This window comes from Sycon ciliatum, chromosome 9 (genome assembly GCF_964019385.1).
Source record: "Sycon ciliatum chromosome 9, ocSycCili1.1, whole genome shotgun sequence".
In the NCBI taxonomy this organism is placed as follows: Eukaryota; Metazoa; Porifera; class Calcarea; order Leucosolenida; family Sycettidae; genus Sycon; species Sycon ciliatum.
The window spans coordinates 28,372,309-28,444,397 of NC_088651.1; the positions used below are offsets into that span (position 1 = coordinate 28,372,309).

At 45.5% G+C, this 72,089-nt stretch overlaps 2 protein-coding genes across 3 annotated transcripts; both read right to left on the minus strand.

The window, feature by feature from the left end:
* Positions 1–4,598: 4,598 nt before the first annotated feature.
* Positions 4,599–13,664, minus strand: LOC135825019 (uncharacterized). 2 transcript variants are annotated; one of them, XM_065337755.1, is made up of 3 exons: positions 13,599–13,664; positions 12,053–12,287; positions 4,599–6,131 (listed from the first exon to the last, which is right to left on the minus strand). In XM_065337755.1, exons 2-3 carry the CDS (start codon positions 12,272–12,274, stop codon positions 5,148–5,150), a joined length of 1,206 nt encoding a protein of 401 aa, XP_065193827.1. In that variant the 5' UTR covers positions 12,275–12,287; positions 13,599–13,664; the 3' UTR covers positions 4,599–5,147. The 2 variants fall into 2 exon arrangements, with proteins under 2 accessions (XP_065193827.1, XP_065193828.1); XM_065337756.1 differs by lacking the exon at positions 13,599–13,664 and having other exon boundaries at positions 12,053–12,313.
* Positions 13,665–34,971: 21,307 nt separating this feature from the next.
* LOC135825111 (uncharacterized) lies at positions 34,972–44,777 on the minus strand. Its single transcript, XM_065337847.1, has 3 exons — positions 44,667–44,777; positions 43,128–43,362; positions 34,972–36,698 (listed from the first exon to the last, which is right to left on the minus strand). Exons 2-3 carry the CDS (start codon positions 43,347–43,349, stop codon positions 35,715–35,717), a joined length of 1,206 nt encoding a protein of 401 aa, XP_065193919.1. The 5' UTR covers positions 43,350–43,362; positions 44,667–44,777; the 3' UTR covers positions 34,972–35,714.
* Positions 44,778–72,089: the final 27,312 nt, after the last annotated feature.

Below are 72,089 nucleotides of genomic sequence, written 5' to 3' on the forward strand. Positions count from 1 at the left end.
ACTGACCATATCTGTGACAAATAACGCCTAAGCACCTAAATATGCCCAGCAAACGCCAGCCCTTGTCCATATTCACGGCCGGTTTCCTCTTTCCCATGAAGAGGGCCTCCCAGATTCGGCGGACTACGTAGGATCTCTGCCTCTGGGCGAGAATCGATGCTAAGGAGAATGGCAAAGATGACTGGGGAAAATGTGGCTTTTCTTGAGGTAATGTTCACCCCAAGGCTTTCCCTATGTGTCATTCTTGGCTTGCGACATGTGCTCGTCGCTGCGTTTTCTCACCGTCCGCTCAGTCTCACTGACATACACCTCCCCACAGACAGCACACCTCAACGAATACACAACATCCTTAGACATGTATTCCTTTGAAGGCCAGCAATACATCCACGACACTCAGCCGGCCTGCCCCTTCCCCTCTTCTTCTTCTTCTTCTTCTTCTTCTGCCGCTGCACCGTTCTCGGGCAAATAGGCCGGCTGAGTGACGACGACACCAACGTGTCACGCAACGAACGTCCAGACTTGTAGACAACACGTACGTCTATACTGAATGATCTGACGGTTTTTCGGACATTGTTAGCAAGCGTCTCGTTGATGTATGGCATCTTGATGATGTATCTGTATTTCTTTTTCTCTTTCTCCGGTTGCGTTTGACTGAGATGATGACTACTCCGCTGTGATGTGGTGCATTGGTGTCTTTGTATGGCGTGTTGTATGGCTGATTGGATGATTGCAGGGGGATATTGTGGTTGTTCTTGAGTAACGTTGTTATCATGGGGATGCTTCGTTGACGTCCATCCTCTGTTGTCAAGTTGGCGAGTGTCCTGCTGAGCTGGTTGTTCGCTACGGCGATCTTGGTGTCCATCGGCAAGGACGACAGTTACGACAAGTGTACACGACCGTGAGACGGCTTGACAAACAGCTCCCAATCCAGCTTTCCAATGGAGCACGATGTGGACAGGTCCAAATAATTGATCGTGAGAATTGGCGGAGCGTGTGTAGTCCGCTGTGAATCTAATGTGTGGGTGTCGAGAGTTGAGGTGTTCAACAAATTGTAAGAAAGATGCCACGCCAAACAGCCAAAATAATAATACAGTCATCGATACCACGGCGGTACAGAAGAGGTTTCAATGGAAAATCAGACAGTGCGAGCGACTCCAATCTTGATGTGAAGATTATAGCCATGGGGGGGGGGGGGTGTGTGGGCACAGCCAAACCCCGTCGCTGGCGGTACACATTGCCTTTTAACCTGAAGACACTGGAGTTCGGGACAATCAAAACAAATCAACCTTCCATATGCAACTGCGATATCGGTATGTACAGATAGTTGGTGAGTGAGGTCTTATCTACAGATTTATGTACACTGTGCTGACAGGAGCAAACTTCAAGACAGCAGGAAAAACACCAAATCGAAGAGACTTGCTCATGGCAACTGTTGAGGGATGCAAGACAATACTTAGGTCTTGAGAATCTCATGATGCAAATTACTAAGGAGCCAAACCAAACCCTGAAACAAATCAACGGCCATATCTTCACCCCTTATTGCAACTGCTGTTATCATCCCTATGAAAAATCTCATGATGCAAATTCCGTGAATTCCGTGAATGACCGAACCTGTCAATGGGATCATACTGAAAAGCGATCATCTACGAATACCGCTATTATCCTTTTCCATTGTAATTCCATTGTACAATTTACCACAATAATAATATCAAATTATCACACTATACACATACTAGACTTGTCCTCCTAACGTGTGTAGTGCTGAGCAGATGTGCTGCATTATCACTATCAGGGACACTAGTACTCGTACCTCTTTGCTGCATATACACAGAAAAACGTCAAGCGAATCGCAACATTGATATTCTTAATCAATTTGGATTTCTTTCACATCACAGTTTGTTGGTTATTCAGTCTCCCATGGACTAAATGGATGTGTAGCTGTTGAAAGTGTTGGTATATTTGGGTTACCCTAGGTCTCCATTCGTCATGGATTTACCTGCTCGCGAGGAGCGCCTCACGTTTCCAGAGCTGCGAAGATTCTGTGAAGTATGTTACTATCATATTATGTGTCGTTCCACTCATCTCGCAAATTTAACCACCGTTTTGCCACTGGACGGAAAAGAACCAAATGAGAGCATACTTTGTTGGGAAGCCCGGTTGTTGGAGAGTGATGTTGAAGTGGAAACCGTGTTTGAACTGCTTTCAATATACAGAATGTCGTCATCCCAGCGGCTGTTACGCGGGAGAGGATCTGCAAGAGCTGCACCTACTATCCCACGGTTTCTACTTCGTTTCATGCGCGTGGATACGTATTTGCTCTCCGATTGCGAAACTATCTGTATACTGCCACGTAGTATATGTATGCATAGACCTCCCATATATGGCTTGTATATTATCCAATATCTTCTCAACAAGTCTGGCCTTCAATTTGTCCGTGTGACAAGAATCTCACTCATTTTAAACGTGCGCATTGTGTCCCTACAAAAACAAATATCCCTACAGAAGGTGTTCATTTCATCCCTGGATGTACATTCTCATCTTGACTAGACGCTAGTTTCACAGTTGAAGCAGAATGTCAGGCGAGTCCGACGGAGAATGGGGAAGCAAAAGAAGAAGCGACAGAACCAAGAATAGCTGAGCGAAAAACGTCTTGCATTATAATATACAAGCACCGCATTGCATTCTTTGACTTTCATTCTATTCGCTTGTTTTATTTCGCTAAGTCAACTCTTAGCATTGTTGAAGAGCCTTGTCGCATGCCCTATGTTTAAAGTATAGTATTCAGGCTAAATCGCGCTGTGGAATAAGTTACACCATACTCGAGTCCCTTTTTTCGAATTTTGTCTTGTTAACCGATCAAAATAATCAGATATTGTCTCCACTCACACTCTGTTACAATTGCCTAATCATACACAAATCTGGTTTGCTTTTCGCTTCATTTGTAAAAACCAAGACAACGTGGGTCAAAGAAAATGATGATGAGCACTTTTGCGAAATCCGTCAGGCCCTGAGACGGTAAGAGGCTGAGTTGAAGTTTGTGCCCTGTCTTGTTTCGGATGTTAACTGCACGCAAGGATGGGGGAAGCAGTTTCTGATTTTGGCAGCGGTGTGTTCGATAACGGTTTCCGGTATGCTAATAATTATGGTCTCTGAATCCGACCTTTGTACATCCTGCACAGGACCGAGGAAAACACATTCTGACTCCTGTGATGTCATCGGAGTGGGGCGGAGGCGCGGTCCTCCTCGCTTTGGCCGTTGAGCTCGTGCAGACTGTGGCAAGATACACAACGGTACATGCTGTAAGTGTCACAGTATAGGAGAGATTGCCTTTCCATGGCAGTCGAAGGTTATTCGACAACGATCCGGTCCAAAACCTCTATCCTCATTTGTTCTTTCACTATCGACTAGTCGTGCCACCATGCCCTCAGGATAAGCCTTTCGGTGGAAAACCGTTTTTAAGAAATCCAGTTCTTCACGAAGATTAGTAGCTGAACAAGTTCGCCGTGCGCGATCCACCAACTTTCGGGCCAAGTTCACTTTATATTGAGTAAAACAATAATAATCGAGTGGAATATACTAGCCGGTGAAGGTGGGTTTCCTGTAGATCGAGGTGAGCACACCACCCTCAGTCTTCTCCAGCGAAACGTCAAGGAACGCCAGTTTATTTGATTGTTCATGTGCGCTTGTGAAGCGAAGTGCCGGGTGTGCTGCGTCTTCGTCGATTTCTGATTTCCGATGGCGTCGTGGAGTTCCTTGCCAGACACTGTAGCGGTGAAGCGGTGAAACGAACATTTGTTCAGTTGGTCACATTCGAATATTCTTTAATTAAACATGCACGCCAAACACAGTACAGTGCAGCGCGGACAGCCTGCCTCTGACTTTGCACTGCATGTTTGCGCATGTACATGTATGTAAACACTGGACTATCAAAAAGTATTCTTTCTAGACCAAAGAGTGGTATATTTGATAACATTTAATAACGATAGAAATTTTACGATACTTTTCCAGACGTTTCGTTGTTCTGAACAACATTGTATGTGGATAAAGAATTTATGTACATGTGCAAACATGCAGTACAAAGTCAGAGGCAGGCTGTCCGCGCTGCACTGTACTGTGTTTGGCGTGCATGTTTCTTTATCCACTGACGCTGTTGTTCAGAACAACGAAACGTCTGGAGAAGTATCGTAAAAAATTCTATCGTTATTAAATGTTATCAAATATACCACTCTTTGGTCTAGAAAGAATACTTTTTGATATTACAATGAGAGTGAATAATCAACGGCTTGTCCACCAACTCTTTAAACACTGGACTGCCAATGTTGCACATAACATGTATGAACTTCGAAGTAGCCTTATGTGGCAGTACATTTTATGTGGCACTACCGTTTGTCATACCTAATAATAATGACAATGTCCATCAAATGACTGGGAGGAGGGCATGTGATGTCATCTGTGTTACCTAAAGAATATCGGTTCCTTCGTTCGTTAATAGGAAAAAAGGTTTCAGAGCAGACTCGCTCTCCTCCCATTCACTCTGCAAACTCGAGCTCAATTGTCAATCAATTTTTACAACGTTTCGGCAAAATTGCCCTCATCAGGTACGCAAAGGTGTTCAAGTTTACAAAGCAGCAGTTATATACATGCAATTTGTGAGGCTATGATGTGCTACATCTCACCTATCTTGACGTGCCAGAATCATAGAGATAATGACATCTAAAAGAAGTATGATATCAACAACAATTATTCAAAGAAGACAATGTGGTGATAAATTCGCGAAAAGCCAAAAGTGCTTCCACACAGACACCCACGCACACACACACACACACACACACACACATACACACACACACACACATTCCAAAAAAAGATAATGCACAGTGCACTGGTGTATGATGTAGGAAAACCATCAGCTGTTGTCAGATGTCACCTCAGTGCCCACAAATCAAGAGTGAGTAATTCAATACACAGTAATATTATCAAGGAGCGATGTTGAGTAACACTGAGCGAACTGTCATACTCACAGAGGTCCCTAGCCAGGATTGGTGTTAATTTGTGGTCCCAAGTTCCTTATCTCCACAGCTTCTCTCAACCTCCTGCTTGCCCTGTCACCTTACCTGGCTTCGTTCGTTAAGCTATAGAATATTGGGCTAATTTGTTTGGCCATTAGTTTCACCACCACCAAACCGTATCATCTGGTGAAGCAGTTCAACTTTGGACCATAATTTATGAGAATGGGACATTAGCAATGATGACGGAAGGAGGAAGCTACCTAAACCAACTGTGATATTGTACAAATTAGGGCGAGTGGACTCAGGCATACTCTTCCATATTTCTGTATACTTCAACCAAGCGTCGAAGTAATCATCCGCCTGCGACGTTGATAGGCGTCCCGTCATCAGAAGCTCAACTGTCGAATGATACGTTGCGGCGTCAGCAACGATATCGTATATGCTCCATTGAAGAACACCGCTTTCTATGAAATCTCTAAACCAATGCATGGATGGGTTGTACTCCCAGTCTCGGTGTAAGCAAGCCAGGTCCGTCTCTTCCATGGGTGGTATCCATTCGGGGCTGTTCATTAATGCCGTTAGGAATCCCTTTCCCAGCTGTACAAGCCTCCAGGATCGGGTCAGATAGGGCAGATACGAAGCCAGCTCTAAAAAATCCTTTTCGATATAGCCAATGATTGCAGTTTGGAACGCTTCAACGGAGCCGCACCTTTTGAACAATAAATCGACAATCTCCTCTAGCACGTACTTAGCCTTCGCAGCACCACCAAATTCATCCTGAATTATTCTTACTCTACATTGTTCGTGGATATCCTTGTCCTCAACGTTGGGAAAGCAGTGAGAGGCGTCATATGCAGTCGCTAGCTGGTCCAGCACAAATGGGATGCCTGCTGGGCTAGTTGTTAGGCGCCATGTTGACGGTGGCTTGCGTGCTATGCTTGATAGTAGCACCATCATCCGCAATTTTTGTCTCAATACCACAAGGTAATCTTCACCTGCTATGCAATTTCTTGTCGACTCACACCGCGTGTGATGAAAGGTTGCTATTCTCGTTGCCATGTAGAGAACCTTTGCCGCTTGGATGTAAGACAATGGCAAGCTTGGACTGAGCTGATAGCGGCACTGCATGCATTGGGAAGAAAAATATATAATTAGACACCATTGTATTTGCTAGCAGTGGACAAAGTTTGATGCGCTCCCCGTGATACTGTAAAACCGGAAAGTCTAGCGACTAAGAAGTTTAACGTTTTTGCAATTCTGGCATGATTACGTGCAGAAAGTTTAACGATGGCTACCTGGCCACCCATCTGTATGCGCATCTTTACACAGACATCTAGCGATAACGTTTTTCAAATAACGAAAAATAATTGATCGTTAAAACTTTGTGACTCGTTAGACTTTCCGGTTTTACAATATCAAGTGAATGTTCGAGGGCCCTCTTGATTGGTGTGAGTTGCCAGTATTATGCAAGCCAGATATTGATTGATCGAAGAAGGATAGATTTACCATCACTATGGATAAGAGTCATACTGTAGCTCAGTTGGTTAGAGCATTACTCGCGAATAGCAAGGTCCCTGGTACGAATCCCGGTGGTGTGACTGATGATTTGTTTTCTTTCTTTCATATCTGGCTTGCAAATGTTGAGTTTCGGAGAGAAAGGAGCAGTATGTGGCATGTGGCCTCTAACCCTTTCCATGCCATGGACGCGTATACGCGTTTTTTTAGTATGAGCCGATTGGCCACGGACGCGTTTACGCGTTCTGCCTACACTGTACAATGTACACTGTACAGTACATGTGTATCGCGCGCTATGGACGAGTGTACAAACTATCATAACTCCGTCCAAATATCTCGGACTGCTAAGGTTGAGACACCGCTGGAAAGGTCTTGAGCTCAGCTTTCCAGGGATATAAAGTTCTTCGCGATACGACAAGGTATGACCGAGTGGCGATAAATTGAACGGCCAGAATGCGCAAATTTCATTTTTTGGCGATCGATTCGAATTTTTTGTTCGCGACTTCGTGCGGGCTAGGGGATTTCCCCTAAACACAGCGCGTGCGCAGTCAGCTGCAACAAACGCGCTTGAATCTCAGCTTTCCAACGCAGTTTGAGTCGTGAAAATCTGTTCACAATGAGCAAGAAGACGAAAGAAAACATGAGAGGCAGTCGTTTTGTTACTTTCAGGCATGGTAGGGGGACTTTGAGAGGAGATGGAAGTGGCCCTGGTATGCCTGTCGCGCTGTGAGTCCCTGTAATGGCTTCCTGTTGTCCAGATCTTTCCAACAAGCCATGGATCGTGAAAATCCATCAAGGTATAGTGAAATAGCAACGAATTTCGTTCTGAGGTGCGCGTGCAGCTTTGAACAGTTGAGCTCAGCGCCTGAACAATGCATGGCCAACACGGGAAAACATGCTGGCATGGAAAGGGCTAATTTCCTAATACTTTGAAATTCTCCGTGAAGTCCAAATTTGAACTATTACACACCCTTATAGGGGTGACAGTGTATGTGGTGAGTGTGTACAGGCCAGCAGATCTTGTAAAAATGGGGTGGGCGTTTGCAGTGGACTTTACGGTACGCGTACAATATTTGTCTGTGGATGCACTTTGGCAGCAGTGAATGACAAAGGCTTGCAGCAGGTAGACCCGGCAAGGACTCCCTTGCTTGGTCTAGATCTACCCAGTCAGCTAGAAAAAACGAGTGGCGGACCCAGCGATGGCAGCACTGACGCCGAACTCAAGGACATCACCCTGAACTGTGTTCCAGGTGCGGAAATTTGGCCACACTCTCGCGGCAGCACTGCATAGCAGGTGAAGATTACATTCTGGTTGTAACAGAAAAATTGCGGATGATGGTGCAACTATAAAGCATAGCACGGAAGCCACCGTCGAAGTGGCGTCAAATAACTAGCCCGGCTGGCATCCCATTTGTGCGTATCAACGTGGTTTTCTACCTGGCTTGGGGGACTAGGTATGGCAAACCCCTGTTCAATGGCTGACCAGCACAACTCGTCCAGAAGGATCACGTCGTCTCTTGGCGACTCTCTGACTCAGCTTCGGGCGGTCAAGGCGACGGTTCTTGCCGAGAAGTGGAGCGCGGCCAAGTCTCTGGCTGACGCCCTTCGCTCGGATCACCGGGAGCTGGCCCCTGTTTTTAATCTGATCGCAGAAAAGTGTTCATCCAGCTGGCTGATCTGCCGCCCCTCAGGTGCAATGGTTTCACCCTCACCAAGGGAGACTTCCGGGAGGGCCAGTACCTCCGGCACGGCTGGACACCTCCTCCGCTCCCAAGCCTCTGCGTGTGCAGTAAGCCGCTGAATTTGAGTGACGCCTTTTCGTGCCTGTTCGGTGGCTTCTTGACGCTGCGACATAGCGAGGTGAGGGACATCACTGCGAGAGCTCTAAGGCAGATCTCTCATAACGTGACGGTGGAACCCCACCTCCAGCTCGTCACTGCAGAGGCATTGCGCCATCGCACAGCTATCACGGAGGAGCAGGCTTGGCTAGACGTTGCGGCTAGTGGTGTGTGGGGTGGCCGATTCGAGCACACCTTTATTGATGCACGGGTGTTCAACCCTTTTGCGTCTTCGAATCGTGCCACTTCCCTCGCTGCCAGCTACAGACGCCATGAACAGGAAAAGCGCCGGAAAAATACGAAGAGCGAGTACGCGAAGTCGAGCATGCCTCCTTCGTGCCCGTTGTGCTTTCTGTCTTTTGGTGGCTATGGCAAGCATGCCAATGCACTTCTCCTGCTGATCGTCTTTCTTCTGGCTGAGAAGATCAAGGAGTCATACGTGCCTTGGTTTTGCCCATGTGCGTTGTGGTGCCATGTGCCTGCGTGGCTCAAGGAGCATGTTTGCTCCTCCAGTGCCCAAGTCCCCTGCTATGCTAGTAGTGGCGGAGGCACGCATCCAGAGAACCTGCAGTGATTCTACTGAGTCTGTATAATCATTACTATATCTGATGATCCGTTTTATGTACAAATCTAATTGTATTGATGCTGCACAAATGTGTTATTTTGCCCGTACAAGAGGTTCAAGGAGTTCAAAAAAAGACTAGACAGGCTCTTATCGTAAAGGGGAAAATACCGTGATTTGGGTTCGGCCTTTAGCAAGATGCACGCCTTTTAAGCTGTTGCCACGAGAACAGCTTTCAATTCGCGTGGTACAACCATTAATGTCACCGTATACGTGATACAAGGTGAAATGCATAAGGACTATGGAATATTTGGCCAAAAAACGCACTGTTTGTCACAACAATAAATCAGTCCCAATAACATTTTTACGCTGCATCTTCAACGCTATTTGGGTGATCAAAGTGCGAGTACCGTAAAAACTAGCGTTATGAGAGAGGTGCTGCTATACGTGAAACGTAGCGAAATCACGTAGAGAGCAGCTGTCTGGGTTAGAGTCTACGGCTTCGCGTGTTTTGGGTCCAGATTTCTACGCGTAGAGTAGTTTCTCTACGTTGTGGCACACGCAAAGACAATGCGCATGTAACTGCTGGGTATCATTCGAGTGTAGGCAGAAAATTGCCAAATATGGAAGGGGAAATTCCCAGTACACATTCCACGTGACTTCTCTACGTGAAACGTATGGCAGAAAAGGATTTCTTTACGTCACGGGAACGCGAAGAGAGTCCCGAGTGATTCTTTGCGTCACGTTCCCGAAACGTAGAGCAGAACCTCATTACTGGTGTTTGCTAAGGGCCGGGTTCCACTGCGGCTCGCTGCTCGTCATCCGCGGCTTGAAACGTCATCATTACCATAGTGGCCGCGGCTCGAGCTGGTGCAGCGAGACCGCAGCTCGAGCTGGTGCAGCGAGACCGCGGCTCACCACAAGCTTTCACTACGATTCTTGATCAAAAATTGCGAGCTGTGGTCACGGTTCACCCTGTTTCCCGTACGTTGCATTGTTTTGGACGCGAGAACTTAAAAATTCAAATTATAATTCGTTCCGCAGACCAGAACACGAGAATTTTTTTGATTTGGCGCCCACAGGCAGGTAGAGCGTCGTCAAAAAACGTGGAACACGACCTCGGAGCCGTAGTGGGACCCGGCCCTTAGGATATCTAATGCATGACAAAATGTATTCAAAGGTTTGACAGAAAGTTGTAAACCCAGGGCGCGAAGTAACGGTCGGACACCGGACAATTTTCGACCGTTTACGTTCAGTTTCCGGATGTTTTGTACACATCCGGACAAAGTGTCCGCGCACCTTTTCGCAAAGTTAGTGATGTCGTCTGGCAAGAGAAAGCCAAGCACCGCTGATGCGGGTGCTCCTCTTGGAAAGAAGCCCAGACGAGTCAAGACGACCACCTGTGACAAGTGGGTCGCCGATTATGATAGAGAGCTTTCAACTTCTGTTTGGCTGAATGAGCGCAGTCCCTGAGATCGTAGCGCTGTCAAAAATTTGAAGTGTAAGATGTGTTCCCGTTTTGTTGATAAAATTCGCTGCAGCAAGAATTTTTCTCAATCCTTCGTCGTTGGCTCAAGGAACCTGAAAACGTCAGCCTTCAAAGATCATGCTGCTTCTGAAATGCATCGTCGTGATAACATTTCGATAGTATTTATTCTACACTGAACATTGTGCGATTTGATGTGAAAATTTGCATGTCCGGACATGTCCGGCCATTTTTGCAACTGGCAGGACATTGTGTCAGAGCACATTATAATCCTTAGCTCATGCGCTGAAACCGTATAAGTTTTACCAATAAATTGACTCCTACCCCCAGCTCGAACCAGGGACCAGGCATGCACTGGCTCGAACCAGGGACCAGGCCTGGCGTATGGCCAGCCATACCCCGGCTCGAACCAGGGACCAGGCACCCTGGCGTATGGCCAACGATGTTCTACCGCTATCAGATTTGGAAACTCATGCTTCATCATAATCCACACTGCCTGGTGGGGCGACGCCATCATTTTAACGTCACTGTGAGTATATACTTCCTCCGCGTCATTAAAATTGTCGCTTCGCACATCGCAATATTTGTGACTTGGCTCGTCTTAGTCAGACTGTCGGAATCGCTGCTTCCTGTGTTCGAACACTGGTGTGGCCCTTCCTGCGCAATGTCTACTTGTCGCTGAAGCCGTGGTGGTCTCGAACTTTGTCGGAGCTCTCTTCCGCACCAAGCAAATTCATCGCGATCCGCACTATTCCGCCCCAGAGCGCATTTCGTTTTCTGGAGTTCGTGCCGTCCCACATCGTTCTCGTGGGCATTTGTCAAAACTGCAAGCTCGGGTATAATAATCCTGGTATCTCTGCTGAAGTTGGCGATGGCAAGAACAAAGTGGTCTCAAATTCCTAAAATGCGCTACTTGTGGCGCATGTTGCTGCGAAGGTAGCAGGTCTGAAAACACCAACAAAATCAGCGAAGCGCTTGCCCAGGAAAGAAGGTGCGGAACTGCTTACCCTGTCCCACTGGAAGGTCGTTACAGTGTACTTGAAAAATGCTAGCTTGCCTTCATCGCCTGGCACCTGGAGGCATGGATCGCCTGAAAACGAAGTTTCTTGACCTGAATTTGAACGCGCGTCTTGTTCAGCGTATTGTTGAGTGCTGAAGGCTCTGCCTCAAACTTTGATGAAGACGTCGACCTTAGCTGCAAGTGCAGCGAAGCGGGGGGGGGGGGTCACAAACTAAAGCTTGGCCCGTCGACAATGCCCTGCCTCAATTTCTAGCTGATTTCTGTGCCCTTCGAGTGGACAAAATAATTTTCGAAAAATCGCTCTGGGAAACGACAATTTTAATGACGCGGAGGAAGTAATTATATCTATTTTACTGCAGTAACATGGACAATCATTTGAAGCCTTCTCACCAACGGTGACGGCCTGTTCTCAAAAGGTGACGTAAATAGTTTGTCTAGTGAATAGAAGTAAGGGGAGGAAAGACCTGTACAGAATATGAAGCTAAAAGTGAGATTTACTAAAAAATTCTTTGTGATTGCAAAATCTGTTGTTTTCAACGCCATTTTGCGTGTATCGTCTCCTGAACCATTACTTCAAATACAGTTTCACTAAGCACACACAATGTACAGTTTTGGACTCACCAGACATATCAATTTGAACGTGTACTCATCGTACAGCATTCGCCTCAATTTCTTGTTTACACCGCACAGCTGGAAGATGGCCGGTACTGTCAACATCGGCAAAATGGTGGAGTGCCATACATCAGGTACAACACTATCCAGTCCATAATCGACCGGTTCGTGCTCACTCGATTGGGGATCTTCAGCCATGTTTGATAAGATTGAATTTTCACTAGCTGCCATGTGATAACAACACCTACATGTACATATAAGGTCAGAAAGAATAAATAGAGCACAATAGTCAACATACACTGTCACCATCACTGTTGCTGGTGCACGTATTATTATTATTTATTATTTTACGCATTCCCGCGTTGAAGTGTAGCAGCAGTATGCTGCGTCCACAGCTTCGCTTATGCAGTATGCCTTGGGTGAGAGAAGAGGGAAGAGAAAGCAACAAGGCAACCAACATCTATGAAATAGGTCACATTAACATGAAGGGAACCAACCTACATATGCATGATTGCACAAGAATGGAGACGAAAAATGGCTATAATCATTTTGCCATAGAACCGGTACACAGGAGATCTTTCGACAATGTAACGAAACATAAAACTCAGTTTAAGGGCCTTCAAATATTTAGAAACGAAAACCAGTCGTTTCTCTTCAACCTCCCTCCACCCTCCCTGAGAAACGAACATATACAAATGGTACATAGTATCGATATGTTTGGTCTTTTTTCTGGACATACCCACACATGCAAAATGTACATCGATATTTTTCGAGAAACGAACAGGCGCTCAACCCCCTCCCCCCCTAAACGACTAGTTTTCGTTTCTAAATAAATATCTATATTAACGGATGGCCCCTGCCAATGCTCAATACAGGTTCCACTAAATTACAAGAGAACAACGCTACAACATTACAATTGCCGCTAAATTATCGCAAGTGTAGAGAACGAATCCAATACAAATGAAAACCATGAACAGACTGTCCTGAAGTTATTTTTTGGGAACAAATTGTACTACATGTACATCATCGTACTTGCTGACACTGACGCTGACGGAACACGAATTTGAGTTGAATACGCACGAAGTATTGTACATGTACATCATTATGCGCCGGTGTTGTGGAGTAAGCAGGTACGTCAGTCACCAATTCAGCTTCAGCTCCGCGCTCGCTTCAGCAGAATGTTGCCCGCGTTTGCTTTGCCTTCACGCAGACAGACGACCAGCGCAGAGTCCCGCAGCTCCGTGGCCGTAAGGTCTTGATATTCGCCGTTAGGGCAGTCAAGTCTCAGTCCACGTCTCACAGCAAGCCGCTCTATGAAAATCTTTCTCTCTCCATTGGAGTGCTCCCCAGTTGCGCGAGGAGACTACAGAAATTCCTCCGGTGAGCGAGGAAGAAGAGCGGAGTTACCCAACTCAACCAAACTGGTGCACGTATGGCTACATATTATTATTATTATTATTATTAGACACTGTGAATATTTTGTTCCTCATCTCTCCGTAAATCATGACAAATTGTAGCCAGTGATTTTAGTTTTCTAGAACACCCTACAACTTACCTTGCTCAGACGAAGAAGAACTTAGAACTGATGATATCCGCCAGAAACACAATTGTGGGAAAAGAGAAAGAACCTGCTCTCGGCGTCGGCTTTCCAGAAAGTGAACTGACTTTCTGAATTGGGAGCTCTGATTTATTACATCAGTAATAGTACTAATAGCGGCAGAGTCAGCGCTTTGCCCGAGTAATCGTGGGCTTGCACAAGGCCCGGGGCTAGCTAGCTAGCTCCAGACCCGCACTGGGAGCACGCAACGGTTACGTGTACCAGGCATGCTAGATCTACCGAGCCGTGCTAAACAAAAATCAAAATGCCGTGCTTGATTGTAAACTCAGCACTAGCACTACAGACACAGTGTCAGTACAGTCTTTGCTTTCAATGACTTGCGCCCACACCAAGGACATCCAATGATCCATGATCCAGGCGGGGTCAAGTCATGACGTCAGTACTACATGTACTCATTTATTTTTACAAGTGATGACTTTACAATGACTTATAATTATGTCAGGGTTCACAGTCTAGTTGCGAAGAAAAGCGTCGATTAGATGGGGGCGGCGCACGTGCTCCAAAACCAGCTTGACCAATCAGCAGTCACCATTTCGTCGCATTTTTGCTCGAAGTAGGGGGTGTTTGAAGGAGTTAGCAGCACTCCAGCTAGGTTCTACGAGGCTGGGACTTGACCCAGGCACAAATGACAGGTGTTCCAAAATATTTACCGAAACAAATTGTCATTACTTACACGGGTATGCCAGAGCATATGCGTAAACCTCGTGAGATATAGTACAGTATAGGAAATGAATATCCAAAAACGTCTCGGTAAATTCTTTGCCAGGGTGTCCTGAAAATTTAAGCTATCGATTGTCCAAATCGACCAAGGGGGAGATGCTCTGTACTCATTTTGGCGACCCCGAGTCCCAGCGGCGCGCAACCGCTTGCGCTTGCGCGAAAATGTGTGAAGATCAAACAACAAGAAAAACGCATGCATGCAGCAGAACAGCAACGCGTGCCATCGAAGAGAAAATCATTGTGCACAGATTGTTCAGTGTTCTCTCCTTAGTTCGCCCGCGGCGTTGGGTGCTGTGCTTTCATTGTTCTTGTGGCAGCGCATTTCGCCATCATGGAGGAACTGGTACCCTTTGAAACCTGGTCTTCAGTGGCCCTGGACTAACGCCCGGTGAATTTGCTGGTCCCGTTCACCTCCATTCGTTCAGCAGCTCCGTGTGGTATCATCATGTTCTCGGCGTTACCTGCATGGCGAGCTCTGATTCGTTTGTTTGTCTTCTTACCTGTGGAACATCACGATCGCTCATTGTAGCATCAGCTTTCGGTCGAACATGTCATGTTGTATTTACTGGGACTAGCACAGGTTGCGTTTCGCCTTCTCCTTCGGTAGACCAATTCTACAAGGAACACTGAAAGGCAATTCTTTGCACAGGACAAGCACAACTACGGTAACTGTTCAATGACATTATGCTGCGGTGCAATTCCCAGTGCAAATAATAAAGCAAACTATTTCCACTGGAGTATGCACGATCGTCAAAGCACAAGATCGAGACGAGCGGAAACGAGAATGGTTTGACACTGCATGCCGATAGAAGCGAGGAAAGGATAGGTCCTACCAAAATATCGCGAACATCGGCTCTAAAACTACAAGAACAGGCTACAACTAATAGTACTTACACGTACAACTCAGGTTCTTTCTCTTCTCTGTTCTGTTTGGAGGCGTGGGATGTACACGATTGCAACTCTCCCGGGGTCACGCGACTCACGTGCACCAAACCCGCCCTCGCACGATGCATTTGTCGATCCTGCATGCCTCATCCATCATGCATCATGTGTTTGCGGGGTTCACGGGGTCTTTTCCGTGAGCGATCTGTTCGGCATCCGGAGTCTGCTGAGCTGGTTGTTGCTGAGGCCCAGGTTGCTCGCACGTGAGAGTCTATAAATTGCAGCAGATTATGTTAATAAATTAAATATAAATTAAAAATAATAAATACTGGACATGGATATTGAATTGATCTGTACTCACTGACTTTCAACATTTTACAGGCTACGTTTTAATATTATTATTCTTGTAAAGCTTTCCTTTTGATCTTGTCTCTTATTGTAGTGACCTTTCCACAATAATTGTGATGCATTGTAAAAAAACAAAAACAAAAATTAAAAAAGTACATCTACACTATAGTAATCGGAGCGAGAGTTACATGACTGTACGGTCACAAAGGTCAAAAAGAATGTTTCCACCAATTATTTATACATACGTTGTAACGCTGCTAAGGCAATCATCAGACAGCTAATGCTTTTGTCGCGGGATAGCTTGTTCTTATTGTGGGGGATACGCATGGGCATGTAGAAGAGGTGTGAGCTATCAATGCAGGGCATGCATGGGAAGAGCGAGTGATAAGAATTACATCACTGGCTGGGCATGCGCAGTAGGCGCGAACTATGCATGGAGCGTGCAGAGGCGGAGACACCACGTACCAGGCAGGACAAGTGTAAGCCATGGGGGCACTGGGCAGGGGGTGTGATCCTGGGTATACCCACTTATGTGACTCTACGGTCATGCAGATCTACAGTAATCGGAGCGAGAGTTATGACTGTACGGTCATGTAGATCTACAGTAATCGCCTACTAATCGGAGCGAGAGTTACATGACTGTAAAATGAAGCAGTTCTGTCCGCAGATTGACTGTACAATCATGAACATCTAGATCTACCTGAACGGTTCAATGCGTTGCAACTACTTCCACCCAGGACTGAGGTATGGGTACTAGCATAGTACTTGTAATACTAATAGTAATACGTGTACATGATGTACCGGTACTAGTAGTAGCAACAATCCGAACTAGCGCACACACTGCACTGCTTTGTACTATGCATTCAAGGCTGACGTCATGCGCTTGGTTTTGCTGCGTTATCACAAAATAAATGGCCCCAACCCGTTTTGCTGAAAATAAAATAAATCTTTCTTGCCCTGTTGTGTTCTTCCAGACAACGGATCGTGCTTCAGCAGTGTTTCTTTTTCCCACCATCCCTCCCTATCGAACTTATCCACAGTGACACCATCATCATAATTATCGTACCCACTAATCGGGTCCACTCTCAGAACTGGTGTGATCTAGCTATTTGCGGCGGCTCTTCCGCTATATTACATCGATTTAGAATTGCAGCTCTACGTTAAGCTAATCGCAGCTCTACCTTGGGCTAACAGCAGCTCTACTTTGAGCTAACAGCAGCTCTTTCTTGAGCTAACAGCAGCTCTACGTTGAGCTAACAGAAGCTCTGCTTTAAACTAAGCGCAGATCTACTTTGAGTCAACAGCAGCTCTACTTTGAACTAACATCAGCTCTGCTTTGAACTAAGCGCAGCTCTACTTTGAGTCAACAGCAGCTCTACTTTGAACAAACATCAGCTCTACCTTGACTCGAGCTAACAGCAGCTCTACCTTGAGGTAACAGCAGCTCTGCCCTGAGCTAACCGCAGCTCTAATTTGAGATAACAGCAGCTCTACTTTGAGTTAACAGCAGCTCTGCCTTGAGCTGACCGCAGCTCTCTAACAGCAGCTCTACTTTGAACTAAGTGCAGCTCTACTTTGCGTTAACAGCAGCTCTACTTTGAGCTAACATCAGCTCTACCTTGACTCGAGCGAACAGCAGCTCCACGTTGAGCTAACAGCAGCTCTACCTTGAGCTAACCGCAGCTCTACTTTGAGCTAACAGCAGCTCTACTTGGAGCTAACAGCAGCTCTACATTGAGCTAACCGCAGCTCTACTTTGGGCTAACAGCAGCTCTACTTTGAGCTAACAGCAGCTCTACCTTGAGCTAACAGCAGCTCTACTTTGAGCTAACAGCAGCTCTACTTTGAGCTAACAGAAGCTCTACTTTGAGCTAACTGCAGCTCTACGTTGAGCTAACAGCAGCTCTACTTTGAACTAAGCGCAGCTCTACTTTGCGTTAACAGCAGCTCTACTTTGAGCTAACATCAGCTCTACCTTGACTCGAGCGAACAGCAGCTCCACGTTGAGCTAACAGCAGCTCTACCTTGAGCTAACCGCAGCTCTACTTTGAGCTAACAGCAGCTCTACTTGGAGCTAACAGCAGCTCTACATTGAGCTAACCACAGCTCTACTTTGGGCTAACAGCAGCTCTACTTTGAGCTAACAGCAGCTCTACCTTGAGCTAACAGCAGCTCTACTTTGAGCTAACAGCAGCTCTACTTTGAGCTAACCGCAGCTCTACTTTGAGCTAACACCAGCTCTGCTCTAAGCTGACAGCAGCTCTGCTGTGAGCTGACAGCAGCTCTGCTCTGAGCTAACAGCAGTTCTACTTTGAGGTTCAAACCAGGTCAACGGTTTCGAAACCAGCACTCCTCTATCCAAATATGTCGCTTTGTTGATTTGTTTGTGTGAAGGAAGCAGCTAATCAGACATTGTTCGTGGCCTGGCACGAGAGAGACTTTTCTAAACTTCTCTAAGGTGGTTGTGTTTCGCAGCCCAATCGTAATCCTGCCGTGGTTGGCTATCACCCCTCTCTCGCACTTTGCGTGCCAATTGGTCATGAACCACGAGTTGAGTGAAATAAATAAATAAATAATTCCGCTGCTAACGCGGATGTGCAAACTTTACTTTTTACTAGTTGCAGAAGAGCACAACTATCAAATTCCTTTCTACGGTAGGGTCCGGCGGATTCTGCAGGCAGAAAAATTGGCAGAATTCGGTACTTTTTCTGGTAAGTTTCATGCATGTTTGGTATGTGGATAAAAAAATGGAGCAGATTTCGAGGAATTGCCCGCCATAAGGTTTGTATGGTTCTGCCAATTTCACTGCTTTTCGAGCAAAATCTGCCACCTTTTCGAGCAGAATCTGCTGGTCCCTATAATCTACGGAGAATGTGCTCACATACAACCCCAATCGCGCGAAACTATAAAAAAACAAAGAAAGAGCCTAAGGAAAAAGACAACCCAAATTCGGCAATAAAAAGAAGAAACAAACTTGACAAGAGCTTGAATGTGTCGGTGCTCTGAAATGTGAGGACCCTACTTGCGTGAGCAGATTGTTCTCAGTATGCAGTAACAGTGCAAGCACGTACATGTACAAGTATGTCATCATCTATTCCTGTACAAATCATCAGCAAGTTGTCGATTGAGTCCTGGTTGAGTCCAACGTCAGCCTCCTGTTACTCTGATATGCAGAAGGGTATGACACCAGAACCGGTCGGACTGGGTTATGGAGCAATCCGACATTAAGGATATTTTTCACCAAACGGAAAAGTTTAGTCATAACCCTGCCCCACCCACCTACATGTACATGAACCTGAAAGAACCATTATGCGTGTATTTACTTGACAACTAGAATCACTTGATATTTCAGCTATCAATATTTTCAGGACGAAACTCTCTTTGACCCACCCATCCATGAACGAAACATTTTCGTTGTGGGTACAAGATTTGTAATTATGCACGGCCCTTCAGATGAGGTGACTGACTGGAGAAGAACACTCTTTAAGGGGCAGCCTGGTCGTAAAATCCCTGAAAAATCGAATTTGTAAATTTATATCGAGTACTACCTCAGTTGAAAGAGCATGAATAGCTGCAAAATCTCTGAACATTTTGTCTCGATCTGTCCAGCCGTTCAAGAGTTATGGCCAGTAATGAGCCCTTGCATTGGCAAGGAAAGATTTTTTGCATGCTGTCATTTTTGACAGCACTGTATACATGTATGAATGTGAGCAGGCCGTGTGCATTTTGTCGTATTATGGAAACACGCGAAAGCGTGCAGAATTCTGCTCCAAGTTCCAAAAATCACGTTATTTGTCACTGATATGTACAGTTTGTGCTTTTTGTAACAGTACATACAAGCTTACATTTGCTGGGGATGGTGTGATGCTACTGCTTGGTTTGGGGGATTGTGATGTTCTAGTCTGTTTCGTGTGTTTTTTACTGCATCTGTTGCTGCTGTTGCTGCTGTTGCTGCTGTTGCTGCTGGTTTTGTTCCCGCTATCCTTTGATCCCTTTTGGTGCTATTTGTTTTCACATCGAATAACCATAGTCTTTTTTCTGGATAAATTCTTCCTGCCAGGGCAAAAATGTTGGGTTGTATTATGTTGGAAGAATTGGTAGCCAGAGACCGTTTTTCAGTAGTGGTGTATTACTGTGTGAATGTTGGCAGCTTGACCTTCGATAAGGTGGCAGACTACCCAAAAATTCGCTGAAAATCGAATTTGTAAATTCATATTGAGTGCTACGTCAGTTGAAAGAGCATGAATAACTGCAAATTCTATGAAAATTGTGTCCCGATCTGACCGGCCGTTCAAGAGTTATGGCCGAACATGTGCCCTTCCAAGGAAAGATTTTTTTGTTGCACGCTGTCATTTGTTGGCAGCACTGTATTTGAATGTGAGAAAACCGTGGGCAACTTGTCGTATCATGGAAACACGCGAAAGTGTGCAGAATTTTGCTCCAAGTCCAAACAAATCACGTTTTTGAGCCACGTATTACGGCGGCGGGCGAAGTCCGCCGCCGTAATACGTCGCGAAGCCCGCCGCCGTAATACGTGGCTTCGCCCGCCGCCGTGCAGAGGACTTTTGCCAGCATCCTCGTGATGTTGCAGATATGTGGCTTGATTATTGTAGTTGACGTTGATTTAGTGACTTTGGCAAGTTTGAGTCGTGTCAAGAAGTCAGGTAGGATTCAGTACTAGGCAGCAGTGGAACGTGAGTGGTAGTCTTTGCTGGTTTCTGAGGGTATCCTGGAGTTGGTGTTCAGCGCTGTGGAAATCGCTTGCTGTGGACGTCCCAGCACTGGATGTTGTATCAAAGGTACGACCTCGTAGCACGTGCTAAACCTAAAAAAAATTCAAAAATTGACTTGGGTCTGTGGGAGTCTGTGAGAGAACGCCCACTCGTTCCGTTGTGACAGATTGCAGGGCCAGGTTGAGGGGCCCTACCCCACCAACCATGGCTGCTTCTGGACCTGTTTTAGGTTTGGGTCCCGCGAACGTACAGAATTGGCACGAAAATGTGAAAAAATTGTAAATGCATTTGTTTGGCTCCTGGGTGGCTCGCACACCGTGGCACTATGCCGGAAATTTGAGTTTTTCCGGCCTGGAAAGCCTCTCAGTGAGGCGCAAGAACTTGTAAATCATGTCCTGAGGGCCAGCATAGTGGCAGGAGTGTGTATTCAAAATTTCACTCAAATCCATTGAGAAACACCAAAGTTACGGTCAATTGAATGCCATATGAAATTTATGGGTAGACTGCCCCCTTAAGCTTGTGCATTGAATTCAGTTCTGCTCGATGTGGTACTCACGGTTATCACAAACAATTATTGAAATTACAAAAATTCAACTCAGCATCGTGCGTACAGTATTGTATTCAGACCAACGCAAATTGGCTGTTTGTGGTCTTCCAGTGTCGCGACAGTTCGAGGAGAACTGATTCGCACCCCAACGCTTCAACGCACGACTCCTCTAGGTCAATTCAATTCAGATCCACGCAAAGTGCCTGTGTACGGTCTTCTTGTGCCACGCGAAATTCTAACCAGGCTTATCTGTCCTCTACCTTCACCTTTGCTTGAACAACAAAGACAACAATTCAGGAATGTTTTGCACTGAGAAATACAGCTATCTGGAGGTGAAAAAAGGAAAAGAAAATTTGCCCTCAGAATTACACACCAGGGCTAGGGAGTGGTCAAATCAGTACTGCATTCGACGAGTTTCTGGGACACATGTAAACAAGAAGAAATTCTTTGCTGTAGCATTCGTAAATTTTCAACTAAAATGATGATTCTGCTGTGTGGTATTGTGGTTGCCATGTCTATTGCTATGACGATGCCGTGCCGGCTCTTTTTATGTCTCCGTTTTTCAGTACTGTATACTCTTTGATGGCCGGTAGAAGACTTTTTGTTAGGGTGTAGGAGAAAATCTTCTAAAGGTTCTATGTGTTTCTCTGCTGGGAAGGAATAGACGGACAAAAAGGTTTTGTTCCACCTCCACTACAGATACATGTAGTCGCGTCAAGTGTCTTCAACATTTTCTTTGACCCATGTTGCCATGTTTTTACTAATGTAGCGAATAGCAAACCAGATTTATGCATGATTAGGTAATTGTAACAGAGTATGAGTGGAGTCAAAATCTGATCATTTTGATCAGTCACGAAGACAAAATACGAAAAAGGACCTCGAGTATGGTGTGTTACCGACAGTACAAGTTAGCCTTGATACTAGACTGTAGACATCGGGCATGCGACAGAACTCTTCAGCAATGCCAGGAATTGACTTCACAACAGAAAACAAGCGAATTGACCGAAAGTCAGATAATCCAATGCACTGCTTATAATTAAAATGCAAGACGTGTTTCGCCCAACTATTCTTTGTTCCGTCGCTTCTTCTTTTCCTTCCTCATTCTCCGTCGGATACGTCTGACATTCTGCTTCAACTGTGAAGTCTCTTCATGGAGAGTATAGAGGACCTGGGATAAAATGAATACCTTCTCTATGGAAATTTGTTTTTGTGTGGACACAATGCGCACGTTTAAATTGAGTGAGATTCTTGTCACAATGAAAAGTTTAAGACCGGACTTAGTGAAAACATAGTGGACATAATACAAGCCATACACGGGAGGTCTATTCATACTACTTGGCAGTATACAGGTAGTTTTGAAAGTGGAATGCCTACCGAAGCTCATGAAACGAAGTAGAAATTTCCGGACCGTAGTTGCTGCTTCGGCAGGTCCTCTACTGCGGGACAACGGCATGATTCCTGACGACATTCTGGATCGTGGATACGGTTCAACCGCTACTTCCACGTCAACATCACTCTCGAATAACGGGGCACCCCAGCAAAGTCTGCTCTCATTTGGTTCTCTTCCGTCTAGAGGCAAAACAGTCGCTGGATCATCGAGAAGATTGGGAAATTGCACAATAAGATAGGAGGATACTTCGCAGAATCGGCGCAGCTCTGGAAATGTAAGGCGCTCCTCGCGAGCAAGTAAATCCATTACGAACGGAAACGTAGGATAACCAAAATTTTCAAGCACATTCAACAGCTACAAATTTAGTCTTACGGAAACTAAAATAAGCAACAAACTGTGATGCGAAACAAATCCAGATTGATTAGGAATATCAATTTTTGTAATTAAGTAGTCATTTTCCTGTGTATATGCAGCAAAGAGGTACGAGTACTAGCGTCTCTGATCGTGATAATGTAGCAAAGAGGTACGAGTACTAGTGTCCCTGATAGTGATAATGTAGCAAAGAGTTATGAGTACTAGTGTCCCTGATAGTGATAATGTAGCAAAGAGTTATGTGTACTAGTGTCTCTGATAGTGATAATGTAGCAAAGAGGTACGAGTACTAGTGTGCCTGATAGTGATAATGTAGCAAAGAGGTACGAGCACTAGTGTCCCTGATAGTGATACTGTAACAAAGAGGTACGAGTAATAGTGTCCCTGATAGTGATAAGGCCACAGATTTGCTCAATACTCGACACATTCAGAGGGCAAGTCTAGTATGGGTATAGTGTGATAATCCCACCTACGTTACATGGATGAATGCACCCATGTGTACCCAGTGTGCTGACAGTGCTCAACACCGCGGTGGCAGAGCGTAATACAGAATCAACAAGGACAGTCGAGGCTTGGTTGCTGCGACTTGAAGTAATAGTTTCATGCTCTCGCAATCATCAGGTAACAGGATGAATGCATATACTGTAGCGGCAGATGCGAATTGCAGTATACATCTAAAAACGCGGTTCTCACAAATTTGAAGAAGAGCTTGAGACTAAGGCTTCCTGCAGCTTCATCTGTGAAAAGAATTCGGGTGGACACACCCATTCCCATAGCGCTGTACATCACATCCGAGCCAGTTCTGTTATTTTTACAACGTTTCGGCACTTAGCCATCGTCAGGTAATACTGAATACCGTGGAAGCCACGCAAGAGCAGTATATACGCAGAGTGTAGCGCCAAAAAAGATGCGAATTATGTCACCTAGTATGCAGAAGGGGGACAGAGAGAGAGAGAAGGTGCAACTAGCACATCACGGAGAAGAAGTAGCAGAAGGTAGCGCGCATTGTGCATAGGCCTGGGCGGATAATGCTAGTTATTTTGGGGGAGAATGCTAATGGCAATGCCAGAAAAACTGTGTCATAATGCTACTTGTAATGCTGCTGTTCCTCTGTGATGCCAGCAATTCACCAGTAGTAAGTATGGAAAATGGCTTGGTTTGGGCAGTATTGTGCACGTTTTGTAGTTCTGCGTAGACGGCATGGAAAATGCTAGAAAATCATTCTTATAATGTTCATTTTATGCTGCTATTGCTCCATACAATCTCTAGCAGCTAGCTGTACAGCGAGGAAAGTCTGGAGTGGAGGCCTTTCAATCTGCTCGCTCATTCGCCTGGCATTCAGTAGCACTTCATCGCCAAGGACTTCAATTCAAAACAGTTTTCCCACTGCGCTTCAAGCCTTTTTCCTGGTGAACTTGCTGCAAACGTATGAGCTCTGCTGCGCGTGTTCCATTTGTGTGAGGTCCAGAAACAGCTACGTAGTATCTCCGCACTTCGATTGGCTAGATCGATGTCGTCCAGGTTTTCCTCGCTATCGCCATCACGACTCTAACTGGAGACGATTTCTTCACCATTTTCCGCAAGCAGCAGCTAGCGCAGAAATTTCGCCATCCCTGAGTGTAGGAGATGGAGTCCGGTCGATCAGCTCAAAAACTCTTCGTTGTGACTAGAGGAGTAGCTAGAAGGGAATATTCTACCGGAAGTCCTTTGACTTCCCTGACTGCTGAAATCCTTCCTGCCATGACTGCTACTTCTTCAAACAAGAGACTTTGGTTCCACTTCACTGCACTGGAGCATCCACGCGACACAACCTTTTTACAAAACATCCTTTTTCTCAAAAAATGATTTTCACCCTAATAACTCAGCCTGGTTTTCGCAGAAGAACGGGCCATTTGAGTATAATGCCACTTTTGCGGAAATGTAGTGTTATAATGCTAGCATAATGCTCGTTGCAAATCGCACACTATAATGCTACTTATAATGCTATAATGCTAAGTAGCATTATCCGCCCAGGCCTAATTGTGCACTGTGAAGTGATGGCGCGTGCCACGGCGTTACGTAGAGTTGGCGCCAAAACAATATGATGCGAGTTATGTCACCTCTATGCAGAGGGGGGAGAGAAGGTGCAACTGTGCACATCACGGAGAAGAGCTGCTCTTGTGTGGCTTCCACGGTATTCATTGTTATTACCTGACGATGGCCAAGTGCCGAAACGTTGTAAAAATAACGGAACTGGTCCGGATGTGATATGCAGCGCTATGGGAATGGTTGTGTCCACCCGAATTCTTTTCTCACAAATTCTTATGATAATCCCATCACCTGTAGGTTGGTGTATATATTATACGATCTATCATGGGCTACTACTACTAGTACAGCGCTGGAAAATGAAATCCGAATCCCTAGCGATGCGTTCACATTTTAGCGATCTCTATTTCGTAGTGTTACTATCCCGTGTTGGGTCTTTTTTTAATTGTTATTATGAAATGACCCAAAGGCAATGCGCCTATCGAGGGGTTCATTTGATTGAAAGAACAGTAGATGTAGATGTATGTACAAAGACAAGTAGGGGTTGATGAGGAGAGAAATGGGGAAAATCAACGAAACTTTGTGTCGCGCCTTAGTTTTTTGTGGCGCGGGCGGGGGGGGGGGGAGGGGAACACTCATGACTGGTGAATAAAGACAACACCAGCATGTCTTTCAGAGACCTTCCAGGCTGAAAGACACCACACGTGTTCTTGTTGTACGGAATCGTCATGGACCAAACTGCAATCACTGACGAATAGAAGCTTGAGGATGGGCGTGAATGTATTCTCGGTGCCGGTGCTGTGGCTTGTCTTTGCGATGTGAGCGGCGACTGAGCGCACCGCTCCGGGGTCGGATTTTACTTGCCAGCTGTGTAGTATGCCTCCCATGACTTTGCAGTGAGAAGCTGACATCAGCCTGAGCGCAACTACTTACAGTTTTCTGTGCCTCATGTGTGAAGGGATCGAACTATCAAGTGCATGTATAAACTTTGACTGGGATCACAGCAGCGGTAGCGGATAGTGCCTTCAATGCCGGGTTATCACGCCATGTGGGAAAATGCGGAGCAATACCACTCCATCAGTTGACACCTATATGTACATGTACATGTGTAGTGAGAGATCTGATGGTGGATCTTGTGAGAGACTAGTGAAACACGCATGTGCCATTGTTGCTGTTGATCATGAATAATAATTTCCCCCGATGATACTGTCTTTCCTGCGTAATGCTTGATGTATACAACATTGACCTTTCTAACCCCCTCCCAACCCCTCTTATTCCTTCCATTCTCATTTTCGCTTTCATATATTTGGGCGTATAGCCCGTGTGTACTTCAAGTACTAGCGAATTCAAATAAAGAAAATTATAAATGTACACAGTCATGTTTTCCTGAGTGAATTGAGCAGCATCAGCGTCGACTACCTTCTGCCTATTAGAGCTGAACCAAACCCAGCAGGTCCTTTCCTGGATACTTGTACCAAACATTGTTTCGCATTTACATGTACACAGTCTGAGCTGAAAGAGTATGTTAACATTTTTTATGAAAGTTCACATGCCCACATAGAATGGAAGAGAACAACAACCACAGCAAGAGAAAATAGGGGACTACAAAAAGAACAAAAACAAAACAGATTATAACAGATTATAACCAGGAAAACAGCAGGAGACAAGAAATGAGGTAAATTTGCAACCAGGCAGCAACCGTGCGACCATGACAGAACCACTGAACAAATATTACAGACAATTTCATTACGAACAAGTTCGTATTCTGCTTCGCCAGGCCAGGACCAGTTTAGTAGTGAAGATGTCGATGGACTCAAAACACGCAAATATCTTTGACTACCCGAACGAGACAAAACGAAAAAACAACCCCACAGCGAAGTCAAAGTTCGACAGTGAAGTGCCCTTCTTGTCGATACGACACCACCTAAGGGGCCGTCCGTAAATATCGATGTTTTTTTTAGAGACGATATTGGTGCGTCTGGGGGGGGGGGGGGAGGGGGTTTGAGCCATGTGCGTCTTTTCGAGCATCAGAAAAATATCGATGTAAATATCTGAAGTTTCGCCGATCCCTGCACGCGGACGTCTAAATGGCTATACAAGAAATGTGAAACCAGCTTCCGTTCGCGGAGCTAAAACTCGCGACACAAAAACAAAATCAAAAATTGGAAGCTGTACGCCCATGGCGAATTTCAAGAGCAAAAGAATGAGCTATTGATTGTGGAAATCGGCCGAACGATGCCTGCAGGAGACCTTTTTCAAAACGTAGAGGCAGTGCGAACAAACACGGACGAACTCTACAAGAGTTTCCAAAAATATTGATTCCATGATCTAGATGTACATGTGCGTCTTCTGGGGGGAGGGGGGGGTCAAGGGAGAGAAGCACCAATATCGTCTCTAAAAGAACATCGATATTTACGGACGGCCCCTAACCCCTGTCTCCATCAACACTAGCAGGCCCCATCGTTCCTTCAGGTCCAGAATCATTATTGGGCCCCCGGGGCGGGCTGTCAGCGGATCTGTTCCGATTCGTAATGACCTGTGTGGAAGACCAAACCGACGGCCGAACGGAGCCACAAGTTTGCGAAAGTTGCACGCATCTAAGCAGTTGGACGAAGGAATCTTGGGTTCTCCATGAATATTAGTTTAGTGCGACGGATAGTTAAGATGGTACACCCAGGAACACTGTTTGTGAGCCACAGTGCGACACATCAAAAACCACAACATCGCTAATATCCATCTTAGCCAACACCGTTATCAACACCGTTACGCACGCATCGTAAGCGTGTGTTCTCAGCAGCAACAACAATATTAAAATTGATACAATAACATATTTTCACCACTTGACTTTTCTATTGTCTATCTGATACTAACTTTTGTCGGATTATCACACTATACGGTATACCCAATGCTAGATTTGCCCTCTGAACATTTGCAGTGCTGAGCAAATCTGCTACATTTTCACTAACAGGGGCACTAGTACTCGTACCTTTTTGCTACATATACACAGGAAAACGTCTTGTCAATCACAAAAATTGATATTTTTAATCAATCTGGATTTGCTTTCACATCACAGTTTGTGTGTTATTTAGTTTCCTTTGGACTAAATGGATGTATAGCCGATAAAGGTGCTGGTATATTTGGGTTATCCTCGGTCTCCGTTCGTCATGGATACACCTGCTTACGAGGAGCGCCTTACATTTCCAGAGCTGCGCCGATTCTGCGAAGTACTCTACTATTATATTATGCGTCGTGACACTCAGCTCGCAGATCCAACGACCGTTTTGCCTCTAGACGGAAAAGAACCAAAATGAGAGCAGACTTTGCTGGGGTGCCCCGTTATTCGAGAGTGACGTTGAAGTGCAAACTGTGTCGTCAGTCTGGCGGCTGTTCCGCAGTACAGGACCAAGGGAAGGAGCACGTAATGTCCGAAAGTTTCTATATTCTTTATTGTACTTGGATGAGTATTTGCCCCCCGTTTTCAAAACTACCTGTATACTGCCAAGCAGTATATGTATGAATAGACCTCCCGTGTATGGCTTGTATATGGTCCAATACCGAGTTGTCAATAACGGTTGTATTCAACTTCACTCTGCGACAAGAATCTCACTCAATTTAAATGTGCGCATTGTGTCCCTACAAAAACAAATATCAATACAGAAGGTATTCATTTCATCCCAGTTTCTTCACAGGACGCCACCTTCACAGCTGGTGCAAAAGGTCCGTCGAATCCGACTGAGAATATTGAAGGAAATGAAGAAGCGGCGGAAAAAGAAATAGCTCAGCATATCACGTCCTGCATTATATACAAGCACTGCATTGCATTATTTGACTATCGGTCAATTCGCTTTTATATTTTGTTTTAAGTCGATTTGTGGAATTGCTGAAGAGCTCTGTCCTACAGTCTAGTGTCAAGGCTAACTCTCGCTGTGGACTACACCCTACCCCAGGCCCTTTTTTAGCATTTGTCTTGTTCACTGACCAAAGTAATTACATATTGTCACCTCTCACACTCTGTTACAATTGCCTAATCCTACATAGATATGGCTTGGAATTCGCTTCATTTTGAAAAACCATGGAAACGTGGATCAAAGGAATTGTTTTCTCCCCGCTTCAAATATGTGGTATAATCACCCGTTTTCTGTCTCTCCATCCCCCCCCCCCCTTATTTCACTTCTATTTGTCCAGTTATGAGATTTCACGTAAGGCCCAAACATTGTTACATACAATGTAGATCAATTCATGATCATGACAAGAGAACAGTTCTGAACCAATCCTTTCATTCTTTCTCGTAACGTGCACTATAATCATCGTTAATAAGGAGTAAAAAGGACCAAGGAACTACAAGTTACACTATAATGTCCCCTAACACCACTAGTTACTAAACAATCAGATCATGCTATAACCTGGCATGGCACAGACCGACGGTACTGACGTTCTACAACTAACTGGCTCAGACAGCTCAGCCTTCCAACTTGGAAGGTTCTAAGTTATTAGTTATAGAAATAACATCAGGAGGGGAAGGTGAGCTCAACCAAGATAAGCACGAGCTGAAAGGCTGAGCTGTGAAGGACGGGTGGCGGATGTTCATGCATGTCGATGACGATACTAGCAAGCCCATGGGACAATACGGTCAAACCACGATTCAAGGACGAAAAGGAACATTCTAAACAACTTGCGTGGCTCAAAAGATGCAAAGATCAAGAAAAGGTGAAACTATACGAACAGGAATCATGCAAAACCTTCTATAACTATTTCTATAACTTAGAACTCGGATGGTGAGCCAATATAGTTATGATGAAGAAAGGAAAAGGACAGTTTGTCATAACTCGTAACATTTTGTCCTTTTCCTTTCTTCATCATAACTTAGAACCGTCCAAATTGGAAGGCTGTTGGAGTGCTAGAGCTGTAAGCCAGTTAGTTATAGAACGTCAGTATCGTCGGTCAGTGTCATGGAATGTTATCGCATGAGCTGACTGGTCAGTAACTGGTGATTTTAGTGGACATCTTTGGTCCATTTTCTTTCTTATTAACTTGTAGTTCCTTGGTCCTTTATACTTTTTAGAAATAACCCGTTGGCTCTCCATCCGAGTTCATAATCATCGTTGTTATACTATACTCGTGCATATCTTCAAATAGGAAATACTTACATCTAAATAAGAAACAAACTTGACAAGAGCTTGATTGTGTGGGTGCTCTGAAATGTGAGGACCCTACTTGCGTGATCACATTGTTCTCAGTATGCAGTCACAGTGCAAGCAAGTAAATGTAGCGGTATGATGTCATCGTCAGCTGCTCCTGAAGTGCCAGTTGCTGGAGCCACTTTCGTCAGTTCTCCTGATCCGCCGCCTGATTGTTTTCGGCCGCAGGATATTCTGAGTGCCCAGTCTGCTGATCCTGATCTCGCTGCGGTTTTGTCTTGGTACGATGCTGCCAGTGGAAATTTGTCCATCCACCTGAAGAGGATATCCGTCCCTTCAGCCGTCTTCAGAAATTCCTTTGGCCTTCTGGTTCTCAGTTGCGTCTTATCGATAAGGTGTTGTATCTTGATCCCCCGTTCGCTCATGATGTTGATGTCGAACATCCTGTTTTGATTGTCCCTGTCGTTTTGCAGTCTGCTGCGCTCGCGTCTGTTCATTCTCTGCCCGGTGCTGGTCACTTTGGCATTGAGAAAACGTTACATCAGGCCCGTCAACGTTTCTTTTGGCAGGGTGTGGCATCCGATGTCCAGATTTATGTACAGAGTTGTCCGACTTGTGCTCAGTTGGCTTCTAAGAATCCAGTCCACCGTGCTCCGTTGCAGTCCATGGCTGCTGGTTTTCCGTTTGAGTTTGTCGCATTGGATATCGTTGGTCCACTTCCTGTGACTCCAACCGGTAACAGGTATGTCCTTGTCATCGTCAACTACTTCACTCGCTGGGCTGAAGCCGTTCCTTTGTCTGCCATTACTGCTGAGGCTGTCACTCTGGCATTTGTTCATGGTTGGGTGTCTCGCTTTGGTGCGCCACGTCGCCTCCACTCTGACCAAGGCTCTCAGCTCGAAGCTCGGTTGTTCCAGTCGTTGTGCACTATCCTTGGCATCCGGAAATCCCGCACAACCAGTTACCACCCCGAGGGCAATGGACTTGTTGAACACCTCAATCGTAAGTTGATCCATCACCTGAAGGCTTTTGTTGGCCCAACAGATGTCCATTGGGATATTCACCTTCCGCTTGTTCTTCTCGCCTACCGTGCTGCTGTACACAGTAGTACTGGTTTTACGCCTTCCCGTTTGTTGTATGGTGCTGAGCTTCACCTGCCTGTTGATCTGATCTTTCCTCCTCCTGATCCTCCCGAGCTCTCCCCATTTGCCTATGTTCAGCTCGTACGTGACGGTTTAGCTCAGGCTCATTCTGTTGCTCGTGTTCAATTAGCTGCTGTCCATCGTCACCAGAAGTCAGTGTATGATGCACACTGCAGTGGTCCTTCGTTTGTCTTTGGAGATTTAGTCTGGCTGCATGATAAGGTAATTCACGCCGGCGAGTCTGCCAAATTCCACCGTTATTGGTCCGGTCCGTTTCGTGTTGTTCGTGTGAATGGTCCTACGTCGTATACCTTGTCTATGCCTGGGTGTGAGCGTACCGTTCATTTCAATCGCCTCAAGAAAGCTGTAACTGTGTCCGGTCCTGTTACTTTGCCGCTGCCTGATGATGAGTTGCCGCGCTGCGTTCCGCCGCTACAGCCGCCGTCGTCTGATCCGGTCCGTACTTCTTCTCCTGTTTCTCGTCGTTCTGGCCGTGTTCGCACTGCACCTACTCGACTAGCTGACTATGTCCTGGACTGAGTTTATTATTAGGTTTGTTTTCTTTTGTTGTTTCCTAGGTATTTCGTTCATTCCCGTGGACGTGAATTTTAGCTAGGGGGGCACAGTGTAATAGGTGTATGTATGCTACGACCTGTATACTCACTATTCGTATTTCCCGCTCGTTCCCCTTGGCAATGAGCCACTCACATAGAAGAGCGCATGCTCCAGTTCTGTTCTGTTCTGTTCTGTTCTAGTCTGTCTTGAGTTGTCGTTGTCCTGTTCTCCTTCTGTCTACACTCTTGTCGAATACTTCTATAATCCAATAATATAAAACCCCTGTGTTTCGGTGTGAGGGAACTTCCGGGAGCAGCTGACGGGATCGGGTCGGGTGAAACTGAGGAAACCATAGCTTAAGTGTCGTCAATATGCTCACAATCTGTAGGAATTTGATACTGTTCGGCAACATTGGTATTTTTATGAATGAGTATAGGATGATTTGCATGATTTTCAACAGCCACAACCACACGTGTTTGGTTAGGGCCAACAGTCACAAGACTAGGAGTCACTGCATATACACAGGAAAACGTCAAGCGAATCGCAACATTGATATTCTTAATCAATTTGGATTTCTTTCGCATCACAGTTTGTTGGATATTCAGTCTCCTTTGGACTAAATTGATGTGTAGCTGTTGAAAGTGTTGGTATGTTTGGGTTACCCTAGGTCTCCATTCGTCATGGATTTACCTGCTCGCGAGGAACGCCTCAAGTTTCCAGAGCTGCGAAGATTCTGTGGAGTATGTTACTATCATATTTAACATGTGTCGTTCCACTCATCTCGGAAATTCAACGCCCGTTTTGCCACTGGACGGAAAAGAACCAAATGAGAGCATACAGTCGTCCCTCTCTAATCCGGCACTTGTTTATCCGGAACCCTTGCCAACCGGCGCACTTTCTGACGAAACCGATTTTTTCGTTCAATTCCTACATCTTAATCCGGCACTTGAATTCCGCCTCCGGCAGTGACTTTTTGAAACGAATCGATCAAACTGCACGTAGTTTGATTTCATAATCCGGCAGTCGTAAATCGCGTACCGTACAGGTGCACTCCTTGCCAGGCCAGGCTAGGCTTTTCCAGGAGACAACGGCAGTCAACCATACTTTCTTATTTTTATTTAGCAAGGAGTAGTGTCCTGCCAATTTTCAGGTGTGCGTGTGTGTGTGTGTGTGTGTGTGTGTGTGTGTGTGTGTGTGTGTGTGTGTGCGTGTGTGTGCAAGAGTACATGTGAACATAATCTCTGTTTTACTTTATCACTTTATCACTGTGTATATTCCCGGAGAACAATTGAGAATATAAAGCCGTGCACCAAATACTTGGGTCGACACGGGAAAACCCTGCGTTTTGACATACATATGATACTTTGTTGGGGTGCCCCGTTGTTGGAGAGTGATGTTGAAGTGGAAACCGTGTTTGAACAGCTTCCAATATACAGAATGTCGTGATCCCAGCAGCTGTTACGCAGTAGAGGATCTGCAAGAGCTGCACCTACTATCCCACGGTTTCTATTTCGTTTCAAGCGCGTGGATAGGTATTTGCTCTCCGATTGCGAAACTATCTGTATACTGCCAAGTAGTATATGTATGCATAGACCTCTCATATATGGCTTGTAAATTGTCCAATATCTTCTCAACAAGTCTGGCCTTCAACTTGTCCGTGTGACAAGAATCTCACTCATTTTAAACGTGCGCATTGTGTCCCTACAAAACAAAATTAATATCCATACAGAAGGTGTTCATTTCATCCCTGAATGTATATTCTCATCTTGACGAGACGCTAGTTTCACAGTTGAAGCAGAATGTCGGGCGAATCCGACGGAGAATGAGGAAGCAAAAGAAGAAGCGACAGAACAAAGAATAGCTGAGCGAAACACGTCTTGCATTATATACAAGCATTGCATTGCATTATTTGACTTTCGGTCTATTCGCTTGTTTAATTTTGTTAAGTCAATTCCTGGCATTGCTGAACAACTTTGTCCCATGCCCTATATCTACAGTCTAGTATTCAGGCTAACTCGCGCTGTGGAATAAGTTACACCATACTCGAGTCTCTTTTTTCGAATTCTGTCTTGTTGACTGATCAAAATAATCAGATATTGTCTCCACTCACACTCTGTTACAATTGTCTAATCATACACAATCTAGTTTGCTTTTCGCTTCATTTGTAAAAACCAAGACAACGTGGGTGAAAGAAAATGGTGATGAGCACTTTTACGAAATCCGTCAGGCCCTGAGACGGTGAGAGGCTGAGTTGAAGTTTGTGCCCTGTCCTGTTTCGGATGTTCACTGCACGCAAGGATGGGGGAAGCAGTTTCAGATTTTGGCAGCTGTGTGTTCGATAACGGTTTCCGGTATGCTAATAATTATGGTCTCTGAATCCGACCTTTGTACATCCTGCACAGGATCGAGGAGAACACATTCTGACTCCTGTGATGTCATCAGTGTGGGGCGGAGGCGCGGTCTTCCTTTCTTTGGCCGTTGAGCTCGTGCAGACTGTGGCAGGATACACAACGGTACATGCTGTTTGATGCGTTCACTCAGGTGTTGCAGAGTTCTTCCAACATATTGGCTGTCGCAATACCGACATTCAAACTGATAAACCAATTGGCTACGTTTGAGGGTTGGAAGAACATCTTTCATTAACATGAATGAACGCATCGTGGAGAACACAGGCGTGAAGGCTACGGCATAGTAGGTATCTGAAACCAACGACCTGACCGTAAGTATGGGAGAGATTGCCTTTCCACGGCAGTCGAAGGTATATTCGACAACGATCCGGTCCAAAACCTCTATCCTCATTTGTTCTTTCACTATCGACTAGTCGTGCCACCATGTCCTCAGGATAAGCATTTCGGTGGAATACCGTTTTAAAGAAATCCAGTTCCTCAAGAAGATTAGTAGCTGAACAAGTTCGCTGTGCGCGATCCACCAACTTTCGGGCCAAGTTCACTTTATATTGAGTAAAACAATAATAATCGTGTGTAATATACGAAGGTGGGTTTCCTGTAGATGAGCACACCACCCTCACTACGGCCTCAGTCTTCTCCAGCAAAACGTCAAGGAACGCCAGTTCATTTGATTGTTCATGTGCGCTTGTGAAGCGAAGTGCCGGGTGTGCTGCGTCTTCGTCGATTTCTGATTTCCGATGGCGTCGTGGAGTTCCTTGCCAGACACTGTAGCGGTGAAACGAATATTCCAATATTCGAACATTTGTTCGGTTGGTCACATTCGAATATTCTTTAATTAAACATGCACGCCAAACACAGTACAGTGCAGCTCGGACAGCCTGCCTCTGACTTTGTACTGCATGTTTGCACATGTACATGTATGTAAACACTGGACTGCCAATGTTGCACATAACATGACATTGTATGAACTTCGAAGTAGCCTTATGTGGCAGTACATTTTATGTGGCACTACCGTTTGTCATACCTAATAATAATGACAATGTCCATCAAATGACTGGAAGGAGGGCAAGTGATGTCATCTGTGTTACCAAAAGAATATCCGTTCCTTCGTTCGTTAATAGGAAAAAAAGGTTTCAGAGCAGACTCGCTCTCTTCCCATTCACTCTGCAAACTCGAGCTCAATTGTCAATCAATTTTTACAACGTTTCGGCAAAATTGCCCTCATCAGGTACGCAAAGGAGTGCAAGTTTACAAAGGAGCAGTTATATACATGGAATTTGTGATGCTATGATGTGCTACATCTCACCTATCTTGACGTGCCAGATTCATAGAGATAATGACATCTAAAAGAAGTATGATACCACCAACAATTATTCAAAGAAGAAAATGTGGTGATAAATTCGCGAAAAGCCAGAAGTGCTTTCGCACAGACACTCACGCACACATATGCACACACACATACACACATACACACACACACACACACACACACACACACACATTCCAAAAAATGATAATGCACAGTGCACTGGTGTATGATATAGCAAAACGACCAGCTTTTGTCAGATGTCACCTCAGTGCCTACAAATCAAGAGTGAGTAATTCAATACACAGTAATATTATCAAGGAGCGATGTTGAGTAACACTGAGCGAACTGTCATACTCACAGAGGACCCTAGCCAGGGTTGGTGTTAATTTGTGGTCCCAAGTTCCTTATCTCCACAGCTTCTCTCAACCTCCTGCTTGCCCTGTCACCTTACCTGGCTTCGTTCGTTAAGCTATAGAATATTGGGCTAATATGTTTGGACATTAGTTTCACCACCACCAAACCGTATCATCTGGTGAAGCAGTTCAACTTTGGACCATAATTTATGAGAATGGGACATTAGCAATGATGACGGAAGGAGGAAGCTACCTAAACCAACTGTGATATTGTACAAATTAGGGCGAGTGGACTCGGGCATACTCTTCCATATTTCTGTATACTTCAACCAAGCGTCGAAGTAATCATCTGCCTGCGACGTTGATAGGCGTCCCGTCATCATAAGCTCAACTGCCGAATGATACGTTGCGGCGTCAGCAACGATATCGTAGCTGCTCCATTGAAGAACACCGCTTTCTATATAATCTCTATACCAATGAATGGATGGGTTGTACTCCCAGTCTCGGTGTAAGCAGGCCAGGTCCGTTTCTTCAATGGGTGGTATCCATTCTGGGCTGTTCATCTTTGCCGTTAGGAATCCCTTTCCCAGCTCTACAAGCCTCCAGGATCGGGTCAGATAGGGCAGATACGAAGCCAGCATTGAAAAATCCTTTTCGATATAGTCAATGATTGCAGTTTGGAACGCTTCAAAGGAGCCGCACCTTTTGAACAGCAAATCGACAATCTCCTCTAGCACGTACTTAGCCTTCCCAGCAACACCAAATTCATCCTGAATTATTCTTACTCTACATTGTTCGTGGATATCCTTGTCCTCAACGTTGGGAAGGCAGAGAGAGGCGTCATATGCAGTCACTAGCTGGTCCAGCACAAATGGGATGCCAGCCGGGCTAGGTGTTAGACGCAATGTTGACGGTGGCTTGCGTGCCATGCTTGATAGTAGCACCATCATCCGCCATTTTTGTCTCAATACCACAAGGTAATCTTTACCTGCTATGCAATTTCTTGTTGACTCACACCGCGTGTGATGAAAGGTTGCTATTCTCGTAGCCATATAGAGAACCTTTGCCGCTTGGATGTAAGACGATGGCAAGCTTGGACTGAGCTGATAGCGGAACTGCATACATTGGGAAGAAAAAATACATATTAGACACCATTTCATTTGTTTGCAGTTGACACAGTTTGGTGCGCTCCCCGTGATATCAAGGGAAAGGCCGAGGGCCCTCTTTACTGGTGTGAGTTGCCAGTATTATGCAAGCCAGATATTGATTGATCGAAGAAGGATAGATTTACCATCACTGTGGATAAGAGTCATACTGTAGCTCAGTTGGTTAGAGGATTACTCGCGAATAGCAAGGTTCCTGGTACGAATCCTGGTGGTGTGACTGATGATTTTTTTCTTTCTTTCATATCTGGCTTGCAAATGTTGAGTTTCGGAGAGAAAGGAGCAGTATGTGGCATGTGGCCTCTAATTTCCTAATACTTTGAAATTCTCCGTGAAGTCCAAATTTGAACTATTACACACCCTTATAGGGGTGACAGTGTATGTGGTGAGTGTGTACAGGCCAGCAGATCTTGTAAAAATGGGGTGGGAGTTTGCAGTGGACTTTACGGTACGTGTACAATATTAATTTTGTCTGTGGATGCACTTTTGGCAGCAGTGAATGACAAAGGCTTGCAGCAGGTAGACCCGGCAAGGACTCCCTTGCTTGGTCTAGACCTACCCAGTCAGCTAGAAAAAACGAGTGGCGGACCCAGCGATGGCAGCACTGACGCCGAACTCAAGGAACATCACCCTGAACTGTGTTCCAGGTGCGGAAATTTGGCCACACTCTCGCGGCAGCACTGCATAGCAGGTGAAGATTACATTCTGGTTTTAACAGAAAAATTGCGGATGATGGTGCAACTATAAAGCATAGCACGGAAGCCACCGTCGAAGTGGCGTCAAATAACTAGCCCGGCTGGCATCCCATTTGTGCGTATCAACGTGGTTTTCTACCTGGCTTGGGGGACTAGGTATGGCAAACCCCTGTTCAATGGCTGACCAGCACAACTCGTCCAGAAGGATCACGGCTAGCCTCGTGTCTCGCCTGCTGGAGCAGGAGTCGTCTCTTGGCGACTCTCTGACTCAGCTTCGGGCGGTCAAGGCGACGGTTCTTGCCGAGAAGTGGAGCGCGGCCAAGTCTCTGGCTGACGCCCTTCGCTCGGATCACCGGGAGCTGGCCCCTGTTTTTAATCTGATCTCAGAAAAGTGTTCATCCAGCTGGCTGATCTGCCGCCCCTCAGGTGCAATGGTTTCACCCTCACCAAGGGAGACTTCCGGAAGGGCCAGTACCTCCGGCACGGCTGGACACCTCCTCCGCTCCCAAGCCTCTGCGTGTGCAGTAAGCCGCTGAATTTGAGTGACGCCTTTTCGTGCCTGTTCGGTGGCTTCCTGACGCTGCGACATAGCGAGGTGAGGGACATCACTGCGAGAGCTCTAAGGCAGATCTCTCATAACGTGACGGTGGAACCCCACCTCCAGCTCGTCACTGCAGAGGCATTGCGCCATCACACAGCTATCACGGAGGAGCAGGCTCGGCTAGACGTTGCCTCTAGTGGTGTGTGGGGTGGCCGATTCGAGCACACCTTTATTGATGCACGGGTGTTCAACCCTTTTGCGTCTTCGAATCGTGCCACTTCCCTCGCTGCCAGCTACAGACGCCATGAACAGGAAAAGCGCCGGAAAAAATACGAAGAGCGAGTACCGTATTTTTCCGGTTGTAAGTCGACCTTTTACGACTTAAAATAGAAGGAGAAAGGGTGGGGGTCGACTTACAACCGGGATTCGACTTATAACCGGGAACTATCAGTATCTTACAAAAAATGACCTGCACTGCATGCACGAGTGCACCATGTTTATACATTTTTGCCAGTTTATGGGCCTTTTTCAAGGATTGGGCCGTTATATCCTCCAATAAGGAATATTTACATGATTTGCTGATGTGTTAGTAGCAGGAGGTGGTTAGTAGTGCTTCTTTGGGTGAAAACTTTAAAACGCAGAATTGAGACCTCCAGATAGGGGGGTCGACTTATAACCGGGGTCGACTTACAACCGGTAAAATACGGTACGCGAAGTCGAGCATGCCTCCTTCGTGCCCGTTGTGCTTTCTGCCTTTTGGTGGCTATGGCAAGCATGCCAATGCACTTCTCCTGCTGATCGTCTCTCTTCTGGCTGAGAAGATCAAGGAGTCATACGTGCCTTGGTTTTGCCCATGTGCGTTGTGGTGCCATGTGCCTGCGTGGCTCAAGGAGCATGTTTGCTCCTGCAGTGCCCAAGTCCCCTGCTATGCTAGTAGTGGCGGAGGCACGCATCCAGAGAACCTGCAGTGATTCTACTGAGTCTGTATAATCATTACTATATCTGATGATCCGTTTTATGTACAAATCTAATTGTATTATGCTGCACAAATGTGTTATTTTGCCCGTACAAGAGGTTCAAGGAGTTCAAAAAAAGACTAGACAGGCTCTTATCGTAAAGGGGAAAATACCGTGATTTGGGTTCGGCCTTTAGCAAGATGCACGCCTTTTAAGCTGTTGCCACGAGAACAGCTTTTAATTCGCGTGGTACAACCATTAATGTCACCGTATACGTGATACAAGGTGAAATGCATAAGGACTATGGAATATTTGGCCAAAAAACGCACTGTTTGTCACAACAATAAATCAGTCCCAATAACATTTTTACGCTGCATCTTCAACGCTATTCGGGTGATCAAAGTGCGAGTACCGTAAAAACTAGCGTTACGAGAGAGGTGCTGCTATACGTGAAACGTAGCGAAATCACGTAGAGAGCAGCTGTCTGGGTTAGAGTCTACGGCTTCGCGTGTTTTGGGTCCAGATTTCTACGCGTAGAGTAGTTTCTCTACGTTGTGGCACACGCAAAGACAATGCGCATGTAACTGCTGGGTATCATTCGAGTGTAGGCAGAAAATTGCCGAGAGTGCCGAGTGATTGTTTGCGTCACGTTCCCGAAACGTAGAGCATAACCTCACTACTGGTGTTTGCTAAGGGCCGGGTTCCACTGCGGCTCACTGCTCGTCATCCGCGGCTTCAAACGTCATCATTACCATAGTGGCCGCGGCTCGAGCTGGTGCAGCTAGACCGCGGCTCGAGCTGGTGCAGCTAGACCGCGGCTCGAGCTGGTGCAGCGAGACCGCGGCTCACCACAAGCTTTCAGTACGATTCTTGATCAAAAATTGCGAGCTGTGGTCACGGCTCACCCTGTTTCCCGTACGTTGCATTGTTTTGGACGCGAGAACTTTAAAATTCAAATTATACTTCGTTCCGCAGACCAGAACACGAGGATTTTTTGATTTGGCGCCCACAGGCAGGTAGAGCGTCGTCAAAAAACGTGGAACACGACCACGGAGCCGTACTGTATAATCATCACTATATAATTATGATGATCCGTTTTATGTACAAATCTAATTGTATTGATGCTGCACAAATGTGTTATTTTGCCCGTACAAGAGGTTCAAGGAGTTAAAAAAAAGACTAGACAGGCTCTTATCGTAAAGGGGAAAATACCTTGATTTGGGTTCGGCCTTTAGCAAGATGCACGCCTTTTAAGCTGTTGCCACGAGAACAGCTTTTATTTCGCGTGGTACAACCATTAATGTCACCGTATACGTGATACAAGGTGAAATGCATAAGGACTATGGAATATTTGGCCAAAAAACGCACTGTTTGTCACAACAATAAATCAGTCCCAATAACATGTTTACGCTGCATCTTCAACGCTATTTGGGTGATCAAAGTGCGAGTACCGTAAAAACTAGCGTTACGAGAGAGGTGCTGCTATACGTGAAACGTAGCGAAATCACGTAGAGAGCAGCTGTCTGGGTTAGAGTCTACGGCTTCGCGTGTTTTGGGTCCAGATTTCTACGCGTAGAGTAGTTTCTCTACGTTGTGGCACACGCAAAGACAATGTGCATGTAACTGCTGAGTATCATTCGAGTGTAGGCAGAAAATTGCCAAATATGGAAGGGGAAATTCCCAGTACACATTCCACGTGACTTCTCTACGTGAAACGTATGGCAGAAAAGGATTTCTTTACGTCACGGGAACGCGAAGAGAGTCCCGAGTGATTCTTTGCGTCACGTTCCCGAAACGTAGAGCAGAACCTCATTACTGGTGTTTGCTAAGGGCCGGGTTCCACTGCGGCTCGCTGCTCGTCATCCGCGGCTTGAAACGTCATCATTACCATAGTGGCCGCGGCTCGAGCTGGTGCAGCGAGACCGCGGCTCGAGCTGGTGCAGCGAGACCGCGGCTCACCACAAGCTTTCACTACGATTCTTGATCAAAAATTGCGAGCTGTGGTCACGGTTCACCCTGTTTCCCGTACGTTGCATTGTTTTGGACGCGAGAACTTTAAAATTCAAATTATAATTCGTTCCGCAGACCAGAACACGAGGATGTTTTTGATTTGGCGCCCACAGGCAGGTAGAGCGTCGTCAAAAAACGTGGAACACGACCTCGGAGCCGTAGTGGGACCCGGCCCTTAGAATATCTAATGCATGACAAAATGTATTCAAAGGTTTGACAGAAAGTTGTAAACCCAGGGCGCGAAGTAACGGTCGGACACCGGACAATTTTCGACCGTTTACGTTCAGTTTCCGGATGTTTTGTACACATCCGGACAAAGTGTCCGCGCACCTTTTCGCAAAGTTAGTGATGTCGTCTGGCAAGAGAAAGCCAAGCACCGCTGATGCGGGTGCTCCTCTTGGAAAGAAGCCCAGACGAGTCAAGACGACCACTTGTGACAAGTGGGTCGCCGATTATGATAGGGAGCTTTCAACTTCTGTTTGGCTGAATGAGCGCAGTCCCTGAGATTGTAGCGCTGTCAAAAATTTGAAGTGTAAGATGTGTTCCCGTTTTGTTGATAAAATTCGCTGCAGCAAGAATTTTTTCCTTCGTCGTTGGCTCAAGGAACCTGAAAACGTCAGCCTTCAAAGATCATGCTGCTTCTGAAATGCATCGTCGTGATAACATTTCGATAGTATTTATTCTACACTGAACATTGTGTGATTTGATGTGAAAATTTGCATGTCCGGACATGTCCGGCCATTTTTGCAACTGGCAGGACATTGTGTCAGAGCACATTATAATCCTTAGCTCATGCGCTGAAACCGTATAAGTTTTACCAATAAATTGACTCCTACCCCCAGCTCGAACCAGGAACCAGGCACCCTGGCGTATGGCCAGGGATGCACTGGCTCGAACCAGGGACCAGGCCTGGCGTATGGTCAGCCATACCCCGGCTCGAACCAGGGACCAGACACCCTGGCGTATGGCCAACGATGTTCTACCGCTATCAGATTTGGAAACTCATGCTTCATCATAATCCACACTGCCTGGTGGGGCGACGCCATCATTTTAACGTCACTGTGAGTATATACTTCCTCCGCGTCATTAAAATTGTCGCTTCGCACATCGCAATATTTGTGACTTGGCTCGTCTTAGTCAGACTGTCGGAATCGCTGCTTCCTGTGTTCGAACACTGGTGTGGCCCTTCCTGCGCAATGTCTACTTGTCGCTGAAGCCGTGGTGGTCTCGAACTTTGTCGGAGCTCTCTTCCGCACCAAGCAAATTCATCGCAATCCGCACTATTCCGCCCCAGAGCGCATTTCGTTTTCTGGAGTTCGTGCCGTCCCACAGCGTTCTCGTGGGCATTTGTCAAAACTGCAAGCTCGGGTATAATAATCCTGGTATCTCTGCTGAAGTTGGCGATGGCAAGAACAAAGTGGTCTCAAATTCCTAAAATGCGCTACTTGTGGCGCATGTTGCTGCGAAGGTAGCAGGTCTGAAAACACCAACAAAATCAGCGAAGCGCTTGCCAAGGAAAGAAGGTGCGGAACTGCTTACCCTGTCCCACTGGAAGGTCGTTACAGTGTACTTGAAAAATGCTAGCTTGCCTTCATCGCCTGGCACCTGGAGGCATGGATCGCCTGAAAACGAAGTTTCTTGACCTGAATTTGAACGCGCGTCTTGTTCAGCGTATTGTTGAGTGCTGAAGGCTCTGCCTCAAACTTTGATGAAGACGTCGACCTTAGCTGCAAGTGCAGCGAAGCGGAGGGGGGGGGGGGGGTCACAAACTAAAGCTTGGCCCGTCGACAATGCCCTGCCTCAATTTCTAGCTGATTTCTGTGCCCTTCGAGTGGACAAAATAATTTTCGAAAAATCGCTCTGGGAAACGACAATTTTAATGACGCGGAGGAAGTAATTATATCTATTTTACTGCAGTAACATGGACAATCATTTGAAGCCTTCTCACCAACGGTGACGGCCTGTTCTCAAAAGGTGACGTAAATAGTTTGTCTAGTGAATAGAAGTAAGGGGAGGAAAGACCTGTACAGAATATGAAGCTAAAAGTGAGATTTACTAAAAAATTCTTTGTGATTGCAAAATCTGTTGTTTTCAACGCCATTTTGCGTGTATCGTCTCCTCAACCATTACTTCAAATACAGTTTCACTAAGCACACACAATGTACAGTTTTGGACTCACCAGACATATCAATTTGAACGTGTACTCATCGTACAGCATTCGCCTCAATTTCTTGTTTACACCGCACAGCTGGAAGATGGCCGGTACTGTCAACATCGGCAAAATGGTGGAGTGCCATACATCAGGTACAACACTATCCAGTCCATAATCGACCGGTTCGTGCTCACTCGATTGGGGATCTTCAGCCATGTTTGATAAGATTGAATTTTCACTAGCTGCCATGTGATAACAACACCTACATGTACATATAAGGTCAGAAAGAATAAATAGAGCACAATAGTCAACATACACTGTCACCATCACTGTTGCTGGTGCACGTATTATTATTATTTATTATTTTACGCATTCCAGCGTTGAAGTGTAGCAGCAGTATGCTGCGTCCACAGCTTCGCTTATGCAGTATGCCTTGGGTGAGAGAAGAGGGAAGAGAAAGCAACAAGGCAACCAACATCTATGAAATAGGTCACATTAACATGAAGGGAACCAACCTACATATGCATGATTGCACAAGAATGGAGACGACAAATGGCTATAATCATTTTGCCATAGAACCGGTACACAGGAGATCTTTCGACAATGTAACGAAACATAAAACTCAGTTTAAGGGCCTTCAAATATTTAGAAACGAAAACTAGTCGTTTCTCTTCAACCTCCCTCCACCCTCCCTGAGAAACGAACATATACAAATGGTACATAGTATCGATATGTTTGGTCTTTTTTCTGGGCATACTCACACATGCAAAATGTACATCGATATTTTTCGAGAAACGAACAGGCGCTCAACCCCCTCCCCCCTAAACGACTAGTTTTCATTTCTAAATAAATATCTATATTAACGGATGGCCCCTGCCAATGCTCAATACAGGTTCCACTAAATTACAAGAGAACAACGCTACAACATTACAATTGCCGCTAAATTATCGCAAGTGTAGAGAACGAATCCAATACAAATGAAAACCATGAACAGACTGTCCTGAAGTTATTTTTTGGGAACAAATTGTACTACATGTACATCATCGTACTTGCTGACACTGACGCTGACGAAACACGAATTTGAGTTGAATACGCACGAAGTATTGTACATGTACATCATTATGCGCCGGTGTTGTGGAGTAAGCAGGTACGTCAGTCACCAATTCAGCTTCAGCTCCGCGCTCGCTTCAGCAGAATGTTGCCCGCGTTTGCTTTGCCTTCACGCAGACAGACGACCAGCGCAGAGTCCCGCAGCTCCGTGGCCGTAAGGTCTTGATATTCGCCGTTAGGGCAGTCAAGTCTCAGTCCACGTCTCACAGCAAGCCGCTCTATCAAAATCTTTCTCTCTCCATTGGAGTGCTCCCCAGTTGCGCGAGGAGACTAGAGAAATTCCTCCGGTGAGCGAGGAAGAAGAGCGGAGTTACCCAACTCAACCAAACTGGTGCACTTATGGCTACATATTATTATTATTATTATTCACTGTGAATATTTTGTTCCTCATCTCTCCGTAAATCATGACAAATTGTAGCCAGTGATTTTAGTTTTCTAGAACACCCTACAACTTACCTTGCTCAGACGAAGAAGAACTTAGAAATGATGATATCCGTCAGAAACACAATTGTAGGAAAAGAGAACCTGCTCTCGGCGTCAGCTTTCCAGAAAGTGAACTGACTTTCTGAAGGCTTGGGAGCTCTGATTTATTACATCAGTAATAGCGGCAGAGTCAGCGCGCGCTTTGCCCGAGTTATCGTGGGCTTGCACAAGGCCCGGCACGCGCGAGCCGTGCTAACAAAATGCCGTGCATGAATGTAAACTCAGCACTAGCACTACAGTACAGTCTTTGCATGCAATGACTTGCGCCCACACCAAGGACATCCAATGATCCAGGTCGGGTCAAGTCATGACGTCATTACTACATGACTGTACTCATTTTACAAGTGAGTGAGTTATTATGAGTGTACAATGACGTTATGTCAGGGTTCACAGTCTAGTTGCGAAGAAAAGCGTCGATTAGATGGGGGCGGCGCACGTGCTCCAAAATGCCAGCTTGACCAAATTAATCAGGCACTTCAGTCACGTGACAGGACCTGTCAAAATTTGCTGAGGTGAGAGTCCGTACTTGCGTGGCACCAGTCAAGTGCATGCGCTAAACTGTACAGGTACTCGCTATGCTTCGTTGTACGGGCTGATAGTTGGGCGCATCGTGTTGCTCTGACGTTCAGCTTTCAGTAGATCCCGCATACGTCATAGTGCGTACATTTTTGCGAGTTGTAGATCACGTACACTACCAGCAAAGAGTTTTTTCACAAAGAACTGTTGTTTGCTCGCGTTTGAAACGTTGCTTATCGTCTTCAGCGTCGTCTTTCCATTCGGAAACAGTAGAGTTCTTGTTTACCAGGGTTTGCGCATCGCTGCGCAAGGAGACATTATGTACGTAGGCACTGAGAAGTATGCGCTTTAGGCGGAGGAGAACGACGATGCGTCGTCCTACCTGGGCGAATTCTCAAAGCGTACTGAAAGCCAAGTTTTGACACGGTTGCGCTGGAAGGCCTACTGATGTTTACGAACAATCAAAAGGCACAGTGGCTGCTGGAGAAACCCTCTGATGAGGGGATGCTTTGATATACGCATCCAGGCACGCTTCACCAAAATTTCAAAGCTCACCAGCAGGCAATTCATGACTGCTGCATGGAGCAGTTGAAGGATAGGGAGGCAGATATCACACCATGGAAAGAAGCTACCAACCGAGGTCCTGAAGAACTTCTTGCCAACTTGGAAACACTTGAAGTGGCATGACTGTGAGCACGAATATCCTGTGCAGTAATTCGCGAGCGCGGGCGCGCGCGTACATACCCTCCACATTGCGGCGTACAACGAGGAAGTTCTCTGTTTTTGTGCCAGAAGAATGTCTTTATAACTCTTACGCTTTTGTACCCGCCGGAGCCTGCCAGTATGTCGTTATCAGTTCATTTCACAGCAAACTGAAGCTGTTACTATGGGTTACTATGGCGTTGCTATGGGTTGCTATGGAGTTGCTATAGTGATTGCGGTCACAATTGCCGTATTCTTGCCTATTCTGAACTTTGATCTGTATTGTTTCGATCCATACAGGGTTGTCGGTGTAAGTGAGTGATGTGTGCTTGAAAAAAACACTCTGATGTTTTGTGACTATATCCACTGATGATACTTCGGAGATGCTGTTGGTGCCACAAATTGTATTGATCTCGCCTCATCCAACTGCCTATCTTCAACCCTTCATATCTGAGTGGTATCACTGTGGATTTCAATAAAATTTTCTGTGTGACCTTGTGATACCCACCACCATCGATTGCCGATGATAAACCTGGAAAAAACGCGATTTCAAAAAATGGGGTGAGTCTGAGTCTGAGTCTGAGTGTACAATGACGTTATGTCAGGGTTCACAGTCTAGTTGCGAAGAAAAGCGTCGATTAGATGGGGGCGGCGCACGTGCTCCAAAATGCCAGCTTGACCAATCAGCAGTCAGCATTTCGTCACATTTTTGCTCGAAGTAGGGGGTGTTTGAAGGAGTTAGCAGCACTTCACCTACATGTAGGTTCTACGAGGCTGGGACTTGACCCAGGCACAAATGACAGGTGTTCCAAAATATTTACCGAAACAAATAAATATATTATTGTCATTACTTACACGGGTATGCCAGAGCATATGCGTAAACCTCGTGGGATATAGTACAGTATAGGAAATGAATATCCAAAAACGTCTCGGTACATTTCTTTGCCAGGGTGTCCTGAAAATTTTAAGCCATCGATTGTCCAAATCGACCAAGGGGGAGATGCCCTGTACTGATTTTAGCGACCCCGAGTCCCAGCGGCGCGCAACCGCTTGCGCTTGCACGAAAATGTGTGAAGATCAAACAACAAGAAAAACGCATGCATGCAGCAGAACAGCAACGCGTGCCGTCGAAGAGAAAATCATTGTGCACAGATTGTTCAGTGTTCTCTCCTTAGTTCGCCCGCTGCGTTGGGTGCTGTGCTTTCATTGTTCTTGTGGCAGCGCATTTCGCCATCATGGAGGAACTGGTACCCTTTGAAACCTGGTCTTCAGTGGCCCTGGACTAACGCCCGGTGAATTTGCTGGTCCCGTTCACCTCCATTCGTTCAGCAGCTCCGTGTGGTATCATCATGTTCTCGGCGTTACCTGCATGGCGAGCTCTGATTCGTTTGTTTGTCTTCTTACCTGTGGAACATCACGATCGCTGATTGTAGCATCAGCTTTCGGTCGAACATGGCATGTTGTTTTTACTGGGACTAGCACAGGTTGCGTTTCGCCTTCTCCTTCGGTAGACCAATTCTACAAGGAACACTGAAAGGCAATTCTTTGCACAGGACAAGCACAACTACGGTAACTGTTCAATGACATTATGCTGCGGTGCAATTCCCAGTGCAAATAATAAAGCAAACTATTTCCACTGGAGTATGCACGATCGTCAAAGCACAAGATCGAGACGAGCGGAAACGAGAATGGTTTGACACTGCATGCCGATAGAAGCGAGGAAAGGATAGGTCCTACCAAAATATCGCGAACATCGGCTCTAAAACTACAAGAACAGGCTACAACTTACACGTACAACTCAGGTTCTTTCTCTTCTCTGTTCTGTTTGGAGGCGTGGGATGTACACGATTGCAACTCTCCCGGGGTCACGCGACTCACGTGCACCAAACCCTCCCTCGCACGATGCTTTTGTCGATCCTGCATGCCTCATCCATCATGCATCATGTGTTTGCGGGGTTCACGGGGTCTTTTCCGTGAGCGATCGGTTCGGCATCCGGAGTCTGCTGAGCTGTTTGTTGCTGAGGCCCAGGTTGCTCGCTTCTGAGAGTCTATAAATTGCAGCAGATTATGTTAATAAATTAAATATAAATTAAAAATAATAAATACTGGACATGGATATTGAATTGACCTGTACTCAGTGACTTTCAACATTTTACAGGCTGCGTTTTAATATTATTATTATTGTAAAGCTTTCCTTTTGATCTTGTCTCTTATTGTTGTGACCTTTCCACAATGATTGTGTTGCATTGTAAAAAAAAAAAATTAAAAAAGTAGATCTACACTATAGTAATCGGAGCGAGAGTTACATGACTGTACGGTCACAAAGGTCAAAAAGAATGGTTCCACCAATTATTTATACATACGTTGTAACGCTGCTAAGGCAATCATCAGACAGCTAATGCTTTTGTCGCGGGATAGCTTGTTCTTATTGTGGGGGATACGCATGGGCATGTAGAAGAGGTGTGAGCTATCAATGCAGGGCCTGCATGGGAAGAGCGAGTGATAAGAATTACATCACTGGATGGGCATGCGCAGTAGGCGCGAACTATGCATGGAGCGTGCAGAGGCGGAGAAACCACGTACCAGGCAGGACAAGTGTAAGCCATGGGGGCACTGGGCAGGGGGTGTGATCCTGGGTATACCCACTTATGTGACTCTACGGTCATGCAGATCTACAGTAATCGGAGCGAGAGTTATGACTGTACGGTCATGTAGATCTACAGTAATCGCCTACTAATCGGAGCGAGAGTCACATGACTGTAAAATGAAACTGTTCTGTCCGCAGATTGACTGTACAATCATGTACCGGTACATGTAGATCTACCTCAACGGTTCAATGCGTTGCAACTACTTCCACCCAGGACTGAGGTATGGGTACTAGCATAGTACTTGTAATACTAATAGTAATACGTGTACATGATGTACTAGTAGTAGCAACAATCCAAACTAGCGCACACACTGCACTGCTTTGTGCTATGCATTCAAGGCTGACGTCATGCGCTTGGTTTTGCTGCGTTATCACAAAATAAATGGCCCCAAACCGTTTTTCTGAAAAGAAAATAAATCTTTCTTGCCCTGTTGTGTTCTTCCAGACAACGGATCGTGCTTCAGCAGTGTTTCTTTTTCCCACCATCCCTCCCTATCGAACTTATCCACAGTGACACCATCATTATAATTATCGTACCCACTAATCGGGTCCACTCTCAGAACTGGTGTGATCTAGCTATTTGCGGCAGCTCTGCCTTCCGCTATATTACATCGATTTAGAATTGCAGCTGTACGTTGAGCTAATCGCAGCTCTACCTTGGGCTAACAGCAGCTCTACTTTGAGCTAACAGCAGCTCTACCTTGAGCGAACAGCAGCTCTACTTTGAGCTAACAGAAGCTCTGCTTTGAACTAAGCGCAGCTCTACTTTGAGTCACCAGCAGCTCTACTTTGAACTAACATCAGCTCTGCTTTGAACTAAGCGCAGCTCTACTTTGAATCAACAGCAGCTCTACTTTGAACAAACATCAGCTCTACCTTGACTCGAGCTAACATCAGCTCTACCTTGAGGTAACAGCAGCTCTGCCTTGAGCTAACCGCAGCTCTACTTTGAGATAACAGCAGCTCTACTTTGAGTTAACAGCAGCTCTGCCTTGAGCTGCCCGCAGCTCTCTAACAGCAGCTATATTTGAGCTAACAGCAGCTCTACCTTGAACTAACAGCAGCTCTACTTTGAACTAACAGCAGCTCTACTTTGAACTAAGCGCAGCTCTACTTTGCGTTAACAGCAGCTCTACTTTGAGCTAACATCAGCTCTACCTTGACTCGAGCGAACAGCAACTCCACGTTGAGCTAACAGCAGCTCTACCTTGAGCTAACCGCAGCTCTACTTTGAGCTAACAGCAGCTCTACTTGGAGCTAACAGCAGCTCTACATTGAGCTAACCGCAGCTCTACTTTGGGCTAACAGCAGCTCTACTTTGAGCTAACAGCAGCTCTACCTTGAGCTAACAGCAGCTCTACTTTGAGCTAACAGCAGCTCTACTTTGAGCTAACAGCAGCTCTACTTTGAGCTAACTGCGCTCTACGTTGAGCTAACAGCAGCTCTACTTTGAACTAACAGCAGCTCTACTTTGAGCTAACCACAGCTCTACTTTGAGCTAACACCAGCTCTGCTCTAAGCTGACAGCAGCTCTGCTGTGAGCTGACAGCAGCTCTGCTCTGAGCTAACAGCAGTTCTACTTTGAGGTTCAAACCAGTTGTTTCGAAACCAGCACTGCTCTATCCAAATATGTCGCTTTGTTGATTTGTTTGTGTGAAGGAAGCAGCTAATCAGACATTGTTCGTGGCCTGGCACGAGAGAGACTTTTCTAAACTTCTCTAAGGTGGTTGTGTTTCGCAGCCCAATCGTAATCCTGCCGTGGTTCGCTATCACCCCTCTCTTGCACTTTGCGTGCCATTTGGTCATGAACCACGAGTTGAGTGAAATAAATAAATAAATAAATTCGCTGCTAACGCGGATGTGCAAACTTTACTTTTTACTAGTTGCAGAAGAGCACAACTATCAAATTCCTTTCTACGGTAGGGTCCGGCGGATTCTGCAGGCAGAAAAATTGGCAGAATTCGGTACTTTTTCTGGTAAGTTTCATGCATGTTTGGTATGTGGATAAAAAAATGGATCAGATTTCGAGGAATTGCCCGCCATAAGGTTTGTATAGTTCTGCCAATTTCACTGCTTTTCGAGCAAATTCTGCCACCTTTTCGAGCAAATTCTGCCACCTTTTCGAGCAGAATCCGCTGGTCCCTATCATCTACGGAGAATGTGCTCACATACAACCCCAATCGCGCGAAACTATAAAAATCAAAGAAAGAGCCGAAGGAAAAAGACAACCCAAATTGGGCAATAAAAAGAAGAAAATTAAATAAACTTGACAAGAGCTTGAATGTGTGGGTGCTCTGAAATGTGAGTACCCTACTTGGGTGATCAGATTGTTCTCAGTATGCAGTCACATGCAAGCATGTACTGTACAAGTAAGTCATCATCTGTTCATTCATTAGCAAGTTGTCGATTGAGTCCGGGTTGAGTCCAACGTCAGACTCTAGTTACTCTGATCTGAGGCGGGTTACGACACCCGCACTGGTCGGACTGGGTTACGGAACAACCCAGCAATAACGACATTTTTCACGAAACGGAAAAGTTTAGTTATAACCCTGACCCACCCATCTACATGTACCTGAAGAAACATTATGCGTGTATTTACTTGAAATCACTCAGTCTTGATATTTCAGCTATCAATAATTTCAGGACGAAACTCTCTTCCACCCACCCATCCATAAACGAAACATTTTCGTTGTGGGTAAAAGATTTGTAAATATGGACAGCCCTTAACACGAGTTGACTGACTGGAGAAGAACACTCTTTAAGGGGCAGCCTGGTCGTAAAATCCTTGAAAATCGAATTTATAAATTTATATCGAGTGCTACATCAGTTGAAAGAGCATGAACAGCTGCAAAATCTCTGAACATTTCGTCTCGATCTGACAAGCCGTTCAAGAGTTATGGCCGATAATGAACCCTGGCATTTGCAAGGAAAGTTTTTTTGCACGCTGTCATTTTTTGACAGCACTTTATATGAATGTGAGCAGACCGTGTGTAACTTGTCGTATTATGGAAACACGCAAAAGTATGCAGAATTTTGCTCCAAGTTCAAAAATCAGGTTATTTGTCACTGATATGTTCAGTTTGCGATTTTTGTAACAGTACATACAAGTACAAGCTTACATTTGCGCGGGATGGTGTGATGCTACTGCTTGGTTGGGGGATTGTAATGTTCTAGTCTGCTTCGTGTATTTTTTACTGCATCTGTTGCTGCTGTTGCTGCTGTTGCTGCTGGTTTTGTTCCCGCTATCCTTTGATCCCTTTTGGTGCTATTTGTCTCATCATTTTTTTTCACATCGAATAACCATAGTCTTTTTTCTGGATAAATTCTTCCTGCCGGGGCAAAAATGTTGGATTGTATTATTTTGGAAGAATTGGTAGCCAGAGACCGTTTTTCAGTAGTGGTGTAGTACTGTGTGAATGTTGGCAGCTTGACCTTCGATAAGGTGGCAGACTACCCAAAAATTCGCTGAAAATCGAATTTGTAAATTCATATTAGGTGCTACGTCAGTTGAAAGAGCATGAATAACTGCAAATTCTATGAAAATTGTGTCCCGATCTGACCGACCGTTCAAGAGTTATGGCCGAACATGTGCCCTTCCAAGGAAAGATTTTTTTGTTGCACGCTGTCATTTGTTGGCAGCACTGTATTTGAATGTGAGCAGACCGTGGGCAACTTGTCGTATCATGGAAACACGCGAAAGTGTGCAGAATTTTGCTCCAAGTCCAAAAAATCACGTTTTTGAGCCACGTATTACGGCGGCGGCCGAAGCCCGCCGCCGTAATACGTGGCTTCGCCCGCCGCCGTGCAGAGGACTTTTGCCAGCATCCTCGTGACGTTGCAGATATGTGGCTTGATTATTGTACAGTAGTTGACGTTGATTTAGTGACTTTGGCAAGTTTGAGTCGTGTCAAGAAGTCAGGTAGGATTCAGTACTAGGCAGCAGTGGAACGTGAGTGGTAGTCTTTGCCGGTTTCTGAGGGTATCCTGGATTTGGTGTTCAGCGCTGTGGAAATCGCTTGCTGTGGACGTCCCAGCACTGGATGTTGTATCAAAGGTACGACCTCGTAGCACGTGCTAAACCTAAAAAAATTCAAAAATTGACTTGGGTCTGTGGGAGTCTGTGAGAGAACGCCCACTCGGTCCGTTGTGACAGATTGCAGGGCCAGGTTGAGGGGCCCTACCCCACCAACCATGGCTGCTTCTGGACCTGTTTTAGGTTTGGGTCTCGCGAACGTACAGAATGGGCACGAAAATGTGAAAAAATTGTAAATGCATTTGTTTGGCTCCTGGGTGGCTCGCACACGGTGGCACTATGCCGGAAATTTGAGTTTTTCCGGCCTGGAAAGCCTGTCAGTGAGGCGCAAGAACTTGTTAATCATGTCCTGAGGGCCAGCATAGTGGCAGGAGTGTGTATTCAAAATGTCACTCAAATCCATTGAGAAACACGAAAGTTACGGTCAATTGAATGCCATATGAAATTTATAGGTAGGCTGCCCCCTTAAGCTTGTGCATTGAATTCAGTTCTGCTCGATGTGGGTGGTACTCACGGTTATCACAAACAATTATTGAAATTACAAAAATTCAACTCAGCATCGTGCGTACAGTATTGTATTCAGATCAACGCAAATTGGCTGTTTGTGGTCTTCCAGTGTCGCGACAGTTCGAGGAGAACTGATTCGCACCCCAACGCTTCAGCGCGCGACTCCTCTAGGTCAATTCAATTCAGATCCACGCAAAGTGCCTGTGTACGGTCTTCTTGTGCCACGCGAAATTCTAACCAGGCTTATCTGTCCTCTACCTTCACCTTTGCTTGAACAACAAAGACAATAATTCAGGAATGTTTTGCACTGAGAAATACAGCTATCTGGAGGTGAAAAAAAGGAAAAGAAAATTTGCGCTCAGAATTACACACCAGGGCTAGGGAGTGGTCAAATCCTTGCAGTACTGCGTTCGACGAGTTTCTGGGACACATGTAAACAAGAAGAAACCCTTTGCTGTAGCATTCTTAACTTTTCAACTAGAATGATGATTCTGCTTTGTGGTATTGTGGTTGCCATGTCTATTGCTATGACGATGGAATGCCGGTTCTTTTTATGTCTCCGTTTTTCAGTACTGTATACTCTTTGATGGCCGGTAGAAGACTTGTTGTTAGGGTGTAGGAGAAAAATCTTCTAAAGCTTCTATGTGTTTCTCTGCTGGGAAGGAATAGACGGACAAAAAGGTTTTGTTCCACTTCCACTGCAGATACATGTAGTCGCGTCAAGTGTCTTCAACATTTTCTTTGACCCATGTTGCCATGTTTTTACTAATGTAGCGAATAGCAAACGAGATTTATGCATGATTAGGTAATTGTAACAGAGTATGAGTGGAGTCAAAATCTGATCATTTTGATCAGTCACGAAGACAAAATACGAAAAAGGACCTCGAGTATGGTGTGTTACCGACAGTACAAGTTAGCCTTGATACTAGACTGTAGACATCGGGCATGCGACAGAACTCTTCAGCAATGCCAGGAATTGACTTCACAACAGAAAACAAGCGAATTGACCGAAAGTCAGATAATCCAATGCACTGCTTATAATTAAAATGCAAGACGTGTTTCGCCCAACTATTCTTTGTTCCGTCGCTTCTTCTTTTCCTTCCTCATTCTCCGTCGGATACGTCTGACATTCTGCTTCAACTGTGAAGTCTCTTCATGGAGAGTATAGAGGACCTGGGATAAAATGAATACCCTCTCTATGGAAATTTGTTTTTGTGTGGACACAATGCGCACGTTTAAATTGAGTGAGATTCTTGTCACAATGAAAAGTTTAAGGCCGGACTTAGTGAAAACATAGTGGACATAATACAAGCCATACACGGGAGGTCTATTCATACTACTTGGCAGTATACAGGTAGTTTTGAAAGTGGAATGCCTACCGAAGCTCATGAAACGAAGTAGAAATTTCCGGACCGTAGTTGCTGCTTCGGCAGGTCCTCTACTGCGGGACAACGGCATGATTCCTGACGACATTCTGGATCGTGGATACGGTTCAACCGCTACTTCCACGTCAACATCACTCTCGAATAACGGGGCACCCCAGCAAAGTCTGCTCTCATTTGGTTCTCTTCCGTCTAGAGGCAAAACAGTCGCTGGATCATCGAGAAGATTGGGAAATTGCACAATAAGATAGGAGGATACTTCGCAGAATCGGCGCAGCTCTGGAAATGTAAGGCGCTCCTCGCGAGCAAGTAAATCCATTACGAACGGAAACGTAGGATAACCAAAATTTTCAAGCACATTCAACAGCTACAAATTTAGTCTTACGGAAACTAAATAAGCAACAAACTGTGATGCGAAACAAATCCAGATTGATTAGGAATATCAATTTTTGTAATTAAGTAGTCATTTTCCTGTGTATATGCAGCAAAGAGGTACGAGTACTAGCGTCTCTCATAGTGATAATGTAACAAAGAGGTACGAGTACTAGTGTGCCTGATAGTGATAATGTAGCAAAGAGGTACGAGCACTAGTGTCCCTGATAGTGATACTGTAACAAAGAGGTACGAGTAATAGTGTCCCTGATAGTGATAAGGCCACAGATTTGCTCAATACTCGACACATTCAGAGGGCAAGCCTAGTATGGGTATAGTGTGATAATAGGGAGGTTTCGCTCTACGGAATTACGTATGAAAATAACGTAGGAACTGCACGGAATTTTCATACGTAAAAATCAGAGCTGCTGGGTTTCGCTCTACGTGATTTATCCACGACTGCTAAACATGCGTTGTTGCTTTGGAGACGCGTTGGCTGCATGCGCCCACCGCATGCACCATGAACCGAAACAGCGCTTTCCATCTTATTTTGCACGTGGTCTACGGTGTGTGTACGTTGTGTTTCGCGCGGCTTGAACGTTGCCATGGACAAATGCAGAAAATGCAAAAAAATATTTCAAAAAGTCCTACGGAGGACCCAACGTAGGAAAGAGTTTTCCTACGGAAATCCATAGAGAGATTTACGTATGAAAGCTGCCCTCGCTCCCCGGTGCGTACGACATACGGATTTTCATACGTTATTACGTAGAGCGAAACCTCCCTAATCCCACCTACGTTACATGGATGAATGCACTGGAGGGTGTACCCAGTGTGCTGACAGTGTTCAACACCGCGGTGGCAGAGCGTAATACAGAATCAACAAGGACAGTCAAAGCTTGGTTGCTGCGACTTGAAGTAATACTAATAGTTTCATGCTCTCGCAATCATCAGGTAACAGGATGAATGCATATACTGTAGCGGCAGATGCGAATTGCAGTATACATCTAAAACGCGGTTCTCACAAATTTGAAGAAGAGCTTGAGACTAAGGCTTCCTGCAGCTTCATCTGTGAAAAGAATTCGGGTGGACACACCCATTCCCATAGCGCTGCACATCACATCTGAGCCAGTTCCGTTATTTTTACAACGTTTCGGCACTTGGCCATCGTCAGGTAATAACAATGAATACCGTGGAAGCCACACAAGAGCAGTATGTACGCAGAGTGTAGCGCAAAAAAAGATGCGAATTATGTCACCTAGTATGCAGGAGGGGAGACAGAGAGAGAGAGAGTAGGTGCAACTAGCACATCACGGAGAAGAAGTAGCAGAAGGTAGCGCGCATTGTGCATAGGCCTGGGCGGATAATGCTAGTTATTTTGGGGGAGAATGCTAATAGCAATGCGAGAAAAACGGTGTCATAATGCTACTTGTAATGCTGCTGTTCCTCTGTAATGCCAGCAATTCACCAGTAGTAAGTATGGAAAAATGGCTTGGTTTGGGCAGTATTGTGCACGTTTTGTAGTTCTGCGTAGACGGCATGGAAAATGATAGAAAATCATGATCATAATGTTCATTTTATGCTGCTATTGCTCCATACAATCTCTAGCAGCTAGCTGTCCAGCGAGGAAAGTCTGGAGTGGAGGCCTCTCAATCTGCTCGCTCATTCGCCTGGCATTCAGTAGCACTTCAATTCAAAACAGTTTTCCCACTGCGCTTCAAGCCTTTTTCCTGGTGAACTTGATGCAAACGTATGAGCTCTACTGCGCGTGTTCCATTTGTGTGAGGTCCAGAAACAGCTACGTAGTATCTCCGTACTTCGATTGGCTAGATCGATGTCGTCCAGGTTCTCATCGCTATCGCCATCACGACTCTAACTGGAGACGATTTCTTCACCATTTTCCGCAAGCAGCAGCTAGCGCAGACATTTCGCCATCCCTGAGTGTAGGAGATGGAGTCCGGTCGATGAGCTCAAAAACTCTTCGTTGTGACTGGAGGAGTAGTTAGAAGGGAATATTCTACCGGAAGTCCTTTGACTTCCCTGACTGCTGAAACCCTTCCGGCCATGACTGCTACTTCTTCAAACAAGAGACTTTGGTTCCACTTCACTGCACTCGAGCATCCACGCGACACAACCTTTTTACAAAACATCCTTTTTCTCAAAAAATGATTTTCACCCTAATAACTCAGCCTGGTTTTCGCAGAAGTACGGGCCATTTGAGTATAATGCCACTTTTGCGGAAATGTAGTGTTCTAATGCTAGCATAATGCTCGTTGCAAATCGCACACTATAATGCTACTTATAATGCTAGCATTATTCGCCCAGGCCTAATTGTGCACTGTGAAGTGATGGCGCGTGCCACGGCGTTACGTAGAATTGGCGCCAAAACAATATGATGCGAGTTATGTCACCTTTATGCAGAGGGGGGAGAGAAGGTGCAACTGTGCACATCACGGAGAAGAGCTACTCTTGTGTGGCTTCCACGGTATTCATTGTTATTACCTGACGATGGCCAAGTGCCGAAACGTTGTAAAAATAACGGAACTGGTTCGGATGTGATGTGCAGCGCTATGGGAATGGGTGTGTCCACCCGAATTCTTTTCTCACAAATTCTTATGATAATTCCATCACCTGTAGGTTGGTGTATTTCATTGCATGCTACCAGTGCTACCATTGTTATCCCAAACTACAGCAGATCAGATACGATCTATCATGGGCTACTACTACTAGTACGGCGCTGGAAAATGAAATCCGAATCCCTAGCGATGCGTTCACATTTTAGCGATCTCTATTTCGTAGTGTTACTATCCTGAGTTGGGTCTTTGCGATGTGAGCGCACCGCTCCGGGGTCGGATTTTACTTGCCAGCTCTGTAATATGCCTCCCATGACTTTGCAGTGAGAAGCTGACATCAGCCTGAGGGCAACTACTTACAGTGTTCTGTGCCTCATGTGTGAAGGGATCGACCTATCAGGTGCATGTATAAACTTTGACTGGGAACACAGTAGTGGTATTGGATAGTACCTTCAATGCCGGGTTTTCACGCCATGTGGAAAAATGCGCAGCAATACCACTCCATCAGTTAACACCTATATATGTAGGACTCAGTATAGAGTCCATGCACTATATGATGTCCAGCACCCTATATAGAGTCCATTGGTCCAAAATCCACTATACAGAGTCCAGGAGTCCACTCAGTTTTGATCAGCTTCATCCTGCCGCGCAATCCCCTATAAGGAGTACACTTTTTCTACAAGTCCCCTATTCACGGTCCAGGAGTCCAGTTTATCCAGTCACGCCGTCCTGTGAGTTGTGCCCAAAAGAGAACAAACACCTTTTCAGTTTTGCTTGCCTCGTGGCAAGCGCATTCCTTTCTTCACTTCAGCCATGGCTGCCAGTTCTGCTGTGCAGTTGCTGACAGTAATCTGTCTCGAGGTAACCAAGGAGGATAAGGAGACGTTCAAAATCAAATCTGGAAAGCGTCTTGTGGTTCTCGGAAGACGTTTCATCAGTGCGCGGGATGAAAGCAGAAATTGCAGAACGAGAAAAGTTCAGCACAGTTCAAATCTGACGAGTCAGGAACACCGACACTCTCTTTCGTTCGACGCCACAAGGATCCCTGTTTGGCTGGCCATTGCTGCCAGTAAGACGTTTGAACGGTTTCATCAGAGCGAGGGATGAAAGCAGAAAGCGGAGAACGAGAAAAGTTCATCACAGTTCCAATCTGACGAGTCAGATACACTGACACTCTCTTTCGTTCGACGCCACAAGGATATCCTGTTTGTCTGGACAAGAGCTGCCTGTACCACCGTGTCAAAAGGCTGTCCAACTACATGGCAGGACGATGACTGAGGTAAGGAAGCTTGACTCGTTTCGATTAGTCAGCTGTTCTGTCGTAATATGCTTGAATTTTTTTCCATTTTTCAAGGAGCGTATCGCGTTTGTTTGATGTTGCTTGAATGAATGCCCTAAAAGTAATCAACCACTTCGTAATAGTCCTCAAGCACTGCAAGGACTTTGCATCAATCGTATACGATCGTCTAGTTATCATCAATATTATTTTATTTCATGAGAAATGTATTTTTATCCCTATGATAATTATGTGAACTCCACGACACTCTTCCTCTACTAGGCTCTAGTATGATGTCGAATACAATGGGATCCACAAACGCAGTGCCAGTGTACTAGTAGTAGTAGGAGGAGGATTTCTTGTATGCTGATGACAAGAAAAAGCTTCTCAAGCTAATACATGTACTCGTATTCCATGAAGTAACCGTTTTGATGTGACAAACATGACACTGTGTCAGTGAAACTGCCTCATGACAACAAATCATTGAATCATTGCATTTCCATCTCGGGGAAGACTGACTGACGGCAACGCTGTACAGATTGTTCAAATCATCTCATTTCAATTTAGTTGCAGTGAAGTGAAACACTGTGTACACTACATGTATGGTGGTGTGTCTGTGCGTCTTGAGTGTGCACAAACAATCTTATTCCTCGTACTTCATCATAAGTATTACTAATAGATTATTGTTCCCACCGTCACCTGTTCACAGGTCTTTGAGTGGATGGATTTTCATTGAGCATCACATTCGTTGAGAACTTGGTAGTTGTGTGCTCCCATGCATCATTACGGTAATAAGCGTATCCTTGTGCTATCTAATTGTTGCAGGTGTGCTGATCTTCAAAAGCTTGCGGAACTGAGTGCTGCTGAACATTTGCATGGCCATGAGCAATGGTGAAGCTTGCTATTGCAGTCTCAGCATGTGCTAGTATTATGCTGACTACTGCACTATGTTACTCTCTTACACTACTACATGTACATGTATGCAAACGTGCGTGCATCCGCCCACGGCCACGTATGCATTCGTTTTGTATAATTTTTTGTTATCCCTCTTGACTTTACGTATAAATGGGTGGATGTTTGCATGGCTGTTGGAGTTGCGTGTGTATTGTGTCTCTACTCTTTTCTTGGTGTTTTCTTGGCGTTGAATAAGTTTGTGTGTGTGTGTGTGTGTGTGTGTGTGTGTGTGTGTGCGCCCGCACAATAATTTGAAAAAAATAATTAATCCTTGGCTCTCCATTATTATCTTTCGATTCTTGGTTTTTTTCTAGGTATTTTCTTGGCGTTGTGTGGGTGTGTGCATGTGTGTGCGAGCACAATAATTTGGCAACACCACATGATTGAGATAATAATTATTGTAATTTGCAGCGTCTGCGAAGAGACCACTTGATTTGAGGATTGTGTTTGTAGGGTTTTTCATGTAATGAAGTGGCTGCAGTGGCGCCTCAATACTTATTTTTTATCTTGAGAAGTGAATGATGTAAAGGATTAAAGGGAGAGGCCGTTTCTGGTTAATATTCACTGCTTACTGCAGATCCTATGTCTAATTTCGAACTCTGGATAGGAGATGCCTAATTGGCTGGACTTTATACAGGAAGTGTTGTCCACATAAAGACTCTTTATAGTTGATTTCAAAGTTTGGACTCCGTACAGTTGATTTTGGACCAACGGACACTATATAGGGGTGAAGCCAATTGGCTGGACTCTATACAGGGAGTGATGTTCATCTAAACTTTGAGCTCACAGTTGATTCCAAGTTTGGACTCTGTACAGTGGATTTTGGACCAATGGACTCTATATAGGGGTTGGACATCATATAGGGGCTGGACGCTCTACTGAGTCCAACATATATACCTGTACATGTGTAGTGAGAGATCTGATGGTGGATCTTGTGAGGGACTAGTGAAACACGCATGTGCCATTGTTGCTGTTGATCATGAATAATTGTCCCCGATCCTACTGTCTTTCCTGCACAATGTGTGATGTATACAGCATTGACCTTTCTAACCCCCTCCCAAACCCTCTTATTTCTTTCCATTTTCATTTTCGCTTCCATGTATTTGGGCGTATAGCCGGTGTGTACTTCAAGTACCTGCGAATTCAAATAAAGAAATAAATGCACACAGGCATGTTCTTCTGAGTGAATTGAGCAGCATCAGCGTCGACACCCTTCTGCCTATTAGAGCTGAACCAAATCCAGCACGTCCTTTCCTAGATACTTGTACCAAACATTGTTCCGCATTTACATGTAGACAGTGTGAGCTGAGAGAATATTTTATATTTTTTATGAATGTGCACATGCCTACATAGAATGGAAGAGAACAACAACAACAGCAAGAGATAATAGGGGACTACAACAACAGCAAGAGAAAATAGGGGACTACATAAAGAACAAAAAACAAAACAGATTATAGAAATTCTAAGTTGGAGATATAACACTAAGAACAACAGCAGTGAAATTTACAGGTGTGAACTTTGACAATGAAAGCGAGCGCGATAATGAATGTGTGTACTAACACTAAACTTGCAACTGACAAATGAACAAAGAAGAGAAAGAAAGAAGGAAGGACAAAGTGATAACAAATAACAGCAGTACATTACACCTAGAACATTAACGGCCAGGCTTTGCCGCACCAAACATGACACTTTACTTGAACAATTTCAACCCAATTATACTATCTTTCTATACACACAAATCACGCTGATACAGACGCTGACAGATGGCTTCCAAAACGTTTAACAAAATGCGCACGTTCAATTTGAGTGAAATTCTTGTTAAACTCAAACTTCGGAGACCAGAGTTAACAAAAACATATTGGACAATATCCAAGCCATACATGGGAGATCCATTCATATGAATACTACTTGGCAGTATTCAGATAGTTTTGCGAGCGAAACGCAAATACCTATCCAAACACATGAAACGAAATAGAAACCGTTGAACACTACCTACTGCTTCTCCAGGTCCTATACTGCGGAACAACTTCATGATTGACGACATTTTGTCTATTGATTCCAGTTCAAATACCGTTGCCACTTCAACATCACTCTTGAACAAAGGGGTGCCCCAGCAAAGTCTGGATCGTGAAAGAAAATAATCAATTTCCAAAGGATTGGGAGAACTTCAGTTTCGAAGGATCGGTTGGGGAAGTGAACTACCTGAAAAGAGAATAATATGCCAGACCCACCGGGATTCGAACTGTGAAAAATGTGAGACAGGCGCTAACTTACGAATACCGCCACTCGACTTTTCTATTGACTATCTGATAGTGCCTTATCACACTACACCCAATGCTAGACTTGCCCTCTGAACATGTGCAGTGCTGAGCAAATCTTTTTTCACTAACAGGGGCAATAACAGGGGCACTAGTACTTGCACCTCTTTGCTACATATACACAGGAAAACGTCTTGTCAAACACAAAAATTGATATTCTTTTAATCAATATGGATTTGCTTTCACATCACAGTTTGTGTGTTATTTAGTTTCCTTTGGACTAAATGGATGTGTAGCCGATAAATGTGCTGGTATATTTGGGTTATCCTGGGTCTCCGTTCGTCATGGATGCACCTGCTTACGAGGATCGCCTTACATTTCCAGAGCTGCGCCGATTCTGCGAAGTATTCTACTATTATATTATGCGTCGTGACACTCAGCTCGCAGATCCAACGACCGTTTTGCCTCTAGACGGAAAAGAACCAAATGAGAGCAGACTTTGCTGGGGTGCCCCGTTATTCGAGAGTGACGTTGAAGTGCAAACTGTGTCGTCATTCAAGCCGCTGTTCCGCAGTACAGGACCAAGAGAAGGAGCACGTAATGTCCGACAGTTTCTATGTTCTTTATTGTACTTGGATAAGTATTTGCACCCCGTTTTCAAAACTACCTGTATACTGCCAAGCAGTATATGTATGAATAGACCTCCCGTGTATGGCTTGTATATTGTCCAATTCCGAGTTCACAATAACGGTTGTATTCAACTTCGCTCTGCGACAAGAATCTCACTCAATTTAAATGTGCGCATTGTGTCCCTACAAAAACAAATATCAATACAGAAGGTATTCATTTCATCCCAGTTTCTTCACACGACGCCACCTTCACAGCTGGTGCAAAAGGTCCGTCGAATCCGACGTAGAATATTGAAGGAAATGAAGAAGCGACGGAAAAAGAAATAGCTGAGCATATCACGTCTTGCATTATATACAAGCACTGCATTGCATTATTTGACTTTCGGTCAATTCACTTTTATATTTTGTTTTAAGTCGATTTGTGGAATTCCTGAAGAGCTCTGTCCTACAGTCTAGTATCAAGGCTAACTCTCGCTGTGGATTACACCCTACCCCAGGCCCTTTTTTAGCATGTTGTCTTGTTCACTGACCAAAGTAATTACACATTGTCACCACTCACTCTCTGTTACATTTCCCTAATCCTACATAGATATGGCTTGGAATTCGCTTCATTTTGCAAAGCCATGGAAACGTGGATCAAAGAAATTGTTTTCTCCCCGCTTCAAATATGTGGTATAATCACCCGTTTTCTGTCTCTCCATCCCCCCCCCCCTTATTCCACTTCTATTTGTCCAGTTATGAGCTTTCAAGTAAGGCCCAAACAGTGTTACATACAATGTAGATCAATTGATGATCATGACAAGAGAACAGTTCTGAACCAATCCTTTCATTCCTTCTCGTAACGTGCACTATAATCATCGTTAACAAACAGTAAAAAGGACCAAGGAGCTACAAGTTACACTATAATGTCCCCTAACACCACTAGTTACTAAACAATCAGATCATGCTATAACCTGGCATGGCACAGACCGACGGTACTGACGTTCTACAACTAACTGGCTAACAGCTCAGCCTTCCAACTTGGAAGGTTCTAAGTTATTAGTTATAGAAATAACATCAGGAGGGGAAGGTGAGCTCAACCAAGATAAGCACGAGCTGGAAGGCTGAGCTGTGAAGGACGGATGGCGGATGTTCATGCATGTCGATGACGATACTAGCAAGCCCATGGGACAATACGGTCAAACCACGATTCAAAGACGAAAAGCTACATTCCACAAAACTTGCGTGGCTCAAAAGATGCAAAGATCAAGAAAAGGGGAAGCTATGCGAACAAGAATCATGCAAAACCTTCTATAATTATTTCTATTACTTAGAACTCGAATGGTGAGCCAATATAGTTATGATGAAGAAAGGAAAAGGACTGTTTGTCATAACTCGTAACATTTTGTCCTTTTCCTTTCTTCATCATAACTTAGAACCGTCCAAATTGGAAGGCTGTTGGAGTGCTAGAGCTGTAAGCCAGTTAGTTATAGAACGTCAGTATCGTCGGTCAGTGTCATGGAATGTTATCGCATGAGCTGACTGGTCAGTAACTGGTGATTTTAGTGGACATCTTTGGTCCATTTTCTTTCTTATTAACTTGTAGTTCCTTGGTCCTTTATACTTTTTGTAAATAACCCTTGGCTCTCCATCCGAGTTCATAATCATCGTTGTTACTATACTCGTGCATATCTTCAAATAGGAAATACTTACATCTAAGAGAACAACCTCCACCTGAGAAAGAGAACAACCTCCACCTGATCCCACACCAGTAAACGCATCCCCCACAACATTAACAATAATTCTTCCATTCGGATATGTACCCTGAACTGTCGTAGTATGAAACATAAATTGGCTGATATTACAGTGACCTCCTTGACCACCATAAAGTAGACATTTTGTGTATAACGGAAACGTGGCTAAATTCGTATATCCCAGACGAGATCATTAAGATACCGGGTTACGACCTGTTCCGTCGTGACCGGTCCCAGTGCAGCACTACATGGAGCGACTTGGGTGGTGGTGGGGTAGCAGTCTTCTCTTCGTCCGCCCTTTGTGCTATGCGCTGCCGTGATCTAGAGTGCAACAATTCAGAGATGATAACTGTCGAAACAGGAGCTACAATCATTTCCTGTATGTACCGTCCTCCAAGACACGATAGTCTTGCATTCTGCAACTCATTCAGTCCTCTTCACCCCCTCGTTGACAACCGTCCAGTAATTGTCGTGGGAGACTTTAACTCCAAGAACAATGAGTGGAACAACGCAGACCCTACGAACACTGCAGGTAGACACATGCAGTCCGCTTTGACGACTATGGCTTCACTATGGTCTCCAAGAACCATGGAACGAGGCCAACTAAAGATTCTAATCCGTCCCTAGATTTTAACTAATATGCCCCCATCTTGTCACTTCATGTTACACATCCATGCCCATTGCAGACCACTCTCCTCTATTTTGCGCATATTCTCCACCAGAGAAACGCCACTCTAGAAGTACTGTCAACGCAGCAGCAGTCTCCAGAAAGGTTGACATGCACCTCCTCAGGCCGAAACTGAGCACACTACCATTGACCGAATGCATGCAGGGCACCAACGTGCACATCAGTTTCAGATGCATGGCCTACTCTGCACTGCTGGACCAGGAAATTCAGGCAGCAACGACCATCACACGCCGGAAAAACACCCAGTCGAATCAACCATGGTTCACAAAAAAACCTAAGACGCAACGTCAGCGAACTAACCGCCTTTATGTGCTCCACCGAAAGGAGCCACTCAACGATTCCTTACAAACTCTCGCGCAACCTGTACCACCGGTCATTAAGAGCCGCCAAGGACACATACTTGTCAACGCTCGGATACACAATGCTTGGCAAGGAAAGAAAGGGTGGCTATGCGTGGTGGAAACGTGCCAAAGCAATATGCAATATTGACCAAACAAATAAAAAGGCAATTCCAGACCTGCAGAACGGCAATGAAATTCACAAAACAGATCAAGCGAAGGCCGAAACGCTGTGTACCTTCTTTGCCCGCCAATGCACCACTCAGTCAACGCCGCCAAATACTGTAGCAACTAGTATAACAATCAATGAAGCCGACGTCGATGGAAACAAATTTGGATTCGGAAACATACGCCCTGTTGAAGTCTTCGATGCAGCAAAGAGGCTGCAACAACATAAATCATCATCAGACATCAACCTGACAAACCGTATACTAAAGCAATTCGCAGACATCCTTTCCCAATCACTATCAGTATTGTTCAACTACAGCCTTGATGATGGTGTGTTCCCGTCCTCCTGGAAATCATCCACTGTAATACCGGTGTACAAGAATAGAGGTTGCGCCAAAGAGCCTACCAATTAAAGACCTATATCCCTTCTCCCATGCATAGCGAAACTAATGGAAAAGATTCTCTCGGAACGTCTACTTCGATACTTGATGACCCATGGTGTAATTTGTAAAGGTCAATTCGCATATGTACGCAACAAGTCTGTAACGGACCAACTTATCTTGCTAACCCAATCAATGGCTGTAAATATTGATAATGGCACTAATTTTGACCTGATATCTCTAGATTTCAGGAAAGCTTTCGACCGGGTCGACCACTCTATACTCCTAAAGAAATTCGGTAAGATTGCTACAGCTTCGTCAGTAAAATGGCTGAAGAGCTTCTTAGGGGATCGAAAAATTGAAGTGAAGGTACATAGCACTAAATCGAAGAAGCGGAGCATCAACTGCGGAGTGCCTCAAGGTTCCCACCTTTCACCACTCCTATTCCTACTCTATATAAATGACCTGCCCAACGCTATGCAACATTGCACGCAATATCTATTTGCAGATCATGTCACCCTCCTACTGGCTTACAAACCTGAAGACACCCTCGCCAGTAGAGTGAACATGCAGTCTGATCTCGATGCATGTCAAACATGGGGCAGGAACAATGGAGGTGAATTCTCAGCAAGCAAGACATCCGTGCTGTGCCATAGAGCTATCAATGATACACCACCTGCAGGAATCCAATACCAAATGTACAATGGGCCATTAACGGCGGTTTCTGAACTGCAACATCTTGGCATCACCTTGACCGACAACCTGGATTTCCGCAAACATGTCGCCTCAATAACTTCGAAGTTCAGATATCGAGTGCACCTACTGTCAATTATGTCCCAGCAACTTACGCCTTCGGCAATGATCATACTGTACAAAGGGTTCGTAAGACCTGTGATCGAATATAGCTGTACGGTGTGGTCGTTTGGATCTAATAAGAAACCCATGACCACTCTTGATCAATTACAGGCAAGGTTTGCTAGAGCTCTACTGAAAAAGAAAAAATTGCATTTGATTACACTTCTTCCAAATCTGTCTTAAATTCTAAATGCTCCCTAGAGTCACTAGCCTATCGTCGTCAAATCATCAGTCTCACTACTTTTCACAGATATGTTTTCCATCATCGTGATTACCTTGCTGATTTCCATTTCAAGATTACGAATAGTGAGCGACGACCAAATAAAATCATTCTTCCCAAATTTAAATCATTGTCTAAGTCTCTCTTCATGTTCCGAACTGCTATTCTATGGAACTGTTTACCCCCCAGTCTAACATCGGAAGCCTCGCTCTATAAGTTCAAAGCTGCCCTCAGGAAATTTACAGCTGACTATGCTTATGCAATCAACGGAATTCCGCCACCTTGCAGTTGATTTTCCCCATTTCTCTCCTCATCAATCCCTACTTCTCTTTGTACATACATCTACATCTACTGTTCTTTCAATCAAATGAACCCCTCGATAGGCACACTGCCTTTGGGTCATTTCATAATAATAATAATAATAATAATAATAATAATAATAATAATAATAATGTGAAGTGTGTGGGTTACAGTGAGGGCTGCGTCCCACCCGCCTGTGTGGATTCACAGGAAGTGTGAGTTACGAAGTCTGAAGAAAATGTTGAACGGCCTCTGCTGGGATGACGACTACACCATAGCTCAGTGGTTAGAGCATCGCTGGCTACAAGCGAGGGTCCCTGGTTCGAGTCCTGGTGGTGACAGTCAATTTTTTCTTCAGACTTTTCCCGTTTGTCTCTTTCCCTCAAACCAGTTAATATTTTATGACTTGGGGCTCCCCGCGTGCTAGTTTGTACGTGAAGTGTGTGGGTTACAGTGAGGGCTGCGTCCCACCCGCCTGTGTGGATTCACAGGAAGTGTGAGTTACGAAGTCTGAAGAAAATGTTGAACGGCCTCTGCTGGGATGACGACTACACCATAGCTCAGTGGTTAGAGCATCGCTGGCTACAAGCGAGGGTCCCTGGTTCGAGTCCTGGTGGTGACAGTCAATTTTTTCTTCAGACTTTTCCCGTTTGTCTCTTTCCCTCAAACCAGTTAATATTTTATGACTTGGGGCTCCCCGCGTGCTAGTTTGTACGTGAAGTGTGTGGGTTACAGTGAGGGCTGCGTCCCACCCGCCTGTGTGGATTCACAGGAAGTGTGAGTTACGAAGTCTGAAGAAAATGTTGAACGGCCTCTGCTGGGATGACGACTACACCATAGCTCAGTGGTTAGAACATCGCTGGCTACAAGCGAGGGTCCCTGGTTCGAGTCCTGGTGGTGACAGTCAATTTTTTCTTCAGACTTTTCCCGTTTGTCTCTTTCCCTCAAACCAGTTAATAATAATAATAATAATAAATAAGAAACAAACTTGACAAGAGCTTGATTGTGTGGGTGCTCTGAAATGTGAGGACCCTACTTGCGTGATCACATTGTTCTCAGTATGCAGTCACAGTGCAAGCAAGTAAATGTAGCGGTATGATGTCATCGTCAGCTGCTCCTGAAGTGCCAGTTGCTGGAGCCACTTTCGTCAGTTCTCCTGATCCGCCGCCTGATTGTTTTCGGCCGCAGGATATTCTGAGTGCCCAGTCTGCTGATCCTGATCTCGCTGCGGTTTTGTCTTGGTACGATGCTGCCAGTGGGAAACTTGTCCATCCACCTGAAGAGGATATCCGTCCCTTCAGCCGTCTTCAGAAATTCCTTTGGTCTTCTGGTTCTCAGTTGCGTCTTATCGATAAGGTGTTTTATCTTGATCCCCCGTTCGCTCATGATGTTGATGTCGAACATCCTGTTTTGATTGTCCCTGTCGTTTTGCAGTCTGCTGCGCTCGCGTCTGTTCATTCTCTGCCCGGTGCTGGTCACTTTGGCATTGAGAAAACGTTACATCCGGCCCGTCAACGTTTCTTTTGGCAGGGTGTGGCATCCGATGTCCAGATTGATGGACAGAGTTGTCCGACTTGTGCTCAGTTGGCTTCTAAGAATCCAGTCCACCGTGCTCCGTTGCAGTCCATGGCTGCTGGTTTTCCGTTTGAGTTTGCCGCATTGGATATCGTTGGTCCACTTCCTGTGACTCCAACCGGTAACAGGTATGTCCTTGTCATCGTCGACTACTTCACTCGCTGGGCTGAAGCCGTTCCTTTGTCTGCCATTACTGCTGAGGCAGTCACTCTGGCATTTGTTCATGGTTGGGTGTCTTGCTTTGGTGCGCCACGTCGCCTCCACTCTGACCAAGGCTCTCAGTTCGAAGCTCGGTTGTTCCAGTCGTTGTGCACTATCCTTGGCATCCGGAAATCCCGCACAACCAGTTACCACCCCGAGGGCAATGGACTTGTTGAACGCCTCAATCGTACGTTGATCCATCACCTGAAGGCTTTTGTTGGCCCAACAGATGTCCATTGGGATATTCACCTTCCGCTTTTTCTTCTCGCCTACCGTGCTGCTGTACACAGTAGTACTGGTTTTACGTCTTCCCGTTTGTTGTATGGTGCTGAGCTTCACCTGCCTGTTGATCTGATCTTTCCTCCTCCTGATCCTCCCGAGGTCTCCCCATTTGCCTATGTTCAGCTCGTACGTGACGGTTTAGCTCAGGCTCATTCTGTTGCTCGTGTTCAATTAGCTGCTGTCCATCGTCACCAGAAGTCAGTGTATCATGCACACTGCAGTGGTCCTTCGTTTGTCTTTGGAGATTTAGTCTGGCTGCATGATAAGGTAATTCACGCCGGCGAGTCTGCCAAATTCCACCGTTATTGGTCCGGTCCGTTTCGTGTTGTTCGTGTGAATGGTCCTACGTCGTATACCTTGTCTATGCCTGGGTGTGAGCGTACCGTTCATTTCAATCGCCTCAAGAAAGCTGTAACTGTGTCCGGTCCTGTTACTTTGCCGCTGCCTGATGATGAGTTGCCGCGCTGCGTTCCGCCGCTACAGCCGCCGTCGTCTGATCCGGTCCGTACTTCTTCTCCTGTTTCTCGTCGTTCTGGCCGTGTTCGCACTGCACCTACTCGACTAGCTGACTATGTCCTGGACTGAGTTTATTATTAGGTTTGTTTTCTTTTGTTGTTTCCTAGGTATTTCGTTCATTCCCGTGGACGTGAATTTTAGCTAGGGGGGCACAGTGTAATAGGTGTATGTATGCTACGACCTGTATACTCACTATTCGTATTTCCCGCTCGTTCCCCTTGGCAATGAGCCACTCACATAGAAGAGCGCATGCTCCTGTTCTGTTCTGTTCTGTTCTGTTCTAGTCTGTCTTGAGTTGTCATTGTCCTGTTCTCCTTCTGTCTACACTCTTGTCGAATACTTCTATAATCCAATCATATAAAACCCCTGTGTTTCGGTGTGAGGGAACTTTAGGGAGCGGCTAACGGGATCGGGTCGGGTGAAACTGAGGAAACCATAGCTTCAGTGTCGTCAATATGTTCACAATCTGTAGGAATTTGATACTGTTCGGCAACATTGGTATTTTTATGAATGAGTATAGGATGATTTGCATGATTTTCAACAGCCACAACCACACGTGTTTGGTTAGGGCCAACAGTCACAAGACTAGGAGTCACTGCCACATCTGGATGCTTCGCCATAAAGGACTCCAATGGATCTGCCACGCAATCCATCGCAACCGTGCACACATCAACAGCTGCACAAGGCACCAAGACAACATGTCCTGCAGGTACCGACCACTCCATCTCAAACACCACACGAGATGAGTATACCACAGGGTCGGCCACACTTTCGGGCGCACACGCTGGGACAACGCCAGGTTGAGCCATGAGTTCAACAACCCGTGCAGACAATGAATCGTCAGACACATCAGATGAGGATGATGCATGGATATTTATATGATGAATATGTGAGTAGTAGTAGTAGTAGTAGATTTTATTATTTTACTAGGGGAGTCCCAACAGGCGTTGCCTTTTTACTGGGAACCCTAGGTGAATTTTTACCATGTTTACATACAGAGTAAGAGACGGGGCCTGACGGCAGTCAGTGGGAAGAGCATTCCATCTGTCTGCCGCCAGGAAAGAAATAGAACGCATGCCATATTGCGTAGAAACAGGCGGAAGAACTAATGCGCGCTGTGCCTGGCCGCGCGTGCGAGCCTGGTGTCCAGGCACAGCAGCCCTAAGCTGGAACAAGGATTGGAGAAGGGGACTAGCAAGATGTGGGGTCAAGCAGCGGTACACGAAAACATAGAGTTTAAGATTTGTGCGCTGTTCAAAAGAATAGAGATGATATTTGCGGAGAACAATTTCAGTAGACATCATACGATCAAACCCAAAAACTTTCTTCATTGCTATGTGACTGACCGTCACGATTTTATTGAACAGGGTGGCGCTGAGACAGTGCAGATAAGCGTTACTGGCATAGTCGAGAGTCGATTGCACAATGGATAAATAGAACGTCCTCTTCGCTTCAGGTGTTAGGTTTTTTCGGCCATGTCTGAAGGCGGCAATCTTGCCGAACACCGCACCGCAGACCTTCTCGACTTGCGGCTGGAAGGTGAGATGCTCGTCGATGAGTAGTCCGAGATACTTCACGGTGGCTGCAGGGGTGAGGGGCTTGCCTTTACAAACTAGGGGGATTGGTAGATGCGGCACAGGTTGGCGTGGGCGCCGAAGGACCAGGAACTGCGTCTTGTCAGGGTTCATGAGAAGTCCTTTGTCATCAAGGTAGAGCTCCAGAGCGCTAAGGTCATCCTGAAGCTTTCGCAGCATGACAGAGAGGTCCGTTCCAATGACGAAAAAGGCGATGTCGTCGGCATAGAGCCGAGGAATACTGTTCCGAACAATCTGTGGAACCTTGCGGATGTAGACGCAAAAGAGGAGGGGGCCAAGGACGGACCCTTGCGGAACTCCCCTGGTGCAGGGCACAGTCCCACCACGCTCCCCATTGACCACGACCTGTTGACTTCTGGAGGACAGATAGTCCGCGAACCACTTCAGCACCGAGCCGCCTAGCCCTACGTCAGCCAGCTCGTTGACCAGTTGTTGATGCTGTACACGGTCGAAAGCCTTGCTCATATCTGCGAACAGTATCGCGCATCGCTGGCCATTGTCCAGTGCTCTTGTCCACCTGTCTATGGAAACAGCGAGGGCATCTTCGCAACTGTGCTTTGGACGGTACGCAAACTGCTCCAGCGGCAAGGCGGACAGCTCTGGGTGGTCACGGAAGAATTCAGTAATCTGCCGGTGGACAACCTTCTCCAATATCTTGGAGGCAACGGGCAGCAGAGATATTGGCCGGTAGTTGGTGGC

Bases quoted from the DNA above. Each gene is read 5' to 3' on its own strand.
- LOC135825019 (XM_065337755.1), bottom strand. From the start codon at position 12,274: ATGGCAGCTAGTGAAAATTCAATCTTATCAAACATGGCTGAAGATCCC. The intron at 6,132-12,052 runs GTGAGTCCAAAA...CAATGCATGCAG, and splicing joins CGTTCAAATTGATATGTCTG to TGCCGCTATCAGCTCAGTCC.
- LOC135825111 (XM_065337847.1), bottom strand. From the start codon at position 43,349: ATGGCAGCTAGTGAAAATTCAATCTTATCAAACATGGCTGAAGATCCC. The intron at 36,699-43,127 runs GTGAGTCCAAAA...CAATGTATGCAG, and splicing joins CGTTCAAATTGATATGTCTG to TTCCGCTATCAGCTCAGTCC.